This window comes from Diabrotica virgifera, chromosome 3 (assembly GCF_917563875.1).
Source record: "Diabrotica virgifera virgifera chromosome 3, PGI_DIABVI_V3a".
Taxonomy (NCBI): Eukaryota; Metazoa; Arthropoda; class Insecta; order Coleoptera; family Chrysomelidae; genus Diabrotica; species Diabrotica virgifera.
In genome coordinates this window covers 16,865,738-16,937,826 of record NC_065445.1, presented here as the reverse complement: position 1 = coordinate 16,937,826, position 72,089 = coordinate 16,865,738, and positions in this window count along the sequence as shown.

Genomic DNA, 72,089 nt, shown 5'->3' with positions numbered 1-72,089 from the left:
AAATCGATTTTCATTTTGTAACTTCAAAGGGCTGTAACTTTTTTTATGTGCATATTAGTACTAAAGTAAGTTAGGTTCATTCGAACTATTTTTGGTCCCAGAATATGTGATTTAATTTATGACCTGTATTTTTGTTACACCCTGTATCTCTGATTATTTGTTCCTGCTATTCCTTCTTTCCCCTTTCCATTAGTTTTCTTGTCTCTGTTCTTGGCTGTTTATTGTTGTTGTGCAAAGGGTTTTATACGTTTGTCAAAGTTAATTTTATATTGTTCCAAGCAGAGTCTATGAATAATCCTCTGTCCGTGTTAGCGCTATTTGAATGGCCTTTTGAAATTTCTACTCTCTCATTATTCCGCAGAGCTTCGGTATTCCATTATGTTCGTTAATGAAAAATTAAAAAGTTCGTAAACGTCTGCGTTTTTTTACCGTCATCGTTTCTAAAACATTGTAACTAATTCTCTTTCTGCTATAAAAATCTACTAATACTCACAAAAGTATCGTACTTTTCGACGTTACACCTATACCTTATTGTTGCACGTTGCACCTTACCACCGTATACAAAACCAAAAAGCACATTTGAACTTTTGTAAACCACTGATCCTACCAGCTGCGCCACTCCATCTATTATTCACTACAACTAAACATAAATAGTGTCAGCGTCAAAATTACTGAATTTAGAAGGACAACATGCAACTACGACGTCGTGAATTAGTTATGTATTTTATTGCAGTAGCAAGTTAAAGTTCATTTTGTCCGTTTGGTTTTTAGTTTTATGTTACTGCAGTGCAGTTCCTTTTTAGGACCAGACAGAGCTTTACAACCGTACTTTGGACTGCGACGTTAAGATCTTTGTAGGGATTTTTAATTTTTAAAAAGAACTTTTACGACCGCTGCTCGGTTTTTAGTGGTTGTTAAGGTACAAGAATATATAGCGGCTATATTTTGAAACAATCTGAATAAACATATTTAAAGCTTTGACAGGCTGGCCAATGGGTTATTTTGTTTTAAATTTGAGGAATACGATAATACGGATATCAAGAAATGCTGTCTTGAAGAAAAAGTGTAAATATTCTTCTTTCTCTTAATTATTCTTCTTAATCTTAAATCTCTTATGATCCTCCAACATCCACTGCTGACCATAGGCCTATCACAGGCTTTTTCCACTTAGTTCTCGTCAATCTTGACCCCCCGGAAGGAGTGTAATGGTCATGTCATAATAATGCCGTGTATTATGTGCCTCCAAAGATCTCTTTCTGTCTCTGGTCATTTCTTTTAATTTATGCATAGGACTTTTGCATATTCCTGTAGTTTGGACGATCCATCTTGTTGGAAATCTTCCTCGTGATCTTTGGCCTTCTGACCGTGCAAGACTTGAGCAAGAACAAGACTAAACCTGCGAGACTCTTGCGTCGTGCAGTTAGGATTGAGTGTCGTTTTAGGGAATATAGTAGTTCGGGTATATGCTTAGAGACTACCTATGGGACACAAAAAATATGTAACAAAAATTTGGAAAATTGGTCTTTTGCGCATTATGAACAATACGATAAACATACATAGCGAATCAAAATATCCATTAAAAGAACACTTGACATATTTATTTGACACCTACTCCGAGGTCATAATTATTAGAATGTCAAAACAAAATACCTATGTACATTCTTTCCTAGCAGACGGCGCCTTCGCTCTGAAATTAATTGTAATTGACTAGATTTTGAGAATGGCTGTCCTTTCATAAAATAATCTTCTTGTGTTACCATAATGATACCAATGTTCAAGAAAGGAGACAAAGAAGACCCTAACAAATAGAGGTATAAATCTACTGAACAGCGCACTTAAGCTAACCACAAAAGTCCTAACCAACAAAATCAATAAACTAACAACTTTATCAGATGAACAACAAGGAAGATCCTGCGTAGACGCCGTTATTTCTACTGAGACAAATCACAGAAAAGGCCATTGAGTACAATAAACCAGCATATCTATGTTTTATAGACCTGACAAATGATCGCATCCAAGTCGAAGACGTCTTACATTTATTGTATGAAAGAAACATACCAATCAATATTATACAAACCATCGAAAACATCTACCTTCATAATCGAATACAGGCAAAGATAAATGGAAAACTAACGCAGTTTATACCAGTACAAAGCGGAGTCAGACAAGGTGACTCATTAAGCCCACTGCTCTTTAAATAATAATGGACGAAATAATAGAAGCAGTACGTAAAGGTCATGGTTACAGAATGGGGAACAAGTTAATCCAAATATTATGTTATGCAGACGACGCCGCATTAATCGCCGAGACAGAAGACGTTCTCCAAAGATTAACACACATCTTCAATATAACAGCCAAGAAATACAATATGATAATCTCAGCAGAAAAAACCAAATGTATGACAACATCTAAATACCCACTACGATGTAAAATCGAAATTGATTAGAAAACAATAAAGCAAGAAGCAAGGTTTAGATATCTGGGAATAGATATAACCAGTTACGGAGATGTTGAAGAGGAAGTACGACAACAAAGCTTAAAAGCAAGTAAAGCGGCGGGATCTCTTAATGACACAATCTGGAATGACAAACACCTAAGACAAGACACAAAAGCAAGAATCTATAAAGCAGCAATTAGACCTATATTAACATACACGGCGGAGACAAGACCTGACACATCTAAAACGAGACGACTACTAGAAACAACAGAGTTGAAAATAGGTACTCCGACGAATATCACGGAAAAGTCTGTTGGATAGGGAGAGAAGCGAAAACATAAGAAGATCATGCAATATAGAAGACATAAATGGATGGGTGACAAAACGGAAACAGGAGTGGATTAGTAGAATGGCAGAGGATAGGATAGTAGGAATAGCACGAGATAAGTCACCAAATGCACGAAGAAGTATTGGCAGACCAAGAAAAAGATGGTGCGATAACTTAAACAATTTAGGAGGCTAATATTGAAGAAGAAACAGGCTTTAAAGCCTACATACAAGAAGGAAGAAGAAGAAGAAATGTTGCGACGCGCGACGCCGACAGTATAATATCGCATTGAAACTTTTTAAATATATGTCACCTAAGCTGATACAAAATATAATACAATTAGCATACCCACTGTTAAGGACACCCACTCAATTGTTTTTCCTTATCAGTTAGTAGGAATCTAAATATCACATCGTAAAGACTAAACATCGTACTTACAAACTTTCTGCAGAGTGTGCAATTAGATCAATCTGTCTAATTTCACACTCAGTAAAAAATCAGAAAATATTTTTTACTTGTGTTTTGACTCTTGAAAATCGTCATTTTTGATTTTTTTTTTCAGTTTTAAATTGTTTATAACTCGGAAACGATTAACTTTAAGAGCAAACAGTAGCGATCAACAGGTAGCAACAAACGCGTTCCAAGATAGCGGCTCTAATTTTGAATATTTTGTCGAGATATTTGGCACACATATTCGTAATATAATAAAGAATGGCGGTACAGAGCCCAATTTCAGAAATATGTTAGTATGTGGAAATTACTCTATAACTAAATAAAATATTGAAAAAGGAGTCTGTACCGCCAATAAGAAAGACAAAAAAAAATACACTTTCTTCAAATAAACTTTTTTATCCCGTGCCTATATTTTGTGTCACATTGGAACTACTAAAAATCGATTTTTTTATAATAAGAAATCGAACGTCACTGACTTGGCAACATTTCGCCCCTATGTGTATAAAAATTATTGTTTTTGATAGTATAAACATCACTGCCAATGTCGAATTACCGACGCACTGTTGCCTCACTTTTGAAAGTTCGCAGAACTTTCGCAATCTTTGCAAAAACTACAAACGACCTTTTTTGTTCCCTTTAATTCAAAGCACCTAAAAAATGTCTGCCCGGGCTGAAACAATTGATTTTTATAATTTGTTTAATTTTTTTTTTAAATAAATATAGCAATAACTCAGAAATTACGGCATTTAGGTATAGGGAATATTACATGAAAAATAATCAGTATTTATTATGGTTCAAAATGCAAAAAATATACAGGGTGTTCTATTTGAAATACGAAAGTTCATTAAATTTTTAGAAAAACTTCAGTATAAATGTTATTTAATTGTATGTCCTAGTTTTACCTTGTATTAATTCTTGACAAAAAAAAATTAATATCAACTAATAGTAATGTCAAAGCTATTGCGTACTGTTCTGTAATTTAATTTGTATTGTTTTTTATTTTTTGTTTGAATAAATGACAAATTGTATAATTCTTTTATTACATTGCATTTCATATTATAATGTGAGAGTCCATCAATCCCTTTCTAGACGATATTTATTTGGTCTTTTGTGTGTTAACCATGTTTAAGTACATGTAAGGTTATTAAATGCAAACGTTTAGAAACAGATTGACTCCCGTGGGACATGGTAGATAGCTCAGTTAGTTAGAAGTATAGGGAGGGATAGTTTAGATTGTGGGTTCAAACCTCACCCGATGTGGGTTGTTTAGACGTTTATTAATTTGGTTGGTTTTTACTATGTCCATGTTAAGTCAAGCTGAAAATGTACCTACACTTTTAGGTTGTTCTAAGATCTAAAGTAACGTTTAATAAATAGCAATATGGTAGTGGGTAACTGCGAGACTTGCAAGACTCTTGCTGCAAGACCAAGACCGGGAGTGCAATACCAAGACCAAGACCAGGTGTATTGGTGCAAGACCAGTGGCGGCTCGTCAGAGGAGGCAACGGAGGCTTAGCCTCCCCATAATTTTTTTACACATTTTATGTCATATCTGGGACATAATATTTCTAGAATTATTGATGAAATGTCACTGTTTTGTTTATTTTGAATCACGAGAAATAACAAGCGCTCGTACTAATAGAAAGTGTAAATTATTGCACACTTTTGTAACTAAACGCATCTGGAATGCATCAATATGCCCACCTGTATGCTGTGAGCAGCTCCTCATATCCCTACCAAGGGAGGTAGAAGCCAGACTCGACTCCGTTGTGTTCTAAGTTATGACAAACGTCTCGAAACCAGCGATATAGTTTCCTATGCGTACAATTAATAATACTCGATAGAGAAACGTAATATTATATCGTTTCACGTCAAACTACCCAGAAATATATGCCAAGGGAGGCAAAACCAGAATTAGGCTCACTTGTGGTTTTACTTATATTCTATAAGGAAGTTAATAGTCAGGGTATTTCTTGGTGTGATTTTATCATTTTATTTCTTTTAATTAGTATTTGGTGAATTTTTGAATTTCATATATTTTTATTTGTGTTGTTATTGGCTTGGTAAGGTTATTTTTACAATTTACGTACCGTTGTTTGTTTATATAAAATGTATATAAATGAATAATTTTAATACTTTAAGTATATTATAATAAAGCTTATATTATTAAAACCTTAGAAAGACCACAGCCAAATTTAACTATTATTAAATCCTCAGGTAATCGTCAAAATCGTGCATTTAATATTAACTGGTATAATAAATGGGACTGGTTAACCGGGTCTATTAAGAGGGAAAAAGTTCTTTGTGTAAATTAAAAGTTTTTGCTAAACAAAATATAGTAACTGCTTTAGATACAGCTCAAAAAGAGGCCATAATTACTTATAGTCAAGAAAGCCACTGCGCATCCGCTAGGAAAAATATTCTAATTCGGATTTTTTGCACAATCTTACTCAAAAAGGACCCCTTTTAACAAATTTGCATGTTGCCAGGACCAAAAGTTGGTCAAAAATTTTTTAAACGTTTTTTTTTGTTTTTTTCCTAAAATTATTTTTTTTGCATGGAACAAAATTTTTTTAGGTTTTTTGGATCATTCCAAACAGAAAAGCCCTTTAGTGACTTTTCTCTAAAGTTGATAGTTTTTGACATATAAGCGATTAAAAATTGAAAATTTGCGAAATCGGACATTTTTAACCTCAAAAACTATGTGAAAAACTGAAAATTTTAATGTTGCCAAGGTAGGTGGATATTCTTTAAACATCGATTGATGAAATCCCGAAGAGTTTTTTGCAATACAAAATCAACAACCCCTTTGTTTTTTAATTGCCAATCAAGCGTGCGCGACACTATTTTCCACCGTTGCATGTGTATGCAGTATGGTGCAAATGAAAGGAATAAATTCGTTTTTTCGTAAACCGGCGACTTTAAGCAAAAATCCCGAAACAGGTCGATTTTTGTTTTTAAGTTATGATATTGTGACATATATGGTATACTAGTGACGTCATCCATCTGGGCGTGATGACGTAATCGATGATTTTTTTAAATGAGAATACGGGTCGTGTGCTGGCTCATTTGAAAGGTTCTTCAATTCTATATTCAGTAATATAAACATGTACATAATTATTTATACAGGGTGTCCAAAAAAATTTTATTAAATTAAATCATTTGGCAAATTGATAAAAAAATTTAATTTTTGGACACCCTGTATAAATAAATATGTAAATATTTATATTACTGAATAGAGAATTGAAGAACTTTTCAAATGAGCTAGCACACGACCACTATTCTTATTTAAAAAAATCATCGATTACGTCATCACGCCCAGATGGATGACGTCACTAGTATACCATATATGTCACAATATCAAAACTTAAAAATAAAAATCGACCTGTTTCGGGATTTTCCTTAAAGTCGCCGGTTTACGAAATAACGAATTTATTCCTTTCATTTGCACCATACTGCATACACATGCAACAGTGGAAAATAGTGTCGCGCACACTTGATTGGCAATTAAAAAACAAAGGGGTTGTTGATATTGTATTGCAAAAAACTCTTCGGGATTTCATCAATCGATGTTTATAGAATATCTACCTACCTTGGTAACATTCAAATTTTCAGTTTTTCACATAGTTTTTGAGGGTTAAAAATGGCCGATTTCGCAATTTTTCCATTTTTAATCGCTTATATGTCAAAAACTATCAAATTTAGAGAAAAGTCACTAAAGAGCTTTTCTGTTTGGAATGATCCAAAAAACCTAAAAAAATTTTGTTCCATGCCAAAAAAATAATATTAAGAAAAAAACAAAAAAAAAACGTTTAAAAAATTTTTGACCAACTTTTGGTCCTGGCAACATGCAAATTTGTTAAAAGGGGTCCTTTTTGAGTAAGGTTGTGCAAAAAATCCGAATTAGAATATTTTTCCTAGCGGATGCGCAGTGGCTTTCTGGACTATTACAATAATCAGGTTTTGGAGAATAGGATGAACTTAAAAAGGCTTATAGATATAACACTATATTTTTGGCTTCGCAAGAATTAGCTTTTCGCAGACACGATTAAAGTGATGATTATTCCATTAATCGCGGCAATTACAAGGAACTTCTATCGTTGTGGGGTAATTATGACTCAAAATTCGAAAAATTTCGTTAATTTTAGATTTAGTCCTGTTTTTATAAAGTTCTTTTCGTAACAATAATATTATTATTAGTTACAAAAGCTATTCTACATCTCAGTTATCAATGCAAGCATGCGGTAATGAGGGAGGGTCCCCGTAAGGTGAAATGTAAATAAAAATCAAAAACAAATGGAGCCTTAAATTACTTTTTTTGGTGCATTTTTTGCTAGTGCAAATTTGTCTAGATTTTTATAGTTATAGCCTCCCCTATTGTAAAACTCACGAGCCGCCACTGTGCAAGACCAAGACTGTCTGTCTCGTCTTGTTCTTGCATTTGGGCAACACTAAAACGAGGAAATTGAAATATCCGATTAGCTAATGATAACGCAGTTACATTTTTTGATTAGATATTGACATATTTTAATTTTTAATTATCAGATGATTCAGTAGAATTTATAAATGTCGTAACCAAAAAACTTTAATTATCGAAATGAAATAAGATTTAAAAGTTCCCCGAAGCATATCCAATTACCTACCCTCTTTTCTTTCGGTCAAAAAAAGGAACCAAACTCGGGGATCAATTCTTTTTAAAACGTCTTATTTTTGCGATTCCCCCACACAAATCAACCGTCGACGACGTACCTACCCTCCTCGGTTACGTAAAAGAAGTATTAATTTCGCCCCAACATCTTTATTTTGCGTTTTTACTACAACAAACCTCCTATCGATACAAGGTTCTTTCATAGACGGAGGCACATTCTTTTTTTGGTGGCAGCACAATATATTACAATCTGTAATATAATGCTTCTGCTTTCGGTGAGATATTAGGTCCCCCTACGTTGGTCATTAGCTACGACGTTAAAAACCACAATGGTAATAGCCCAGTCGGGATAGCATTTGACCTTGCATTAGGAGCTGCCCCAAATTTTATTTTTCTAATCTTTAGGGAGGGTCAATATTAGTATAAATTTAAAATCTCGACTGAATTCCACCGTTGCGTTAGCCGCCATCTTGATTTTAAACGAGAACCGTTTTTGCTCAATATCTCCGCCATTTTCAATTTTTTGTAAAGAAACTGAAATTGTTGAAAATGCGATTTTCTATAATTTAATTTATGAGATATGAAAAGTGTAGAAACTGAAATTGTTGAAAATGCGATTTTCTATAATTTCATTTATTATAATTTTTTTCGTGCGGTCGATATTTTCCGAGTTATGAGGGGAAAATAGAGACAGCTGTAGCATAATTATTGAATTATTGAATTATCTCGTTTATTATTAGTTTTACAACAAATATTTACCTATACAAAAATGAAGAGAATTAAATTTTGTACAATTTTGATGCCGTTAATTTTTTTGATAAAATCAATATTTAAGGTAGTACGTATGTGGTAAAGGTGCGAGCGTAAGACCTGATTGATTTTGTAGCAATTGTTTTTGTTCAATATCTCCGCCATTTTCAACTTTTCGACAAAAAGTGTAAGAACTGAAATTGTTGCAATTACGATTTACTACAATTTTTCGAGAGAACCAGTGGCGGGTCTACAAGGGGGGGAATGGGAAAATTCCCCCCAACAGGGTCCAAAATTTAAAAAAAAAATTGTTGGAACATCACGATATATTAGCTGACATAAAACTTAAAATATCGACAGACAAATTCAACCAATAAAACCCGCTAGTTAATAAAATTAAGTGAACTTAATGTATATAATGTCTTTTTATGTCTTTTATATACTTAGTTTGGTTGATGTTTCATTGGAAGTTTCAAAAATTGTATAAAATATAATTCTCTTTATTTTTGTTTATGTACAATTATGTCGTAATGTTAATAATAAATGAGACAATTCAATAATTATGCTTCCCCTCCGCTTCCATTATTTTCCCCCTTAACTCGTAGAATATTGATCATATAAAAAAATTGTGCCAAAGAAATTGTAGGAAATTGCATTTCCAACCATTTTCTTTCCCACCATTTATGTCGAAAAGTTGAAAATGGCGGAGATATTAAGCAACAACAGTTCTCATTTAAAATCAATATGGCGGCTAATGCAACCGCGGAATTCAGTCGAGATTTTAAATTTACAATACTATTGATCTCTCCTAAAGGATATAATTATACAATTTGGGGCAGCTCGGATACAAAATTCAATTCAATAATTATGCTCCCCCCACCACTTTTTACTATTTTTTCATGTAACTCGGAAAATATCAACCGCATGAAAAAAATTGTTAAAAAGAAATTGTAGGAAATTATATTTTGAACAATTTTAGTTGAAAATGGCGTAGATATTGAACAAAAACAATTGCTATAAAATCAATCCGGTCTTACGCTCGCGCCATTACCGCATACGTACTACCTTAAATATTAATTTTAGCAAAAAACATGAAAGAGATCAAAATTGTGTAGAATTTAATTCTCTTCATTTTTGTACAGGTACATATATGTAATAATAAACGAGATAATTCAATAATTATGCTCCAACTGTCACTATTTTCCCCTCATAACTCGGAAAATATCGACCGCACGAAAAAATTATAATAAATGAAATTATAGAAAATCGTATTTTCAACAATTTCAGTTTCTACACTTTTTGTCAAAAAATTGAAAATGGCGGAGATATTGAGCAAAAACGGTTCTCGTTTAAAATCAAGATGGCGGCTAACGCAACGGTAGAATTCAGTCGAGATTTTAAATTTATACTAATATTGACCCTCCCTAAGGATTAGAAAAATAAAATTTGGGGCAGCTCCTAATGCAAGGTTAGGCCTGTTATTCGTCTAACCCGACTGGACTATAAACAAATTAGAAGCATTCGAATTGTGGTGCTATCGACGAATCCTAAAGATATCGTCGGTTTCGCACACTTCCAATGAAGATGTTATTAAATGATAAATTCAGAACGTCTGCTCATAAGAATCATAAAGAGGAGAAAAACAGAATACTTCGGCCATATAATTCTTCTTCTTTCTTCTTGTATGTAGGCTTTAAAGCCTGTTTCTTCTTCAATATTAGCCTCCTAAATTGTTTAAGTTATCGCACCATCTTTTTCTTGGTCTGCCAATACTTCTTCGTCCATTTGGTGATTTATCTCGTGCTATTCGTACTATCCTATCCTCTGCAATTCTACTAATGTGTTCGTTCCACTCCTGTTTCCGTTTTGTCACCCATCTATTTATGTCTTCTACATCGCATGATCTTCTTATGTTTTTGCTTCTCGCTCTATCCAACAGATTTTCCCCGATATTCGTCGGAGTATTTTTATCTCTGTTGTTTCTAGTAGTCGTCTGGTTTTAGATGTGTCAGGTCTTGTCTCCGTCGTGTATGTCAATATAGGTCTAATTGCTGCTTTACAGATTCTTGCTTTTGTGTCTTGTCTTAGGTTTTTGTTCTTCCAGATTGTGTCATTAAGAGATCCCGCCGCTTTACTTGCTTTTATGATTTGTTGTCGTACTTCCTCTTCAACATCTTCGTAACTGGTTATATCTATTCTCAGATATCTAAACCTTGCTTCCTGCTTTATTATTTTCCCATCAATTTCGATTTTACATCGTAGTGGGTATTTAGATGTTGTCATACATTTGGTTTTTTCTGCTGATATTATCATAATTTACCATATAATTTACCATATAATTCGAGGACCTAAATACCATCTGCTTCGCCTTATAATACAAGGAAAAGTGGAGGGAAAGAGATGGATTGGTTGAAAGAAACTTTTATGGCTGCGTAATATTAGACAATGGTGTGGCTCCACAGTAGAATAATTATTTCGCGCAGCAGCCGATAGAGAAAGGTTTCAGGAAATTGTAAACATGATGACGGCCAACGTCTGAATACAGACACGGCACCTAAAGAAGAAGACGTTAGTAATTACATTGGCGAGTTATTCAGGGTCTTCAGCTAGTTCAAATAGTCGTTCGACACTGCGTATTCGTATCCAATCGCAAATGTTCTTAAGCCATGATGTTTGCTTCCTTTTAATTCCTTTGGGACCCGGGCGATTTTAGCTTTACATTTCGACGATAAGCTGAGGGATTCTGTAAAAGTGTAACTGTACAAAAGTGCCTCACAGGTATATACCCAACGCATTCTTAAAACCAAATTCACGTAGGCCTGGGTTCCATCTAAGCCTCTTTCGTTAATAACTTTTTACTCTTGCATGAATAATAATTAATAAAAATATTAAGAGTGGAAGAGAAGAGAAGGTAAGCCCCGCCCAGGCGCATTGAGTACTGTGTACCGCATCAGCAGCGAAGAATATTGTGAGTATGTGTAATGTGTGGAAGGCTTTATGGTCAAAATAATTTCAAAAAATGTTGGTATGAGTCTCTCCATAGTGTCCTACACAAACTGGCTTACAACAAAGTTTGTGAGCAATTTCATCAATGACTGTTGGCGACGTTGTTATTATTTGAACCACCCAGTTAAGCTGCCCTCGGTGCAATGTAAACAAGCAATTATCTGCCGCCAAAGAAGTTTAAAGTTCAACCTTCTGCAGACAAGGTCGTGTTAACATTATTCTTCGACTGTGAAGAACACTTGCTCATAGAGTTTACAGAACCTAGGGTGCATATCAATCTTTTATAGGGAGATTATATAGAGAGATTATAATGAAATTTTAATCAATCCTCATTAATCAATAAGACGAAAGCGTCTTCTGCAAGACAATACTCGGCGTAATGCTGCCAAAGTAGTGAGAGAACACCTACAACTAACGAAATAAAGGATATTAGAACATCCAACCTATAGTTCCGATTTATCGTCTTGAGATTTTTACATTTATTGGAAAAGAAATTTATAAAAAATTTCAAATCGAAAAAACAAATCGATGGTAAGACTCTATGGAACAGAACTAGAAGTACAGATATACGACGGAGATGCAAGGTGGATAACATTAATAACTGGGTAAGAAACAGAAGAATAGAATGGAATGACCACATAAGCCGAATGACAACAAATAGGGTAGTCAGGACAGCGAGAGACGGTTCCCCAATAGGAAGACGATCAGTGGAAAGACCACGAGAACGATGGAACGACAACTTACTAGAGGCACATTGAAAAAACAGACAGAGTCATGTCTATACAAAAAGAAAAAGAAGAAGAAGAAGAAGAAGAAGAATTTTACATCTTTCAGTCAGACGAAAAAGTATAAAATGCTGTAAAACAATTCTTCAAGCAACAACCACAAGATCTTTAGGCATGGTATACATTGGTTGGTGAAACAATGTTATATGTGTCTTAATTGTAGTGGTAATTATTGCCATTGTGGTGATAAATAGTGTCATTTATATCTTGAGCATTGATTGGACTTTTGTGTCTAGATTCTATTAGTATGTCGACTGGAGACTTCGCCTAAATGGTTGCTTCATACAGTTTTGGAATAACCTACTAGGTTCTTCTTCTTCTTCTTCCTCTTTATAAGCAATTCTGCTTGTTCATTAACGGATTGATACCTCTATGGAAGGTTGTCACTCCATCTTTTGCGCGATCGGCCGATACTTCTTCTACCAATTGGTGATTTATCTCTTGCTATTTTGACCACACGTGTCTCCCCCATTCTGGTTATGTGGTTGTTCCATTCTCTTTTTCTATTTAGTGTCCATTCGTTTATACACTGTACGTTACATTGACTTCTGATATCTTCACTCCTCTTTCGATCTCGCAGTGTATTTCCTGTAATTCTTCTCAGTACTCTCATCTCTGCCGTTTCCAGTAGTCTTAGTGTTGTGACTGTATCGGGTTTTGTTTCTGATACATATGTCATTATTGGTCTTACACTGGCTTTATAAATTCTTGACTTCATCTCAATGTTAATATGTCGGTTTCTCCATATAGTGTTATTAAGACATCCTGCCAGTCCATTTGCTCTTTGTACTTAATTTCTCACTTCTTTGTCCAGGTCTCCGTAACTTGACAATGTAATTCCAAGGTATTTTATTTCCATTACTTGTTCAATACTGATACCATCAATAATACCATACCAACCAACTAGGTTGGTATGGTATATTAGACTCTGATTTCTTCCTTTGGGTTAACAAGTTCAATTCTTAAACTATGGAATTTCTTGGCACATACCAAAGAGCGTTAGTTGTGGTAAGGACTTTAGGTTGTCATATTTCCTTATTGCGATTCCCATAGTTTATATACCTATATTTATAAATATTCCCTTAGCTCCAGAGTTTAATGATACAGAAGAGCAATTTGCGGTTTATATATACCACTTGGGCAGATTTTTTTTTAACTTAATTGACAATATAAGCCATTCACCTACTTACATAACTGATTAAAAAGTGCTACGAACATGACATAAATTTACACCCAGTATTTACAGACTTCCAGCAAGCCTTTGGCTTTGTTCTGTTTACTGTCTACCTGCTATGCCAAAAAGTTCGATGAAGGTTGCATAAGAATAGGAGCAGTGACAGGTCAATGAAAGGTGCTGATCTGTTTTCTATTCGTTGGTATAAGTTCTCTTCTTCTTCTACTGTTAAACTAACATAAAATGTATTTCGTAAAAATATAAGAGGTATGGACAGCATAGTTATAAGTGTAATATGACAAAAAAAGAAAAATATGTACATATAATAAAACTTGTCATGTTGTTCTGAAGCTATTTTCTTGTGGCATTTTTATAATCAATTACTTTAATGGGAAATAAGCAATATAAAACGCAACTCATAAATATTGGCAATATCATTTTAAAGTCTTCTACTTTAAAATATATAATATACGTCTGAATTGCCAATATAAATGAGACAGATTAAATAAATTATTAGAAGAATTTTTTTACTTAGCAACAACATTTTTGTTTAATTTAGTAGTATTTTGTATTTTGACAACGAAACCCGATTTGGGCTTCGAAACGTTAAAAGTACATAATTGAAAATTCGTAATGCTAGGTTAATTGTTAATTTTAGAATATAATTCTCACAAGGGTAAGCCTGTATATAAATAACAACTACAGTTGTACAGTTTATAATAGATTTTTTAATTTGAAATATGTTTTTGATAGAGAGTTAAAGACACTCAAAAGCTCAAGCTAAACTTATATAATTCAATATTATTCCACATTTTATTTTACCCTAAAAAACACTATTTAAACACGCCTATGAGTTTTACAGTCTTTTGATTTTGGTAGAAATCGATACGGGAGATGTAAGTAAGCACTACAATAATTATGTCTTCAGCGAATTTGAATAGATTTAGTTTGACAGGATGCTTTTAGAATGGCGCAAATAAAGATTTTAGTTTCGCGGATCGAAATGGCTGGCTTTGTTTTGCAGAAACACGTGGCCGATTCAAAATAACGGTAGGTACATATTTGATCAAAATAACGGGACAGGAAATATTAAATTTCTCTACCTACTTTGAAATTTTATACCAGAAGATTTAAAATAGAATAAAATTTAGTCCGAATAAAAATTTGTCGAAAATTTACCCCTTTTAACCCGCCGTTACACGCGTCTTCTATTGTGACGTGGTTGCACGCGTATGAGCGTCGCCCTCACCTACATAAATTCGACTTATTTCGAGGAAAAATTAATGTCAACATGTATAGATATAAAATGGGTTGTACTCACATATTATAGAAAGTCTCGTAGACCAATTTTTTTATTAATTTAACAAAACAAAATTAAAAATAATATAGATCAAAATCAAGTTTTCTTAGTTTTCAATTTCAGCAAACCACTGAAGAAATTAACGTTCTTTACGAGAATTCATTTTACTAAAAATACAAATTAAAGTTAACAACTGTTCTGAAGCTATTTCTTTGTGGCATTTTTGTAATTAACTATTAATATTTTGTATTTTGATAACGACGTCCGAGGTGGAATTCGAAACGTCAATAAAATCAACTTTTCAAGTTAAATTGTGGCTTATTTCCCAATTAGAATAGGTAAATTTAAAAATGGGTTCTTAACCAGTGGCGCACCTAGAATTTTCCTCTGGGGGAGGGGGGTTTGCTTGGGCACCGAAAGTTTTTTGTATTATTTGTGAAAGACAAGTTACATTTTCCTACCTTCTTTTATATATATTTCTATATGCTCTGGGTGGGATTTTAACCCCAAACCCCCCCCCTCGCTGTGCCACTGTTCCTAACCTAATCCAAACAATAATATTTTAATTAAACCTACCTAAATATTAAATAAAAACCTAAAAGTTTCTTTGAGATAACAGAAACGTGATTTCACCGTGATTGCACGCGCGCAGTGAGGAATTCCCTCACTTGAAGAGGGATGTCTCTCCTTTCAACTATCACACAGCACACTGACAGCCTGAAATATGCTATAACTTTTTCATACCCTCTCATGAACCATGCTAAAGGCATTCCTGGGTGCTTAAGGTTATCGTACTAGTTTACACAATTTCATTGGTTATAAACAAATATGGTGAGGGATTCCCTCATAGCGCGTGTAATGGCGGGTTAAGCAACGGTATCGTCCCCTAAAATTAAAAAAGGGGAATTAAAATAAAGTGAAAATCTCTGGAAGCCTTGGAAAAGTATGAAACATTGTTCAGGAAAGAAGAATATTTGCAAAAAAAAGCATTGTTAATAAGACAATATTCATATTCATGTATTAAAAATATCCATCACCTGCATGTATAAAGATAATCCCAACACAATCAATCACGAGACATTTGAAGTGCAGGCAAATAACCCGACGAGAGATAGAGCCAGATAGAGCCAAGTGAATCGATTAGTGTAACATGTGTACGAGTGGCAGACGTGTCATCGTCATCCACCAAAGCAGCGTTTAAAGCACCAGCTAGTGAGAAAGAAAAGTGTATTTTCGGGGGTAACTACCCCCGTCCCGCGGGACCGACTTAACGCTCCATTAGGGCCGCTCGGGGAATGTAATACACTGGATAACATGTTCGCATTTACTCACTTAATGAATTGCATTATACGATAACAAATAAAGATTATTAGATCCCGAAGTATTGCAAGCTACGAGCGGATGTCTGATTTTAATTTTTAATTGATAAAAGACAGGATTAATTAAGTAAGACTGTTGAGGGAACACTTAACAATTTAGCGAGCGAAGAACCACCAAAAAGATGACTATGACCTATAACTCGTTGGCTATTAAGCAATTTTATAATTATAATTTACGCCACTGTCGTAATAATCATTTCAGTATGTTTTTTTGATTCCTTGTTACTTTTTACACAAATATCATCCTTTTGTCTCATTGCGATAGAGTAAGTAGTTTTCAAGTTATTTGCGTTTAAAGATAATGGATTCCATAAGACTATGTATTTTAAACTATGTACCGGGTGTCCCAATAAGAATGGCTCTCGGCCATATCTCAGGAACGTTTATAGTACAACTTTGAGAAAAAAAATATTTATAACAACAGTTGCCTCGGGAAAAGCCTGGAAATTATTTTCATAATTGTAGGTCCACCGCTAGAGGGCGTAATTGAATATCAAAATTTTACCAAATTTACCTAATGAAAGGGCACTGGAAATCCAATCATCGTATTCTTCATAAAATTCTGCGCATATTTGATTTCACAAGTTTAAGTCTACCTTTGCAAATAAGAGGTGGAGGTTGAGTGGGAACCTTCTTATGAAAAATGGCTGTAAGTCCGGTTCTGCTAAATCGAATTTTGCATACTTGGTCTTGTTGAAAACAGCTCTTTTTCGTCTAATTTACAAAGTCGCATTAAAACCGGCATGGAGCTACGGAATTCAATTGTGGAGACAGAATCCCACTCAAATATCGAAATCCTACAAAGAATCCAGTCCAAAGTACTTATGGTTATCGTAAATGCTCCACTTTACGTAATTTACAGTTTTGTTTTCTTAAGGATGCTTCGGTGTTACGTGTTTTCTACCCTTCTTTATGGCTTGGAAGCGTGGACATTAAAACAAGTATATCTGAATTAGTTGGTCGCCTTTGAAATGTGGTGTTACAGAAGAATCCTACGAATATCATGGATTCAAAGAATGTCAAACGTGGAAGAAGGATGTAGTCGAGGCATTGAAGGATTGAAGTGTCGATTTTTTTGCAGTAAGACGGATTTTAATGCGGATTGGTGCGTTGGATTCGTGAGAATGTCAGGAAATTTTGTGAACTAATGTAATGAATAAGAAATCTCAAATTGCATTTGTGCATAAGAAAAATGCATTTTAAAAGTGCATTTTGAAATAGGCAATTATTATAAATTTGCAATTCGGTAAATAGTGGGAAAAATTGACTCAGTTTTCTTACTCAGGGGGTTTTTGGGGTCGCTGAAAACGAATATGAGGTCGACGAGAGTGTGCAAAGTACCTGGTGCCTGCAGCGGGTGTAATAAACGTCTTCCTCTGGAGTATTATGGTAATTTATCATATAATTAGTTTAAACTCGTTACTCGGGGGGTTTTTATTTTCTTCGATGTAACTATAGTGATCGAAAAGGGTGGTATTTTTATTATAAATAAACATATCTATTATTATAATATATTTATGGTTAAAAAAGTTCATTATACAAAATTTATCGTAATTTATCTTTAAAATTCATTTTCTTCATCATTATCATCTTCTTCTTCATTATTGTCTTCCTCTCTCGAGTCCAATGCAATATTTGTGCAATCAGAGCCTGCACAATTTTTGCAGGCTAAATTACAAACTAACCCATGCTTCCTGTACCCGCATGAGTTGCCGCAGTCTGACTTACAACTGCAGAATATTAAATTTAAAATGTTTGGAGGACCAGGTGGCTGAGTCATTCTAACTGGAATTAATACATTGTTTTGTAATTCCCATCCCCAATCGGTTGGGTTCATGTTACTGTCCTCTCCATGCAGCTAAATTTGTGTTTGTAAATATACCCTTTTTAAACGCTGGGTAAATGCATCAACAGATGAAAGAATTTTTCCAATGACAATCTTTTTATTTTTGGCAATAGCCATTAAGTACATTCTGTATCGGTAAGTTTCAGCTAATTGGATATTACTCAGTTTAAACTGCTCAGGAATATTCAGTTTCCTGAAACTTATCGGGGCATTGTACATAGCCATAAGAAGTTGGCAGCCGTGGTCAATAATTTCATTAAGGGGTACATCCTTTTCTGTAAACTTTTTTGCGTGTACCGCAAGATCTGAATACTTTTGAAAAGTATTAAAAAATTTAGTTTTTCCTTGATAATAAGTTGCCGATACTTTATTACACCCTGTGATAGCATGAAGCAATAAAATGTTTTCTGCAATTGCAGATAAATGTTCCAGACTCTTCGAAGAGTATAATTCTTCAATTTTTCCCACTATTTACCGAGTTGCAAAATTTATAAGAATTGCCTATTTCAAAATGCACTTTTCAAATGCATTTTTCTTATGCATAAATGCAATTTCAGATTTCTTATTCGTTACATTAGTTCACAAAATTTCCTGACATTCTCACGAATCCAACGCACCAAACTGCATTAAAATCCGTCTTACTGCGCCAAAAATCGACAGTAAGGCCTTTTTTTGTGCTTCAATGCCTCGACTAATAGGAAATGGAGCGGAAATAATATTGACTATCAAAAGACGGAAACTTAAGTACTTAGGACATGTGATGAGAGGCCAAAAGTACCTACTCATTATTATAACTTATTATGTAAGGCAAAATCCGATTAAAGCGAAATGTGGGAAGACGAAGTATATCCTGGCTTAAGAACTTATGGGAATGGTTCGAATGTAGTAGTGCAAAATTATTTAGAGCGGCAGTCAACAGGGGTCGCATAGCTATGATGATTTTCAACCTTCGATAGAAGATGGAACTTAAAGAAGAGGAACAGTGTTATTGCTCGTGATCTTAGAATGAACTCTATCAAAGAAGAAATCTCCTTTGAGATTGGCCTAATTTACCTATTGTAAAATTTGAAGATTTCAAAATATGTGGGATATTTAAAAAATCATCATTTTCAAAAATTTTATCTCAGAATTTTTTAAAAATAGGTATCTGTGTACCGGGTGTCCCAATAAGAATGGCTCTCGGCCATATCTCAGGAACCGTTTATAGTACTTACAGCTTTGAGAAAAAAATATTTATAACAACAGTTGCCTCGGGAAAAGCCTGGAAATTATTTTCATAATTGTAGGTCCACCGCTAGAGGGCGTAATTGAATATCAAAATTTTACCAAATTTACCTAATGAAAGGGCACTGTAAATCCAATCATCGTATTCTTCATAAAATTCTGCGCATATTTGATTTCACAAGTTTAAGTCTACCTTTGCAAATAAGAGGTGGGGGTGAGTGGGAACCTTCATATGAAAAAATGGCTGTAAGTCCGGTTCTGCTAAATCGAATTTTGCATACTTGGTCTTGTTGAAAACAGCTCTTTTTCGTCAATGTAAGTGTTATATTTTCGAAATAGCCTAATAAGTAATCTGCAAGCTGGGAGGCGTTATTTAATTATTTTCAGAAATCTAGTTTTCTTTGGAAAATATTAAATACAAGTATGCATTTTTAATACTGTATTACAAAATTAGACAAAATTAACAACATAATACCGAAAACCGCATGTCGATACCTTTTTTCTATCTCGGGATATCTTAAGAAATGTGTAAATTAAACATAACTATTACTGTCACCGGTAAACGAGGTTAAGGAAAAGTAGTGTTCTATGGAAAAAGCAAATAAACATTTTCCAGATGTAAACGTATATATTTAATTAACACAGCAATAAGACTAACAACACTATAAAATATAACAAAGAAATAAAAGCAACTACTTACTTAGTCTTAGTGACTGCCTAAATGTTCAAATTGTTGCTCATCATTTTCGATGCAAGCATTTACTCTTTCAAGAGTAGATTGAATAGCAACATATTTAACTGTTTTAGACTTTTATTTATGGGGACGGATTAGACTTTGTTTTTGCCGCTTGGACCACTACTCGAGAAAACATGATCTAGAATCTAGAGAATACGAAACGCCATTCAAAGCATTGCGAAAGCAGAAATTGAGACTGCTATTCAATCTACTCTTGAAAGAGTAAATACTTGCATCGAAAATGATGGGCAACAATTTGAACATTTGGGTCGTCACTAAGTAAGTATGTAGTTGCTTTTATTTCTTTGTTGTATTTTAGTGTTGTTTGTCTTATTGTTGTTTTAATTAATTATATACGTTTACATCTAGAAAATGTTTCTTTGTTTTTTCCATAGCACACTACTTTTCCTTAACTTCATTTACCGGTGATATTACAGTTGCTTAAAATTTACACGTTTCTTAAGATATCTCGAGATAAAAAAAGTTATCGACATGCGGTTTTCAGTATTATGTTGCTAATTTGATCTAATTTTGTAATACAGGAAAACAATGCATACTTGTATTTAATATTTTCCAAAGAAAACTAGATTTCTGAAAATAATTAAATAACGCCTCCTAGCTTGCGCATTACTTATTAGTCTATTTCGAAAATATGACTCTTACATTGAAGAAAAAAAGCTGTTTTCAACAAGGCTAAGTATGCAAAATTCGATTTAGCAGAACCGGACTTACAGCCATTTTTTCATAAGAAGGTTCCCACTCACCCCACCTCTTATTTGCAAAGGTAGACTTAAACTTGTGAAATCAAATATGCGCATAATTTTATGAAGAATACGATGATTGGATTTCCAGTGCCCTTTCATTAGGTAAATTTGGTAAAATTTTGATATTCAATTACGCCCTCTAGCGGTGGACCTACAATTATGAAAATAATTTCCAGGCTTTTCCCGAGGCAACTTTTGTTATAAATATTTTTTTCTCAAAGCTGTACTATAAGCGGTTCCTGAGATATGGCCGAAAGCCATTCTTATTGGGACACCCGGTACATACAAAAAAATAGTTTCAGAACAATATTATAAAAATTGAATTAAGGCCTGATTTTGAAATTATTTTTCTCGGAGTAGCTGAAGCCACATTAATCGTATCACAAGTTAATGTGATACGGCGCATAAACTCTCGTAACAGTTCCGATAAATCTCCAAATTCTGGAGTATAAACAGACATTATCCCACCCAACTCTCAAAATAGTTGTTTACCATCGACCGACCAACTTAACTCCTAAGATTTATGCATATTATATCCTTTCTTGGTATATATAAGCGGCCCCAAACAACAAATAGAATCGACTTAATCTAGTATGCTGGCACAATTGGATTTGGGATACCGCCCGCTGTGAAATTTACAAGCTCTCTACGTCATAAATCTAAGCTGATTGGATGTTATGGCCGCATTACCAATATTACAGACCGAAATTTACTAGTTATGGGACCGTTTTGTTTTCATTTTGGGGTTAGCTACACATCCTAGATGTCACTCCTCATTTCGGTAGTTATCTGTTTTGCGCTTTGATGCGAACAAAAAATTGCTCAAATGATATAAATGAATAAAGTAAGATATAGAATATTATAGATTGTTAGCTATATACAACGTGTGCCAAATTAAATATGTATTATGAGAATCATACATAATTTGTATTACAATCAAACTACCAACATTTGGATGACAGAGGCAATCTCCGTAGATAGAGGAGTGAGACAAGGATACATTCTGTCGCCGGTGTTATATAATTTGTACTCTGAACATATCTTCGAGCAAGCACTGGGAAAACTATTATAGGAAGACGTATTGTTTAACATAGTGCGTCTAAACAACATTAGATACGTCGGTGACGCAGTAGTTTTTTCAGATAGCTTAGATGCATGGGCGTAACAGGGGCCCTCGCAGTATAAAGCTTGCGGGGGGCTCCAATATGTCAAGAGCCCCATCTTGTCGTCTAATATTTATGTAAAAATGTGTTATTGTTATATTATTTTACGCATACATACGCAACGCTTTTTAAACAATGCAGTATTGAAAATGAAGTTGCCCATCAGATAGATATGTATTAATAAAATTGTAGATATATTCGCTGATAGTAGTGCACGTAGAAAGTTGTGCATCTCATAAAATAATACTATGTAATACTTAATGTAATCGTTTATTAATTTTCGTTCTATTTTATTCTACACCAATACAGACGAAAAATGTAAATGTAAATTGCTTTACCATTTCGATTTAGGTTCTACTTATCCTAACCTTCGAATTTGTGCCTTTGGTTGCTGTTACTTGGGGGGTGAAAGTCACTCCTTCTCGGGGGTGAAAAACATACCTTTCAAATTACTCTGGAAATGGATAAATTGACTAATTATAAGCAACTTTTGTTCTATAGAGTTTCTTTGTGTAAGTCAATACTTTTCGTAAGTTACATAGGTATTTGCGAGTGAAAATGTTGCGGTTTATCGCAAATAACTCAAAAAATAAGTATTTTATTGAATTGAATATTATCAAAAAATTATCAGTAGTAATTGCACAAGAGCTCTAAAATTATTGAATTTTTTCCGAGTGACACTTTGACAATTTTAATTTCACGAGTCAAAGGCGAGTGTTATGTCAAAGTGTCACGAGGGCAAAAACTCTATATTAATTTTAGAGATCGAGTGCAATTTGTTGCGATTATTTCATGAATAAAACTGTTCAAAACCAAAATTTTATTTTAATTTATTTATGTAAGTACAAATTAGTACAATTAAACACACAGTTGTTATAAATATTTTTCGGTTGAAAGTCATCGCTTTTATAATTTTTAAAACATTAATTGTCATTGTCATTAATGTCACTGAATGTATTTTTTCATAGCAACAAAGGGCATCTGCCGTAATATACTTGACGACGGGAAATGATCAAAAATGATCAATTTAATTTAGATTTCTGTAGCTTTCTATTGGTCAGAATTTCCTATGAATGAAATAATCGAAAAAATATTTTTAGCAAAAATATAGCTTACAAAAAAAAACAAAAAAATGGTGTATTCATGAAGTCTATCGACACAGTAAAAGCAAAGTTGTAGCTCATGAAAAATTGTTCTTCGTCCAAAAATTCGTCCAATTCCAAATCGCATATTTCAACGTAAAATAACCAAAAAATTAAGCATTTTTCGGGGAAAACTCATTAAAACTTTTTTTAAATGTTAAAAAAGCTTTATTTTTTATAGCATCTTTTTACGCCTGTATGTATCTTGCCTGTAACTACATATGGACTGGAGACCATGGCCTTTACAAAGAAAACCTTAGAGCAGTTCAGTACAACACAAAGAGCGATGGAAAGGGCCATGCTAGGGATTAGTTTGAGAGACAGAATTCGAAATATCGACATTCGTGAAAGAACAAAGATTACTGATGTCGCAGAACGTATAGCAAGGCTCAAGTGGCAATGGGTCGGACATGTTGCCCGAGATAATCCCGAAAAATGGACACAGACACTAACAAACTGGAGACCAAGAGAGAACAGAAGAGGAGTAGGCAGACCGCAGAAGAGGTGGGCAGATGATATCAAACAAGTCGCGGGCAAGCAATGGATGAGAATTGCCAACAGTAGAAATCAATGGAAGCAAATGGAAAAGGGCTATGTCCAGCAGTGGACGAACACAGGCTGAAGAAGAAGAAGAAAGAAGAAAAAGAAATTAGAATATCTTGACCATGTTATGAGAAAGTAAGGGAGATATGGCTTGCTGCAATTCATTCTTCAGCACAAGGTATTTGGAAAGAGAGGATCAGGGAGAAGAAGAGTACCTTGGCTTCAAAACCTGAGAAAATTGTTAAATCATAAAAGATAAAATCGAGAAAAAAGCGAACATGGCAGATGAACAACAAGGCTTCCGGAAGAACCGCAGCACAATCGACGCAATTTTTATTATCAGACAAATAATAGAAAAGTCTATTGAATATGGAAAACCAGCATACATTCGCTTTGTAGATTTAAAAACTACTTTTGACAGGGTGACAGGACATCTGAAATTTATTACAAGCTGAACAAATAGATCATGAGAATCAGATAATAAGGATACAATTAATGAAATTAACAAGAACAACAAGACCAGAGTTATAATGTCAACAGGAGAATCAGAATGCATAGAACTAAAAGGAGGAATCATTCAAGGAGACTCGCTCAGCCCATTGTTATTCAATATGGTGATGAATCAAATAATTCACGAAGTAAGAAAACGACATGGATACCAAATAGGCGCACATCAAATCACGATAGTATGATATGCCGATGATGCAGTACTAATTGCTGTTAACGAAGATGACCTACAAAGGCAGCTCCACACCTTCAATATCACAGCAAACAAATTTAATATGAGAATATCAGTAGAAAAACTAAATGTATAGTGATAAGTAAAGAGCTGCGTAGATGCAAACTAGAAATAGACGGCAAAATTGTAGAACAAGTAATGAAATTCAATTACCTAGGAGTAGATATCACTAGTGATAGGAATATAAGAATAGAGACCACCAGCAAAGCAGCAAAGAAAAACATTGAACGAACATGTGAACAGAATGGGACCAGATAGATTAGCGAACATCTGTAAAAACAACAATCTGTATAGCAGAAGACTCGTTGGAAGGCCGCTGAAAAGGTGGAAAGACAATGTACAGTCAACAACAACTGAAACAGAATAAGAGGCAGACAAACAGGGGTAATCCCTAGTCGCACGAAGAAGAAGAAGAAGAAGAAGAACTTAAACAGGAAATAAACAATAAATCAAGTTGAAACCTTTAAATATTTAGTAGCGCAATTAACGTTTATTGAATTTTAATATTATGTTTGAGAATAAATTTTTCCTATAAAGGACACCGCACACATCTTACGGAAAATATAATGTCACTCAAATTCAATAAAATTTACATGAACAGTTGCGTCCTGAAATTTCAATAATTTGATACCATTGCGCCAACTCTGTATTTTGATTAACAAGAGCGTAAATTGATAAAAATAAATCTAAAATCAAATAGGAATGTACGTGTGTCAAAGAGAGAAAAAAGATCTTGCGATTTGCTTACTCCATAAATCTTTCTCGAGAGATTAAGGCAGAGACTTACTCTTATCTTTTTCTATTATTATTGATAATAAAGTAGGTATAATTTGGTTAGTTGTACCGCCTCTAATCGGCTTAAGCTTGTGGTGAATAGACTGTATTCAATAGCCGCTAGACTAATATTATTTATGAATGCCAGTTTTATGGACTTCAAAATGCGATTTCGATAAACTTTAATTACAATTAACGCAATAATTAAGCAAAATTCAGAGTTGGCGCAATGGTATCAAATTATTGAAATTTCAGGACGCATGTATTCGTGTAAATTTTATTTCATTTGAGTGACATTATATATATTTTCCATAAGATGTGTGCGGTGTCCTTTATAAGAAAACTGAACCGTTTCTTTATACAAGTTTCCTAAAACGTAGATAACCCACCATTATGAGAATTAATCCCTAAAAGCAACGAGAAGAACACATATGTGAATCAGTGAAAAGCATCGTGGGGAAAAATAATTTCTATTAAGTCGACATTGTCGAAAAGAAAATCTGGAAAATTGCAGACGACTGATGGCTGGGAAACAAGTTTAAAATCCTCCTTTTTCGTCTCTTCCATTCATTCATGGCAGAGTTTTCTTGCTCGGGGAACTTATCTGAGGAAATTCACATAACGATGGAATCGGAATTAACTTGTTAAGCTAAAATGGACGCCTAACCGGAGAAAATATATTAAATTAAATGGAAAATGAGAGAGGGCGTCGTTTCTTTTTATTTTTCTGTCTCGTTCTGCCCGGAAAGCCGAAGACGCTGTTTTTTCTGTTAAATTATTTATTCGGGCCTTCTGTGGCGCGTGCTCGTCAATTTTAAAGTTTATGTAACTTGAAAGAAGGTTCGAGTATTTTAAAACATTTATTATGTACTTGTCTATAGTTACATGTTTATTTGCCGATTTAATATCAAATATTAGTCCATTCTTTCACGGTTTTTGCTCTAAATTTTAAAGAACCGCTTGGATTGACATGAAATTTAGCATACGTATAGCTTACATGTCAAAAAAAAGTGATATTAAGCCGATGTGTGCTTTTGCTCTGGGGGTGACTTTCAACCCCTCTTGGGGGTGAAAAAGTATATCTCCAAAATAAGTCCGGAAATGGGTTCACTGACTAATTTTAAGTAACTTTTCTTCTATAGAGCTTTTTCGCTAAGTCAACAATTTTCGAGTTATTTGCGAGTGAATATGTTCATTCTTCAACAAAATAACCTCATTTTTAGACGGTTTTTCGCAAATAACTCAAAAATTAAGTATTTTGTCGAAAAAAACGTTCTTAATAAAAATATAACTTATAAAAAAGTAAAAAAAATGGTGTACGCGTTAGGTCTCTGAATCTCGTAGAGCCAGAGTTATAGCCAATGAAAAATAGATTCATATTCACCAAATTTCAAATAGAATATTTCGACATGAAATATCCAAAAAATTAAGAACTTTTTGGGAAAACCCATTATAACTTTTTTAAAGTGTTTAAAAAAAGCTTTATTTCTGTTTTTACAAAAAGTTTCTAGCATTAATTCTAAGCAAGTTACGCTCAAAATAAAGTTGGTCCCTTTTGTTTTTGCAAAAAAAATCGTTAAGACCACCTCCTAATTAGCAACTTAAATGAAATTAATCGTTACCGCTTCACAAATTATTTTACTTATGTTGTGTTTATATGATCTGTAAGTTTTATCGATTCAAAGTGCTTATTTTTGAAAAAATTTGGTTTCAAAGTAAAATTTTTAAAAATTTAAATTTTGAAAAATATGCTTTTTTTCAAAATAACTCAAGAATCGTTAGAGATACCAAAAATATCGAAAAACAAAAATTGATTAAGATTTGGTGTTTCTAAATTTGCATACATTCGTGATCAGTGACTCGTTCAACCCCTTTTAACTACAGCCCTTTCAATAATAAGGACTTTGAACCGATGAAACTTACAGATCATATAAACAATATATACACGAGTCAAGAAACTTGTGAAGTCGTAACGATTAAGTTCATTTAAGATACTAATTAGGGGGTGATTTTCTCGATTTTTTTACCAAAACCAAAAGGGATTAACTTTATTTTGAGCGTAACTTGTTTAATTTTGATGCTAGAAATTTTTTTTATTAAACAAAAGTGAAGCTTTTTTTAAACACTTTAAATAAGTTTTAATGAGTTTTCCCCGAAATGTGCTTGATTTTTGGTTATTTCACGTTAAAGTATTCCATTTGGAATTTGACGAATATGAACCTATTTTTCATTAGCTATAACTCTGCTTCTACTAGGTGTAGAGACATGATATATACACCATTTTTTTAAATTTTTTACAGGCTATATTTTTGCTTTTTTCGACAAAATACTTACTATTTGAGTTATTTGCGAAAAACCGTCTAAAAGCGTGGTTATTTTGTTGAAAAAGTGAACATATTCACTGCCAAATAACCCGAAAAGTATTGACTTAGTGAAAAAACTCTATAGAACAAAAGTTACTTAAAATTATTCAGTTTATCCATTTCCTGACTTTCTTTGGACGAATATTTTTTCACCCCCAAGAAAACCACCCCCAGGGCAAAAGCACATTTCGGCACAATATCACTTTTTTTCTTTGACTTGTTAGCTATGTGTATACCAAATTTCATGTCAATCCAAGCGGTTTTTTAAAATTTAGAGATGTTGCAATATTTTACCGTTAAAGAACGGACTATATGTAAATAATAGGTAAATAATAATATGTAAATAATTATACCTAAGCTCGCTAAAGATAACAAATTCAGCGAAGAAATTAAATACGCCAGGGAAATAAGGCAAAAATATACCACCATGTTCGGGACACTTGAGCAGCTAGGTTGCAAATGGTTTTTTTGAGTACTATATACCTAAAATATTATAAATACAAAAATGCCCGTCACAGTTCGGACGAGAATTTTAGTTATTAACAAATAAGTGTCAAAAATGGCAGTTTTTTCGTTTAAATCACTACAGGTAAAAATAGGGTAATAAAATATCTTTTATAGTATCCTTCTTTTAGTAGATCAACAAAGGTTTAAAATGGCAGTTTTTGAATTTTGGTCTGATCATTTGTTGCTTCGGAAATTTCAAAATAACACTAAAATTTTTAAAATAAAAAATTTGCTATAACTTTTGCGAAAATGTCCTTAAGGCTTTCATATTGCACGAAAAGTTGAGTCAAACAGTCCATATAATGCACACTAAATTTTAAGATGATTCGTCAATTAGTTTAAATTTTATTCAATTTGTTTATCCCAAAGAGCTCTTTTTTGCAATGTTGTTGTTCAGAAAATAATAATGATATAGCAATTATGTGGAAACCACATCAAAGAAGAATAGTTATATTTTCAACGGATTTTAAAAAAATCATTAAAAAGTTAAATCATAAAAAGTCATTTTTAGCATTCCAAAAAACATTTTACTAAAGAAGAGTCACTTTTGGCTTATAAACAATTTGAATAACTTTGTTAATATTGAATGTAGACTAAAACTACTTTATGATTTGAAAACCTGGTACTTTTACACCAATTTTCCAAAAAAATCTTTTCGCCTAGGTTAATTACGGTCAAAGTTATTCACTTTTTTTATTTAATTCACAGCTACTTTGTTTATAACAATGAAGCAACTTAACTAACGCCATTTTGAAGTTCAAGATATATAGTTTATATATAAAAGTTTGAGTAAACTTTCAACTTCAACAGAGTGGTTAATAAAGCTTTAAAAATGACGTCCTAACGAAATCGATTCATGGTCGGTGGAGGGGAATTATTAAAATCAGTGCACTCAAAAAATGAAAATGATGCTTCAAACATATGCTGCGATTAATATCTCTGGAGCTTGTTGATGGATTTTGATCATGATTTTTTAAATCTGTATGTACTCGTAGTCTTGTAGAGTACGTTATGTACACATATCCCCACCAATAACATTCCAAAATGTTAGGGGGAACCCTTATCACTCAGGGATATGAAAAATATATTACGACCGATTGTAAGACCTACCGAATATGCATATATAATTTCATAAAAATCGGTTAAGCGGTCTCGGAGGAGTATGGTAACTAACACTGTGACAGAAGAATTTTATAGATGTAAATATAAAGATGGCTATTAAAAAATAGGGGTTGGTGATAGAAGAGTGAAAATTAAGGGTGGTATATATTTTTTAATTCTACACCATATAATATAAGGGACCGTTCAAGTATTACGTAACGCAGGTTGGAGGGGGGGGGTAATAGTTAAACTCCCATAAGAGTGCGTTACGTAATACTTGAACGCTCCCTTAAGGTAGACAATTTTTGTCCAAGAAATTAAAAAAAAATATCAGGGGGGCAACCCCCCTTATAATTTATGCGTATGAAAAATAGATTAAAACGTATTCTCAGTCCTACAGGATATATGTGTAAAATTTCATAAAAATCGGTACAGCCGTTTCGGAGGATTATTGTAACAAACACTGTTACAGGATAATTTTATGTATAACTGTGAATTAAATAATAAAAGTGCCTAACTTTGACCGCAATTAACCTAGGCCAAAAGTTTTTTTTTTGAAAATTCGTGTAAAAATACCAGCTTTTGAAATACCAAAATAGATGTACTCTACTGTCAATATTAACAAAGCTATTCAAATTGTTTTTAAGCCAAAAATGACTCTACTTTACTTACTTACTTTTTATTAATTTTTTAAATACTCTGAAAATATAAGTGTTTTTCTTTCATGTGATTTCTACACAATTACTGTATTATTATTATTTTCTGAACACTGCAAAAAAGCTCTTTGGGATAATAGAACAGTAAGGATCTGTTTTTAGGTGGCATTCAGATTTTTGCGGATAGAGTTAGGTGATAACTTCGTTAATAATAATTGAATTATGCTCCTTCTCAAATATGCCCGGAACATTAATAAAAAAAAAAATATTTAACAATTTCAAAAAATTTGTTTTTTTTTCTACTTTTTTGCTTATAACTTAAAAATTATTCATTTTAAAACAAAGTCGTATAGGAATAAAACAAAGATAATTAAATTTTCTATCAGATGCCATTGGTTAAAAATGTCTTAATTTATCACCCTTGCTTCAAAATAGCAATAAATATAAAATAAGGGGGCAAAACAAGCCTGTCCTTATTCAATTATTTTCCATCACTTAGGTTACACTTGGAACCTTCCTAATTCGCTTAGAAAATTTTTGTACTAAAACCGTACACCAAATTTCATTAAAATTGACTTACTAGATTTTGCATAATAATTTCTAAACTTTTTTTCAAAAATTAAATTTTTTTAAAATCTTGCACAACAAAAACTAGAACATGCAAAGATTTGTCAATTTTTTTACATACAAAGAAGTACTCCACCTATCTAATGCACTTTACAGAATTGAAATCTGACTATTTAAGCAGCCTTAGCAATGTTTTAAAGTTATAAACAATTTTTTGGCTTATAAACAAATTAGTGCTGTGGCCAGGAGGGGGTGCTACGGGCTCCTTTATTTAGATGGACTTACCCAAGTTTTTTATGTATTTTGACCCGTATAACACGAATTTTTTGGGTAACAGTTGATCCGGATGTCGATAAGATTGTTATAAACAAAGAACTTGAGGAATTACATAACATCGATTTTTCGCAAAATAAAACATTTTTTTTTGTATTTCTTGGGTAATTCTAAGCAAAAAATGTTCTTATAAGTTTTTTCGTAGGATGCATAGTTTTCGAGATAAACGCGGTGGAACTTTAAAAAAAAAGAGAAATTGCAATTTTTGAACGCGAATAACGTTTGATTAAAAAATAAAATAGCAATTCTGCTGACAGCATTTGAAAGTTTAAGTCAAACTATACCGGTTTTAATTATTTGCATTGCTAAAAATTAATTTTTTTATTATTTGCTATTTATTTGCTATGAAACCTATTTGTTTATAAGCCAAAAAATTGTTTATAAATTTAAAACATTGCTGAGGACCCTTAAATAATCCGATTTTAATTCTGTGTGTATTAGATAGGTAGTGAAAAAAATGCTTTTTTTCAAAATAACTTAAAAATTATTAGAGACTCCCAAAAATCTCAAACCATAAAAACGTAACTTTTTCTTAAGGGGCCTCATAGCTTTGGTTGCCTAGGGGCCTCAAGATTCTTAATCCGGCACTGGATGTTGAAGTGGAGATTTCAGTAAAGATACAACATACAGGTTATTTAAACATTAAGTTTCAGATTTTCATATTGCAAAAGAGGTGTATGGATGTTTTTGTATAATTCGGACCATCCTTTTAAGAGATAATCATGCGTTTCCAGACATTTGGTCCTCTGTATACTTATTGGATTATAAGATATATTACCTGCTATTTTGTTCTCAGAAGTAACAACAAACAACATCTCTAGAGCCTCTAGGGCCAAAAAAGTATTTTGGGTAATTGCCAATTAATTTGTTTTCACGTCGATGTGTCAATGGCGCCCTCACTGACCCTCTTTAGCCTCTTTACAATATGGAAAATGGTTAAAGGGATAAACTGGCCACGAAAATCTTTCAATTATGGGAACTTTGAAGTTTGTAGTAGAAAACTTTAACGATCAAGAGAGTCCAAAAAGGCAATTCAATACCTGTGTATGGAGAAGTGGAAGTCAAGAACCGAAAATCTGGCAAATATGGCCGCCGCCGGTGGATTAGCTTTTCCAGGATAGTCCTGGAAGAAGGGGACGGTTGGTTGATAATGAGACGATGCTCGTGCCGCCCTCCGGTTCATTCAACAGGACCGCATCCACAACAAACAATATGACTAGATCTTGATTGATAACAAGCAAATACACGGATCAAAACGAAAAAGGAGTCACATTATAAAGTTGTTCGTAGTTTTGCACTAATTCTTTTTATGATTCTATTATATTTATTTAATTACATCTTTGTTACTGAATTGTAAATTGTCTATGGAGAGATTTCGATACTTTTAAAAATGCGAATAAGTTTATCATTAAGTTTCATATTTGTCATATCATATTTGTGGAAAACGCTTTTGCAAAAAGTTTTTCCATTTTTATATGCTGCAGAATACATATTTATTAGATGTTCGAAGGAAATTGGAAAACTATAAATATACTTGTATGTATGAAAATAAATATTATCTGTAGCAATCATTTATGTATACAGTCTTATTCATTTACTTAAACTGTATTTTACAATTAAAAAAGATTTATTTTTTTAATGTTTTTTTGTCATTCCATTAGAAATTAAAAAAAATATTACCTACATCTAAAATTTTTTGTGAAAAAAACATTGACCGGCCTCAAGAGGCCGCGGCCTCTCGGTGATTGCACCGTTTCATTTATATGGCCAGCACGCCACTGTCCCAGGTATTTAAATTTGCTCACTCTTTCAATGGACTTGGTATTCAGTGTTATGGTGGAGTTTTCAAGTGCATCCAAGTTTCTGGATATGATCATGAATTTGGTTATGTGGAAGCGAATGGGATAATCCCATTCGCATAATGTATTCTCCGATTATAGTGACAAGTTGTTGAAGATCGACTATGTTGTCACACCATCATCAGCATATCGTATGTTGTTGATCAATACTTCATTCACTTTGATTATATTTCATTATTCGCAAAAAAAATTTAGGTAGGTACGTGACTCATCGGACTAATACAGTTGAGTCCGCGAGTCTTTACCCGTGCGTCATCATTTAAAGCATACGAAATAAGTAGGAAATCTATTTCACGCAACAACAACTGACAGAAAGTGGCTACTGTTCCGATTACGGGTTTTATTATAAAATTTGACGTTATCAAATATATAGAATGTCAAATGTAAGTTTTGCTTCAAAATTTTTGTGCAGAATTACAGCTACATTTGAAGTAGCTTAATAAATTCGTTTATTATTATTGATTAATAAATAAATAAACAATTTATAAAAAAATTCAATAGCATATTTTATTTTTATTATTTTATTCACTTTGACGGAAATCTAAACACAATCATTTGTTTACTGTGTGAATGACGTTAGCTTTGTATGTTTTAAATATTAATTGCCAAAATATAATTATTTACCTTAAAATTTCAAAGCCCAATATAAAATTAGTTGTGAAAACAACTGTTTGTGTAATATAAAGAAACTTCAAAACGCAAAAATTCGACAAAAACCGCAAAAAATTCAACTGACTGACAGCCACAAAAGTAAACAAAGCAGAAACGTCAAACAAATTGTGCTTAAAATATGAAAACATACCGAATCGTCTTTTTTTGTACCTATCGCTTTTCAATGCACTGAGTCTAGATGGTTCATAAAAATCACATGTGTTTTTACTTAATAACAAACGGCAGCTGGTTTGTCATGAGTTTCATACGTGGAAGAGAATGATGCTAGATAAAAAGTATGTGTTTTATCTCACCAGGTATTAATGACGCACGGGTAAAGACTCGCGGACTCAACTGTAAGTCTAAATACGCCTTAGTTTGTGAGTTTACCCTAATTTGGTAATGTTATGAAGTGCGACACAAAGAGCCATGGAGAGAGCAATGTTAGGAGTAAAATTGACAGACAAAAAGCAAAACAACTGGGTAAGAAATAAAACAAAAGTCAAAGACGCAGGACAACATATAGCCAGGCTAAAATGGAGCTTCGCAGGTCATAACGCTAGACAAATGGACAATAGGTGGAATACCACGATACAACAATGGAGACCATGGACAGGAAAGAGAGCAAGAGGACGACCCCAGATGAGATGGGGAGACGACATTAAAAAGATAGGAGGAACGCACTGGAAACAGAAAGCACTAAACAGAAGCGAATGGAGGAAACTGGGGGAAGCCTATGTTCAAAATTGGACGAATTAAGAAGAAGAAGAAGATGAAGTGCGACTCAAGCTAATCATCCGGTACAATGCTTTCATTGTAGATTTTATTAGAGAAGGTGGTTATGCAGGCAATACTCTCTTTGTCCAGAAGTTTAAACATTTCGGCGAAAATATGTGCTTGTTTTATTGCTATTTTGACTTTTGATTCCAATATACTGGTATGAGTCCATGAATATATCTACCTAGGCTAAATTCTGAAACTTGATAAAAAGAACCAAAGTGCGGAAATCACTAGAAGACTAAGACTGACACAGACAGGATTTGAAAAACTCAGTTGGATACTTAAGAACCACAAAATACCTCAATACTTGAGGAGCAAAATTTTCACCTAGTGCATCCTACCTTCATGAGGATGGCTTTAGAAGGATGGGTCGGTGGAGTAACAGTAGCGCGTAGGAAAATCTCCAATTTAAGATTTGCTGATGACACTACATATATAGCAGCAAATAGAAAGCAATAAAGTTGGTCTGAAAATCAATAAAGCTAAGACAAAAATAATGGTGGTAGACAGATTCGACACTATTCAACTGATTAACATGTTACAGGAATACCAGATAGTAAACACCTTTATCTATCTCGGGTCTAATATAACTAACGATGGTAACTGTGAAGCAGAAGTTCGGAGACGTATTGGTATGGCAAAAAATGCGAGGAGTCGCCTAACTAAAGTTTGGAAAGGCAGATCTATCTCCCAAAATATCAAGATGAGACTGGTGAATGCCCTTGTATTCTCAATATTTCTATACGGAGCAGAGACTTGGACTCTTCGCGCATGCGAGCGCCAAAAAATGTATGCCTTTGCGCATTTGTTCTGGAAACGTTCCGAGGAGAAGGTCAAGAGGACGATCACCAACTAGATGGTCTGACCAAATAAAGCATTCAGCTGGAAACTCATTGTTAGAGCAGCTGAAAATAGAGACCAATGGAGAAACATTGTTAGGAATATTGGAAGAAATCACGATCCTCAGTAATGGTGAAACGACAAGAGAGAGAGAGAGAGAGAGAGAGAGAGAGAGAGAGAGAGAGAGAGAGAGAGAGAGAGAGAGAGAGAGAGAGAGCATCCGCATCCTATATATCATAACATGTGGATGTTAAACTTGGACCCTAACAAATGCACATATGAATAAACTGAGCACAAATAATATCACAACAAAAATTGTCAAACTTAAATGGAGCTTCGCAGGCCACACTGCTACACAAAACGACCAACTTTGGAATCACAACACAACATTGGAGACCTTACAAAGGTAGACGATCAAGACGAAGACTACAGATGAGATGGCTAGATGACAATAAAACAATAGCTGGAACAAATTGGAAATATGCTGCTCAGGATAGAGATCGATGGAAGAAGTTGGCAGAGGCCTATGTCCAAAAATGGAAGATAGAAGGCTAAAAATGTGAAAGTTTTGAACATATAAGAACATTCTGGCTATTGGTCTTCTTTAACCATAATAAGCAAAATATTATGGTTCAAGTAACTTTGGTACCTATATCTTAATCGATTAATTTTGAATTAAATTTTTAATTATATGTATTGTAAGTACTGTACCAGATGATGTTCCAAAACATGCTTGTTTTTTAGTTTAGTAGTAGTTTAGCGAAAGTTTTATCCTAATTTATTTCATACGCGGAGGAGTAGGTACGGACCTGCCTAAAATGAAGTTATGAGTCCAAAATATGGGGAATCGGAAGGATGATTATTCGTTTTCCCTCGTAGTAGAATGTCTCTTTCTTTTCCCCTTTGCCACCAGAATTCGTTTTATTTGTAACGAGGTCCGTAATTGCTAATGGAAACGAGCAGGGCACCCATTTTTAATTTTTTTTTCCTTCCAAGATCCTGTGTTCCTTCGTAATTGGATGGATCTATACGCGGGAATTTCCATGACGGTGGCAATGGTAAAAGAGGGATATTAATATAGACCAGGGCCCATCTGTAAAAATATTAGTACATTTGGACGTTGAGAGGTGACTCAAATTTTTTTCCAGAAATTGCTTGAAAATAAATCAAATAATAATATTTGAGTTATCGTCCCTCTCAAAAAGGTCCGGAACATTGTTTAAATAATCAAAATGTCAAAAAATGAAGGAAAAATTCGATTTTTTTCTTCGTTTTTTGATTGTAACTTTAAAAGTATTCATTTTCGAGAAAAGTTGTATTGACATAAATTTACGTAATTAAATTTCCTACAATATAGAATTAGTTAAAAATTTAAAAAATAGTCACCCTTGTTGCAAAATAGCAATAATTGCGAAAAAAACATACAAAAAAAAAGAATGTGTGTGTACTTTGTACGCACATAAGAAGTTATACTTCTATTATATGATTATATGATTATAAACGAAATTAATATACTTTTTATTTATATTTTATTTAAATATTAAATTAATTTATACTTACTACTTCTCAAACATTTTTATTAAAACAGTGCCAAAAATTAAAATAATAAAAAAATAAAACACACACAAACACATTAAAAATGCCACAAATGATTTCTGAACATTAATTGTCGGAAAATTTTTTAACTAAATACGTATTTTCTGAAAATAAAATTATATAATTAATATACTTACAATCATAAAATGTATAAAAAAAAATAAAAAAATAAAAGTTTCTATTGGGATTCGAACCAACTTACCACGCGGCTGGTATTTGCGTTGTATTGGGATTCACTCACATTAAAACTTCGCCACAGAGACAGCTTGTCATTATGTGCGAAGATCGTCTAACTAAACAGATTAACCTTTTGACATTTTTAACTTATAAATCAAATTATTTTGATTTTGAATTGAAATGATTTAGAATTGAAAAAATACAACAAAACAGAGTAAGAAAGCAATATATTAGGTGAATATTGATAGAAATTTTGATGGTAATCAAATTATGTAAATAAAAGTATTACATACTACTTATGTATTTTGGTAGGTTCAAGGTAGGTATCGGAGCCCGTATAACGACTAATAAATTTCGCAATCACTTGCGTCGTGCAAAGTGGCTATGCTCAAATATCATAACAAAATTTGATCAACTATTTATAAAACACTTACCAGTGAAAGATTCTTTAGCTTTGAATAAGCGAGATCTGCGGCACTCATACTAGTCACAGTTTGATGAGCTTTCACATTGGCATGCAACAATGATCTCTTCTATGTAAATAAGCAAAAATATAATATGAAAACTATTTAAAAAGGCAGTATAACCATTAACTAACTTTTTGTTTGTTGTTTCTCTTCCTACAAATTTTAAAACGCAACAAGCATACATTATAACCAAACCACAGTCCCACAGCTGTGCCACAGCTGCCATATTGGATAATTTTTGTCATGTCATTTGAACATCCAATCAGAACAAAGTTATAATGCGCATGCGCCCGGTCGCTAGGTTTTACCATATAAAATTTCACCGTCATTACGCCCGTAAAGAAGTATAACTTCAACAAGTATTCGTATTTTACGTTTTTCAACCATTTATGCTACACTTAGGATCTTCATATTTCACCCTGAAAAACTTTATGATACAGTAAAACAATACTGCAAATTTCATTAAGATCAGTTCAACAGATTTTGCAAAATAAATTTTGCAATCCGGCTTTCTTAAAAAAAATTCATTTTTTCAAAATGTTACAGGACTGAAAATAAAGCAGATAGCAAGTTGAAATTTTTTTTGCGTATAGAAGTGTACTGTACCTTTCATTTGCAATTTTGAAAAATTAAAATCGATTAACACCACGGCAATTTTTTTAAATAAACATTAATTATTGGTGCTACGCGCAGGACAGCGGATAGTTTGCTCTGATTGGGCATTCCAATGACCTTTGATAATGATTGATACATTTTAATTTTTATTACATTTCGATATAAATAAATAAATTTGTTTATTGCAAAATAAAAACACCTACTCTATCCTTTGAAATAACACTTTTATTAGCAAAAACTTTCTTTGTTCATATATTTTAACTTAAATAATAAAAGTTTATTATTTTTAAACATATGCAATTGTTTAAACAGTATTTCACAAACAATAATAAAATTAGTTTTATTTTTGTTGAATTAAAATATTAAAATACAACAAAATATAGAGTAAGAAAATAATATATTATATAAAGATTGGAAAAAATTTTGGTGGAAATCAACTTGTGTGAATCGAACACCGCTGTCCTGCGCGTAGCACCAAAAATTATTGTTTATTTCAAAAATTTTCTGACGCCGTGGTAATTAATCGATTTTAATTTTGAAAATTGCAAATGAAAGGTACAGTAAACTTCTTTCTATAAGCAAAAAAAATCAACTTGCTATCTGCTTTATTTTCAGTCCTGTAACATTTTGAAAAAAATGAATTTTTTTTAAGAAAGCCGGATTGCAAAATTTATTTTGCAAAATCTATTAAACCGATCTTAAAGAAATTTACAGTATTGTTTTACTGTATCATAAAGTTTTTCTGGGTGAAATATGAAGGTCCTAAGTTTAGCATAAATGGTTGAAAAACGTAAAATGCGAATACTTGTTTTTGTATGGTTTTTTCGCAATTATTGCTATTTTGCAACTAGGGCGACTATTTTTTAAATTTTTAAACAGTTCTATATTGTAGAAAATTTAATTACGTAACTTTTATGTTAGTACAACTTTTCTCGGAAATGAATACTTTTAAAGTTATAATCAAAAAACGAAGAAAAGAATCGAATTTTTCCTTAAATTTTTGACATTTTGATTATTTAAACAATGTTCCGGACCTTTTTGAGAGAGAGAGGATAACTCAAATATTATTAATTGATTTATTTTCAAGCAATTTCTGCAAAAAAATTTGAGTCACCTCTCAACGTCCATCTCAAAACAGATGCGTCCTGGACTAATATGGAAGTTCGCAGATAGCGGAGAAGGTTGAAGATTCGAATATGACGAAAATTGAAATAATTTTCGGTTCACGATAAGCAATTACTGCTTAAGATTATTTTTTAATGAGTTTTACTAAATAATCATAATTTTGGAAAACATTTTCTGGTAGTATGAATATAATAATCGAGATATATCATACCCAGACATCGTTTGCGTGAATATTATGAGATAATATTTCCATGAAGGAATGTGCAATATAAAGATAAAACCCCAACGAAGAGCCGCTTTAGCTTTTAAAGCTAATAAAAGAAAAAATGTAGACATAAAAAAACTAGGGCCGATTTTTAAACAATGGTACTTATATCAAAATTCTTTATATAACCAATTTAAATCACTGATATATCGCAAATATTTTCTTATTAGAGTTATTATTATTATTACTGAAATGTTGGAAAAAGTGTTTTTGCACTGTATCTGGTAAACTGCTTAACATACAGAAAATTTTAAAAGGGATTATTTTGTAGCAAATTAAAAACGTCTACACATGACCTGATCAAACCACCTGATTGGCTGGGATGACAACGTTCGGTCTGTCTGTTGAAGTGCGTGTAGTGCTTATCGAACAACAAAAATCAGTCATCCTGGCAGTCAGACTGACGGATTTGGTCGGGTGGTCTTGCTGTTCCAACATTCTGACGGTCGGGTTAAACCGTCTACACACACCCTGGCAAACTCACAACCTGACCTCCTGACCCGACAAAATTCCCCGACCATTTTTGTCGGAGTCGGATCTACACACGACCTGAAAATAGTATCTTACAAAACGTAAAATTATTATTTTATTTATATTTTGTCTAAACATAATGTGTATAAGCCGTATTTTTTAATTTCTTACGTCATAATTGCTAATGTAAAACATACTGCTCTATTGTTATATCATGTTTGCTATGCTTCCTATACTATGTTCTCATATACAGGGTGTTTCATTAATAAATGTCCATATGGCAGCTGGAGAAACCTTAGCACAAAATACGAAGATTTAACCTAAAACACTTAAATAAAATGTGGTTCCTTACTTAATTACAGGGTGTTTTATCTAAAAATTTAAAAATTATTTTTGCTCATCATTTTAAAACTATTCAACGTATCCTTTTCATACTTAGCAGAAAATGCGACTACCAGACACCCTACTAAATTATGATAAACAAACGTTTCTAGCTACTACCAGAGGCGTACGACAGGGGAAGGTGAATGGTTGACCCTTCTCAAATTCTACGCCACTGGAGGAATTACTATTTAAGTGCCATTTTTAGATTCTCCAATACTTTCTACGTAAAGAATGTACTCTTTATTGGTAACGGTAAAGTCATTAGTTTTCGAGATATCTGAAGTTAAATATGAAACGGCACAGTTATTTTGATTAATTTATGATATGATTCATATGATTAAAATTTAAATATTATTTGTACTCAGTACTTTAAAACTATTTGGCGTATCCTTATCATACTTGGCAGAAAGTGTAGATACCGTACACCCTACTAAATTAAGATAAACAAACGTTTCTAGCTACTACCAGAGGCGTACAACAGGGGATAGTGTCTGATTGACCCTTCCCAAATTCTACGCCACTGACGAAATTGTTATTTTAGTGTAATTTTTTCATTTTGCAATACTTTGTAAATACTATACTCTTTATTCGTAACGATAAAATGATTAGTTTTCGAGATATTTGAAATTAAAAATTAAGCGGCACAATACATTAATCAAAATAACCGTGTCGTTTCATTTTTAACGTCAAAGATCTCGAAAACTAATGACTTTATCGCTACGAATGAAGAGTATATTATTTTCATAGAAAGTATTGGAGAATCCAAAAATTGAACTATAATAGTAATTTCGCCAGTGGCGTAGAATTTGGAAAGGGTCAACCATTCACTTTCCCCCGTCGTACGCCTCTGGTAATAGCCAGAAACGTTTGTTTAACATAATTTAGTAGCTTGTACAGTACCAATACTTCCTGACAAGTATGAACAGAATACGTCAAATAGTTTTAAAATACTGAGCAAAAATAGCTTTTAAATTTTTAGATAAAACACCCTGTAACTCAGTAAGGAACCACATTTTGTTTAAGTGTTTTGGGTTAAATCTTCGTATTTTGTGCTAAGGTTTCTCCAGTTAATATATGGACAATTATTAATGAAACACCCTGTATATCCACCTTTCCAATCTTTACGTTGAAATCGCCCATTATAGTGCGGCCAATATGTGAAACAATTGCACATTTAATGATACAAGCATATAACTTGGACCACATATACGACACATATAAAGTTCAAATTTAGATATGAGGCCATCTCAGGTTTCGCCTTTTACAAAAATGGCGGGCATTCAAAATGGCGGCTATACATATGTGTTTAATAGTACCATAACTTTTGAACGAAAAGTCCGATTTCAACCAAATTTGGTAAGTAGGTTTTTTTTATTTACAAGATGGATGTGGTGAACTCGAAGAATCGGTTTACCAGAAGTTGTGTTTTTACTGATTGTTTATGTAAAAATATGTTTTTTTTTCAATTTTTTCCCTCTGTATATATTAATTTTTCAAAAAGGTAATACCGCAATTGAAAAGAGCGTAAAAATATTTTGTTAAAATATTTTTAACTTTTTAGTTATGTTAATTACCATTTAATAAATTCATAACGTATCTTCACATGTATCTTCCATGTTCATATTTGAACATAGTTTTACATGTATTTTGAATAAAAATTTTTGTAGATTATTTGTCCTGGATTTTTTGTGTGGATTTTTTGTACGGGGATTATTTGTCCGGGGATTTTTGTGGGGATTTTTTGTCCGGGGATTATTTGTCCGGGGATTATTTGTCTGGGGATTTCTTGTCCAGGGATAATTTGTGAGGATTTTTTGTCCGGGATTATTGGTCCTAGATTAGTCCTAGCGTTATGACGTCACAAAATCGATCTTCCTAACCATAATAATAAAATTCCTCAGGTGTAGTGTGTATTGTGCCTCACCACCTTCTAGTATCACGAGCCGCCCTTGGTATTCCATTTAACCGATGCGCGATGGTTGAATGGAACACAGTATTAATATGGTCTATGCTCACAGTATTATTTTAGTCTATGCAGAAGGATTCTGGTCTAAAGCATACTTAATTAGCTCGAAATTCAATTTTGTTTTAATCTTCTCAGTAGGGAGTCACAGGGAATGTAGACGAAACGATGGAAGAAAGAAACAGCTAGAGAAGAAAAGCAGGGGCGTAACAGAGGCCCCCGCAGCGTGAAGCTTGCGGGGGGCCCCAACCTATCAGGGGCCCCATCTTGTCGACTGATATTATGTAAAAATCTGTGATTAAGTGTTTAAATTTAAAAACTTAAATTTCTAAATAGGCGTATTTGGCAAGTGAATCATCTCATATCTAGAAACTTAATACTTTCCGGTCTCACGAACTTTTATGGCGACGGCAATAAACTATAAATAATGCTTTGTATTGAACTACGTGACTATTAAAAGATTTGAAAATTGCAATTTGCCGAATTTTAGAACAATATTTCTAAATGTAGAAATGGGTTTTCTCTTTAATATTCACCTACGTTTAGTATTTCGATACAATTATCCAGAGGCGCAACAGAGGCCCCCGCAGCATGAAGCTTACGGGGGCCCCAATATGTCAAGGGCCCCATCTTTTCGTCTAATATATTATGTAAAAATGTGTTGTTATATTATTTGCATACATACGTTTTTTAATCAGTGCAGTATTGAAAATGAAGTTGTCCATCCGAATTAATAAAATTGTAGATAATTCGCTGATGGTAGATAGTGAACGAAGAAAGTTGTTCATCTCATAGAATAATATTATGTACTAAAATGTAATCATTTAGTAATTTTTGTTCTATTTTATTCTATACCAATAAAGATGACAAATGTAAGTCGTCATGAACAATGCATGAATACACCACGAATATTTCAACCTGAAATAACCAAAAAACGAAGCACTTTTCGAAAAAAAAAACTCATTAAACCTTTTTTTAAATGTTAAAATAAACTTTATATTTATTTTTTATAATAGTTTCTAGAGTCAAAACTATACGAGTTATTCTCAAAATAAAGTTGGCCCCTTTTTTGGTAAAAAAATCGTGAAAATCTGCCTCTATTTCGCACCCCAAAAAATTTATCGTTAGCGCTTTGCCATTTACTTTAAACATTTATTGTTTATATGATCTGTAAATTTGACCGGATCGAAGTTCTTATTTTTGAAGAAATTTGGTTTCATAGTAAAAAAAGTGATGCCCTAGCGGTAACTGCTAGCAAAAAGACTAAGTTTTCACTCTAATGGCATATAAAACAACATAATGCTATTCTACATAGTCTTTTTTCTTCATTTTGGCTTTATTTTGTTTTCCTATAAGACAAAAATTAGTTAAGATATGGCTGCTTAAAATTTTCATGTACTCGTGATTAGTGACTCGTTCAAGCCCTTTCAACTAGAACCCTTTTAAAAATAAGCTCTTTGAACCGGTGAAACTTACAGGTCATAGAAAAAAGTTAAGTAATTGATAAGGCGATAATGATTAGTTTCATTTGGGGTGCTAAATAGGGGGAGATTTTCACAATTTTTTTACCAAAAAATGGGATTAACTGTATTTTGAGCGTAACTGGCTTAGTTTTGATGCTAGAAACTTTTGTAAAAAATAAAGCTTCTTTTATAAACACTTTAAAAAAGTTGTATTGAGTTTCCCCGAAAAGTATTTCATTTTTTGGTTATTTCACGTTGAAATATTCGATTTGGAATTTGACGAATAAGAAAAACTTTTCATAAGATACAACTTTTCTTTTACTGGGTCGATAGACTTCATTTTTGTTCCATTTTTTTATAAGCTAGATACATTTTTGCTAACAATATTCTTTTCGATCAAATACTTACTCTTTGAACTATTTGGTGTTTTTTTGTTGAACAATAAACATTTTTACTAATAAATAACTCATGAAGTCTTGAGTTGACCACTTCGGTCGTGACACTGAAAATTACACGGTATCGCCATATTTTACGTTCATTTACTGGGCTGTAACACATATAGATATTTGTTACATATGTCGCATTTAGTAATTTTTTAAAGGGGGCCACATTTCCAATACTGCGGGGGGGCCCCGACGGAGTTTGTTACGCCACTGAAGAAAAGCAATATACCTTCTAAATAATATACTTTGGGAGCAATCAGTAACAAATAGTAACAAAAGTAGGATATAATATAGCACAATTATTAAAAATATAAGCATATAATGATGATAACAAACACAAAATATAGATTAAGTTAATATTTAGAAATATAACTCAGGATTAACTATTGTTGCACACTTTCCTCTTCCATCACCACCACTATACAACTGCAAATTAGGGTGCCATCATCCAGTTCCTTTCTTCCTCCTAACCTACCTACATTAATTACACGTGAAAACGTTATTGGTCCGAATTCTATTACCTGAACAAAACAACCCCCGAAATCCAACCCTTTAACCCCTCGACTCTCTTTCTTAAATCCCCGTTTTCTTAACCCTTTTGGATCGGGCGTGTCCGATAAGTATATATAGGTGATCAGATTATAAAGGAGATATCTCAATACGTACCCGGCTGACGGATGGTTATCCATTGTCGTCCCTAAAAGGTAATGACAGGTTTGGCAATAAATGGGAGGTATGTTGACAGATGTTTACCTAATAAATACAATCACTCGGGGTTGTATGTATGTGTGTGTGTATGTTTTGTGTGTATGAATAGGTAATGATGTCGTGTTTAGATTTGTGTACGTAGATAGACGAATAGCTGCGAGCGGTTAGGATTTTGTGCTAGGATTTTATTAGGGTTTACAATCAAAAGTTTGCAATATAATTTATTCGACAAAATTTGATTGACTCTAACAATATATCACTGAAAACTTTTGTTCTAAATACTTCTACAAAATTTATTACAAATTAATGTCACAACAGCGCTGTTTCGGCAGAGTGCATTTCTCAAGTGCATTATTACTATTTTATGTGTCTACACTTTATAGTATTTAACTGAATAGGTTGAGGAGTGGGAGCTTTCTGTCTCAAATTCGTGATACAGAATTATTTCTGTATTTTTTAATTTATTATTTTCCATAGATTCTAATAAAGATAGCTTAACGACTTCGTTTTCAATATGGAGAATTTGAAATTGGTCATTAAAATAATGATTATGATCTAGATCAGCGGTTCTCAACCTTTTTTACTCAGCGACGCACTAACGTACTCCTTGCAGATTCGCGACACCCTTATATGTACAAATTTTTGCTAGTGGTAGGTAAGTACAGATGAATATATTAAGCATATTTTTTTTTATTTCGTAAGAACATAACAAGCAAAAAACAAAACAGAAAGAATACATAAAATTAGTGTTAAATTTGACCCTGATGACTTTTGCAAAGTATATCTATCCGAGGACGAATTGTAGACAGACACACTCTCAGCTCGCTGTCCACATCAAGGAGTCGAGACCGATAGCTAAATTTTATATTTTTCATGGCAGAAAATGCAGATTCACATAAGTACGAGGTCGAAAACGGCAGTAAAAGGGATACTGCTTTCTTTGCTAATTCTGGGTATTCATTCTTAACTGAAATCCAAAAACCATCCGGAGCTACTTCTCTAAATTTTGATTTTGAAACTGAGTCAGAATATACTTCAATAAGTTGTTCCTTTTCAGAACAGGTTAATTCTGCCTTGCTTACGTTGTTCTCGTCAAGTGCAATCAACCATTCACAGTTAGCACTCAAGACAGAGGGAAAATATTTAGTTATCCCTTTTTGCAACTTACATAAGTGCTCTTTCATGCTCTCCTTTAGTAGAGTCTGTTCTTCAGATTTCAAATTAATTAAAGTTATAGAGGTTTCGGGAAAAGCAGTCAAATCGTTTTTTTCTATAACCGAGTTCCAGAATGTAAGTTTTTTGGAGAACGCACTTATTTTATCAGTTGATGATATTATGGTTTCCCTTCGTCCTTGCATAGTTGAATTCAAAGAATTTAGCTTATTAAAAATGTATGAAACGTAAGCCAACTTAGCACACCAAAGTGGGTTTTTAAGATTTTTACAAAAATCACTTTGGCATTCTTCTGTTTTAAAAAATTCGAGTAGTTCATTTTTAAGCTCTAAAACTCTCTTCAGTATTTTTCCTTTCGAAAGCCAACGAATTTTACTATGAAATAACAAGACTTTATGATCTGCGCCCATGTCTTTTCAAAGTTTCTCAAACACCCTTGATTTCACCGGACGAGTTTTGATATAGTTGATCATAGAAACAACAGTATGAATAACTTCACCCAGTTGGCTTCCATTCGTAGTTTTTACTACCAGAGTTTCTCGATGTATAAAGCAATGAGTAATTATTAAAGAGCGGAATATATGCAAAGTGCATATAGATGCATATATTGCATATTTTCAGACAACAAACACAACATTGCATATTTAAGCTAAACACGATTTATTTTGCATATTTTAAAAATAAATTATATAAAAGTTTAAAATTTTCCTCTCTTAGTTGGAATTTTATATCTTCGATATGAACGAGCTCGTTATTTATCTATCTATCGCTCATTATTATCTATCTGGACTTTCCCATTACTACCTAGTACTTCTATCCCATTACTTCTATCTAGATAGAAGGCAAAGTGCGTACGTAAAATCTGTTTTTCTATTATTTAAAGCCCTTTTATGATCTGCTACACGACTAATAAAGGCTCTACCAGTTTGACCGATGTAATGTTTTTATATTTGTGGAGAAAAGTGGAAGATGTAGATACTAATATGCTTTACAGGAACTACTAACAGGTAACTTGACCGAAACGTTTTCAGCGTTTTATTGTTAGATAAAATGAACTTTCAAGTACGGTCGAATTAATTACTTATTTGATTGACCGTTTATTTATTTTTAGGTGATTAGATTTTTAGGTAATCTATAACGATAGAGAGAGGGATCAGCGGAATGCCTTTAATAGGGCTTTTCATCGATTGTCATTTGTTTCGAGCTTCTGTCATGTGTCACATAATATTAATATATCTACGACATACGTCTTCGGTTTGTATCATTGGTAATACCAATAACGTACGACGTAGATATATTAATATGTGACACACGACAGAAGCTCGAAACAAATGACTGTGAATGAAAAGCCCTATACGCTGTGAGCTCGTACGTAGAGGGGATATTTACAAATTCGCGAGCGCCAGTAGTAGTAGTGACAAGTCTGTAAACCTTTACCGGAAATTTGACATAAATGTCAAAGTGATTAATTTAAAATTAAAATTAAAAACATTAATTATAAAAAATATTAGTTGGACAAAGCTGTGGTATATATTTTTACCTTAAATATACTGACGTTTTAAATACTGAATTTAAGTTTTTTTAATGTTCCGTAATACGTAATTATAAATTAATATTTTAATCTTAGTGCCATCTACACGATAATTGTGAAAGTATCCGAAGTAAGAAATTCATATTTTATCAATAGAACGTCAAAATGATTAGCAAAATCTTTAAAAAATCGATTACAATTTAATTACTTTTTTGCTTTGTAAATATTAAGCGATAACAATTAAATAATAAATTTAAAAATTACCGGTGAAAGTTGAATTAGTAGTCCGCTAGGAGCGACACCAGCGAAGCTCAGAGCGTATAGCAAGAATATTTGCCACAGATATAAAAGAAAAAAAGGAGAACACATGAACCGTTATGGCTAAGAACAAGCCGGATTCCGAAAAGCCAGATCATGTCTAGATGATATATATTCATCATGAGACAAGAAATAGAAAAGGACTTAGAGAAAAATATTGAAACATGTGAACTTCATCGACTTGGAGAAAGCAGACCATAGCGTGCCCAGGAAACAACTATGGTAAACAATGAGACAAATGCAAGTTAGTGAGAAATGGGTGAATATAAAGCAAATACTGTATAAAGAGGCATAGGTGCCAATAAAGTAAGGCAATGAAATAACAAAAATAATCACCCCAACAAAAGGTCTCAAATAAGGATGTGGTCTATAACCTACACTTTTTAACATATAATATATTGACCATTCCAGGTCACGTGACTTTCGACACCGTTGCTGAGGGGCAAAAATTGTGTATTTGGTATTATTTTTGCTATTTTCTCGTTTTATTATAAAAAATCTGTGGTTTTAACTACAAAAACTTCAAATATTGGATATAGGACACCCTCGTAGGGGATGCAAAAACCCAGTATAATCAGAAAATCAGTTTTCTTGGCCCATATCGTCGTTCTGTTTACAGTGTATTGTGATTATAGTGATATAAAACATTTCGGTCTTTAAATGAGGCTGGTATTATAAAAAAAACTTACTTTATCTCTTTTACTTTTACTGGAACACTTTCAAACTAAACAAAACGCTGGTATTTTAATCATATTCTTAAACTAAACAATGGTTTTCTACACTTAACCTAGTTTGTTTACAATATTTTGCCCATCAGTCGCTGTCAAATTATGACGTCACCCTGGAATGGTCTATAGATCAGGCTTAAAACATGGTATAGAAAATGCGAAACAATGGACATACCAATACAAGAGAATATTCTACATTCACTACTTTTCGCAGATTACCAGGTAATTTGTGCTCAAGAGAGGGAGCACGTGGAATATAATATGATAAAGAAATTGAAAATATGAGCTATGGGGACTCAAGACCGAACACTTATGTATTTCCTGTAACATACATTATTAGTCGAAGTATGCAGAAACAAGGTAAGGTTAATATGTTTGCTTTTATAAAAAGTTATCTGCAAGATTTTGCTGGTGGCACATTAAACATGGCTCGTATATCTTCTTTTGAGTTATGAATGTTCTGTCCATGTAAAAACCTCAGAAAATTAACCAATATTGAATGGCTGACTACACTTAAGGGCCGGTTGTTCGAACGCTAATAAACAATGATCATTATCAAATATTTAATTACTGTCACCAACTGTCAATGTCAACTTTGTTTGGGTTGCTGAAAACATAATTGATTACAATTATGAAATTACTTAATCAATTATGTTAATAATTGTTATGTTAATTGATTAACTTATCTCATAATTTTAATCAATTATGTTTTCAGCCACCCAATAAAAGTTGACATTGACAGTTTTGGTGACAGTAATTAAATATTTGATAGTGATCATTGTTGATTAGCGTTCGAACAACCGGCCCTAAATCAAAGTATAGTTTCAGAACATCATATAATTAGATTTATTATGATGTAACATAGTCTACTTAATTTTGAACTCACTCTATTTACATAATGTGGTTTACAGGTTAGCTTTGGATTCAAGATTACCCCAAGAATTTCATTACCTCAATGTTCTGAATAGATCCACTATCAATGCACAAATATGGATCATATTGGGAGTTTTATTGGGTAAAAATCTCTGGAAGCACGTTTGCACGCATTGCAAAGCCATTTGTGGTACAGTTTTTTGAGTTAAAATCAAATCGTTCAGCGAATTAGAATTGATCGTTGACCTGTTATTTTACGACCGTCTATTGAGCGGCTGCTCCCATCTTCATCCTCATACCAATTACCTATCCTATGTTGATGTGAATGAATGTACTGACAAAGCGTCGTATTTGTCACATCTATTAATTAAATTTATTTGCAGATAGCCGTCCGGGGGCTTTATTCAAAAATGCACCGAGGATTAAATATTATTTTGTTATTTTTATTTAAATTAAACCTGTGTTTTAGTGAGGCTGCTGTCTAACAGAGCTACCCATCACACAATAAGCTCTATTAGAGTTGTCTACGAGTTCTTCAAAGAGGTGGGAGACATAATAAAATATATTATATATTTAGGTAATACATATTTATCTCCTCATTAACGTTTTGTAATTTCTCCCGAGCAACGCCCGCAGATAATTTAAAAGTTACGAGCTATTTAAAATTTGAAGCACCATCCATCAAAATATCGATTACGCGATACTCGATTGTCACCTTTGCACGCTCGAACAACGACTCGAGTGATCTTCAAACGTTGTCTGCAAACAATTTGAGGATGCACGACAGCGTAATAGGGATAATTAGGTTCCATGTGAGGATACATATTATGCAAAATGCATTTTATTTAGCAACCGAAAAGACACTCGAATCTGATGAGTCGGTCTAAAGATAGACACTGGTTACCTGGGGTGAATTGGATAAAAATGTGTGAAAAGACACATGCAAAAAACAAAACTGCAATATTATCCGTCTGTCCCGTCTGATATTTTTATTTTATTTATTAGACGAACAATGTACCTAGTCCTATGATTAACTACAAGTTAGTATTTTATATTTAACCTAATATGATACTTTACTGTCCTAGGTATTCCCAATGGTTCACTTTAGAATCTAATAGTTATTGTTGCACACTTCACTGATGTAGCTAGGTTCCCTGACCGAATTTAATCTAAAAGCGGCACCACATTTCGCTATGTGTTATTTGCTATGCGGCTTCGCTGTATGCGCCCAAATATTTTTTGTCCTTCGAAGTGTCAAAAAACCGACAACTGGACGGATAGGCGTACTTGCTACTCGTGCTTATTCTCACTAAAGCATAGTTATTCTCACTAATAGATACCTACATCTGTATACCATACGACCATCGATACGAGCAGAATTCTCTCCATTAATTTTTATGCTCAATCCATGATTCCTAGCGCTTATTTTAATCACTGCATTTTGAAGGTGTCTAGTTGTTTCTTTGAATGTTTCACGGAGTGTTAGTATTGCAGTGTCATATGCAAATATGGCTAGTTATTCAACAATTCACTTCATACAACGGTTGTCTTCCGTTCGTCCTATGTGTCCTGCCCCAGTTTCATTTTAACACGGCAATTTTTTGGATTACATCTGTTATTTTGATCGTCTTTTAATTATAAGTATAACTTTCATAAAATGCTTGCTGGTATATATCAAAGTTGGCAACGTATACAAACAGATTGTAAAGCGTATGTTGAAACTCTAAGTATTTTTAACAATATAGTTGAAAATAGTCTTATCCACAACCATGAAAGTTTATTATAGACATTGTTATACCGGCAAAATAAACATAAAGATGTACATTCGACTAAATAGTCCAAGTAATGAAGCTTAAAATAGGGCAAAACCTCACATTTTTACAGAATGGATCGATTTGCTTGAAAATTTCAGAATAAGTGGCAGGGCCGTCTTAACCCGGGGGTGCAAGGGGTGCGAGGCACCCGGGCGCCAAGTCCAAGGGGCGCAAGCCGAACATTTGCTAAGCTCAAAATTGCGCTTTTTGTCCTTAAAAAACCTAAAAATAACAAAAACATACAAGTGCGCTTTCGGTATTTTTTACAAAGGCTATTAATATTACTACACCTACAATACGCAAATGTAATACGAAACCCATTTAGTTTATTCCGACAATAATTTCAAAAAGGTGACGCGTAGGTACACTATTTTGACCAATATTGAATGTCGAGTAACAATGAATCACCATCTTGTAAAAATTATCAGTGTATCCGATTCTGCTGGTAAAAGTATAATTGCCGTTGGGGAGCTATGTATGTATCCCACTTTTAGCGACGCCTTTTATAATAGTAAAATATAAATGCTGATCTTCTAAAACCTAATTTTCTTTATTACGTTTGCGACAAGAAAGACGTTTATTTTACGTTTTTAGAAAGACGTGAGAGAAGGGTAGCCACTTAATTTCTGAAAAAAAATATGTACCTAGATCTAAAAAAAGCCTTGGTAGAAAGTCATACAGTAGACTCTGTCAATTCAGCAGCAGTTGAACGCGAAAAAAAAGGTGGACGGCGGTTTTAGAAAGAATTATCGAAATAATAACATTTTTAGCACGACAAAATTTACCATTAAGAGGAACCAGTCAAAGGTTCCATGAATAGGATAACTTTTTAAAATTAATAGAATGTATTTGATAATACGCTATCAGAACACATTACACGAATGTATAATCTCCAATCTCCCTTTTTTCTGGAAATCTAATGAACTTTCTTATTTTAAATGGAACAACCTGTATATTTTTTGCGTTTTGAAGTCGTTAAGAAATACTGATTATTTTTTATGTTATATTCCTTATACCTCAATGCCATAATTTCGGAGTTATTGCGACATTTATTAAAAAAAAATTTAAAGAAATTATAGACATCAATTTTTTCGGCCCGGTTAGACATTTTCTAGGTTCTTTGGATCATTGGGAATAAAAAAAGGTTTTTTGTAATTTTTCTCTAAACTTAATCGTTTCCGAGTTATAAACAATTTAAAACTGAAAAAAATTGAAAAATGACGATTTTAAAGGTTCAAAAACACAAGTAAAAAGAATAATTTTTAAAATTACGAAGTATCAAAATTCAAGCTCAAACCTTCTTCTATCAGCTCCCTATAAGAATTGTTGGCACGTTTTATTATAAAACATTGTTTTTTATTGTTAATGAAACTCATAAGAGAGGACGGGCGATCGGGCTGCATTAACAACTAAAAAACAATATTTTAGAATGAAATAAGACCAAATCACTTATCGGTAGCTGATACAATAAAGTTTGAGTTTGAATTTAGGCACTTTGTAGTTTCAAAAATAATATTTTTTACTTAAGTTTTTGAACCTAGAAAATCAGCTATTTTCGATTTTTTTTCAGTTTTAAATTGTTTAGAGAAAATTCTAAAAGACCTTTTTTTATTCCCAATGATCCAAAAAACCTAAAAAATGGCTAACCGGGCCGAAAAAATTGATTTTTAAATTTCCTTTAAAATTGTTTTTAATAAATGTCATAATAATTCCGAAATTGTGGCATTTAGGTATAGAAAACATAACATGAAAATTTCTTAGATACCTACTTAAAAACGCAAAAATATATAGAGTGTTTTATTTAAAATAAGAAAGTTCATTAGATTACCAGAGAAACGGAAGATTTGACAACAATGTAATTACCACTATAATATTGGCCGCATTAGAAGACCCTGGCTCACAAAAAGCTATAAAAATCGTTTTAGCGGTTTCCGAGAAATTACCGTGTTTCTATACTCTCTCTATACCCTGTATAATCTTCTGACAAAAGGGGGCGCAAAGATGAGTCTTGCACCCCGGCGCCGTGTATGCTTAAGACGGCCCTGATAAGTGGATAGTCCAAGAATCAAAATCTATATGATGCCGAAAGATGCTTTTACCATGGCGGTGGCTGCCACACTATGTCGGGGATGAAAATTTTCAAAGTTTCAAAGTCAAAAGACGGGAAAACTATGCATTTTTAGAGGATAACTTGTTCAAACTAATTTAAAGTATTTAAAAATATCTATCTTCTGAAATTAAATAGTAGTCTCTAGCTCAAAAATTAAGTGACTTATAAAAAGAATGTGAGTCCCTATTTTTTTCAGCGCAAAAGTGATCGGAAACTTGCCCCTTCTCACAACCCTAATTAAAATTAGTCATTGACCTTATTTCGTCTTCATTTTTGTATTATTAATAGGTTCTAGAGGTTTGACCGGCTTATATTGATTAGTTTTTTAAAAAATGGAGTTAAAAGCAAATAACGAATTTTTGCAGTTTGGTAAAAAATGACTTTTTCTTCATAATAGAAAGATTAGCATCAGAGATACGAAAAACTATTTAAACATAAAATTGTAGGCTGTTTAATTCTCAAGAAAATGGTTTGAAAAAAAAAATTACGGCAAAAATTGAGTGAGCTATTGACAATTAAAACTTGTAATAACATGCAAAAACCACTTTTACCAGCCCTTTCAAAGTCACCTCTTTTTGCGACTGAGGATTTTAAAAGGATTTAATATTAATAACCTTATAGATCTTACAAAAACCTACAAAATTATTTTTTAACAAACTTTCTAGGATAAAAAATAAAAAAGTTACGGTTAAAAAATCAATATATTTTTTTGAAAAAAAAAGGAGAAATCCAATTGGAAGTATAATAATGTAAGTTAGCGGTGTTTATAGTCACTGGCCTTATTTACTCTTCTTTATTTATGCATTATTAATAGATTCCAGAAGTTTGACTGGCTTAGAATGATTAGTTTTTAAAAAACTGGAGTTAAAAACGAATAACAAATTTTTGTAATTTAGTAAAAAATGCCATTTTCTTCAGAATAGAAAGATTAGCATCAGAGATACGAAAAAATGTTTAAATATGAAATTGTAGCTTATTTAATTCCCAACAACTGGGTTTGACACAATTTTTTCTACGGCAAAAATTGAGTGAATCGTAAATGAGTATATTATCGAAAAACATTGGTTTTTTCGATATAAAACTAACACTTTCCCTAGCGAATAAATCAAAAACTATTAATTTTATAAAAAAAATATATAGAGCATTTTTTGCTTAAAATGAATGTTTTTATCAACTTTTGCGGTCAAAATATAATAAAAAATTTCCACCCCCGAGATGGGGTGGCAACCAGCCCCATGGAAAAAGCGCTTTTCGGCATGATATAGATTTTGATCCTTGAACTATCCACTACTTATTCTCAAATTTTCAAGCAAATCGATCCATTTTGTAAAAATTTCGAGGTGAAAAGCTTCGGTTCCTGGACTAAGAAAGCTCTTCCCTAAAATAAATGCCATGCAGGCCTCACTGAACTCCATTGATGCAACAACCAATAAATAAACAGTAAAGAAACAAAATATGTAATCAAAAAGAGAAAGCAAAGGAGATAGAAATTTAAAAGCTAACACAAAAGTTATTTGAAATGATGACAGAGACAAAAAAAAAAGAAAAGGAAAAACCTACTACTACTTCTAGCCAAGAAATGGAAACAGAAGGAAACGAGATAGGATGGACAATTCAACAAATGAAGAAAACATAATAAAAAAAACCTGAAGAAAAACTTCCTGAACCAACAAAATTAATGAGTATTGCGGAGAAGCCAACTTTAATTATGTAAAAAAGAAAAAGAAAAAAAAGAAGAGTGCATTTCGAGAGAAAGAAAAACGAAAAAATCAAAACGAACCGAAAGAAATACAAGGAAAAATAACGTAAAATGAAAACAAATAGCCAAATCCACCACAAATCATTCTGAAATCAGTAGATAGTCAAACGCTAAAAAATACTGCAAAAGACTAGAGAACGAGGAATTGAATCCACGAACATACTTGAGAATTTTTTTGAAGATTCATTGTAATACAAACTAATAACGGCAAAGGTTTATCTTGAAATAATAAGGACACTCGAAGATTACAATGAAACAGGCCAAATTGAATCCATAGCTTGTACAAAATAGAAAGAGAATATAACTTACTGAAATTAATAAAACATTTAAGTTCGAAGAAGGTATACAAAAGCCTAATCTCGAATGAAGAAGAAGAAGAAGACAAAAGCTACAAATATATTATATACTCATTAAGCCATTCAAGTATAAATTTTTCAAATGTATGATTTTAAAACTATTACCTGGATTCTGCAGTCATTTCAGTTCATAGTGTTTAGAGTCACTTAAATATCAAACATGATTGAATACATTTTTCAAATTCATTTTCACATTTCGGTAACACACACAAAGCACCAAAAATCGTCGTTTGAAAGCTCACCAACACTCCGCGAGCACTTTCTCACCAAACTGACCTAAATACCTCCCAAAAAAGTCAGGACATAAGTAAGTTATTCACACCCTTTATTTCTCGACACCTCGTTCCCTCTCACAAAATAGGGACATCTGATATATCTTCATTCATAGTTAGAAGCAAAGAAATCAAATAAAACGTTCCTAAATTCCCAGTTGAGGAATGCGCATTGTTCCAGGTGGGTATAATGACGCGGTATAATATGGTTGCCTCACCTTTATTTTACAAATAGAGAAATAAAGATGGGTTTTTCTTTATTCGGGCGCGAGATTCGGTGATAACTTGTCCTGAAATCCAACACTTTTTTATCACGTATTAATTACTTTTGCCCACTATGTTATGTGTACAAAGAAGAATGATGAATAACTAAATATTTCAATAATATAGGCTTGTTCAACTGAAGCACATCTTTGGTCAGGGTAGCTTTGGAAATAATTGAAATAACTCAACTGACACTCTGCAATGTTAGTAATGGTAGGCAGGGGCGGTTTCTCCATTGGTTAACTTGTGCAGTGAACACCCAATCAAATTTCATTAAAACACATATTTTTAAAAATCTCATAAATATCATTAAAATATTTTTTCTTAAATCTCATAAATATCATAGTATCATTAAAATATAACTGTATTTATTAATCTCATAATTTATTTGCACAACACCGCTACGCTAGATGCACGTGGTAAGTGCAGAATTCAAATTGAACCCAGCCACTATAGAATAACCCTACAGAAGAACGAGAGCTCTTAAATCCGTGAACCAGTGATTCTCCTATCTTAAAATATTGACGATTTGTGCACTGCACACATAGACCAGGGCGGAGCGTTTCGATTCACAGTTTGGCATTTTCTGTTGTGGGATTTTATTAAATACAATATTGGTAGGTAGTTTTTTTTAGGATGGAGCCTTATTCAGTGAAGTTTATAAAAGAAAATGCAAATAGTTTTGAAAATCGACTTCTTATAAAAAGAATGGACTAACTTGGCCGGAGATAAACTTGGTACAAGAATGTGCAATAAGAAACAAAAAGTTTAAACATCGTTTTAAAGTTGAACAATATAGAAAAACTTCGTGATTATGTGGGTGTGATAAACTACATTCTTTATTTTGTTTTCCATGTTTAGTATTTTCAAAGAATAAAACTATAATTTCAATCTCGGTCTATGGACGCCGTTAAAATAAACGGATTTTTAAACAGTTTTGACAAAGCCATTTCAATATTCGTAACTTCTACCTCCACCTTCACCACCGAAGAAGCGTCATCATTCAGTAGGTATCATATTCTGCACAAAACAAAAAAAGTGTGTGACATCCTGACTAATCGGGTCAAAGATAGGTTTCATTTTACAGAACATCTTTTGGCGAGGCCCCAAAAATTTTTCGCCTGCAGCGCTTATTCACCGTTTGTATAATTACATTCTTTAATTGAACACCCTCCTTAAATTACCACGAGCCGCCACTGATGGTAGGGGAGCCCAAGCGGGATTTTCGCAGTTACTCGAGTGCGTCAGATTAGGACATATGGAGAAACCTAGTATCCTGAAAATGTACCTCTACCATATATTGGCTCTTAATGCAGGGGAGTTCGTTAAGAGGGGGCCGAAAAAAAAATCTATACTTAGAAAAAATCGAAATCGTCAGAATAAGATAAGGCAAGTTAAGTACATGCAAAAGAGTGTTTATTTAAAAAATCTGACGATTTGAGCGTAAGGAAATGGGTGAGTCACAAAATTTCAGAAGAAAAAAGCCAATATTTAGCGAAATGAATGACAGATCAAAAAACTAAAAAATACGCACTCAATATTTTTCAAAAATCTATCGAATAATGCCAAACACGACTTCCCACGGAGAGGGGTGGGAGGTAAATTTAATATTTTAAATACGAATCCCACGATATTTAGCGAAATGAACATCAGATCGGAAAATTGAAAACACACTTATTCAATATTTTTGAAAAATCTGTCGAATGGCACCAAACACGAAACCCCAAGGAAGTGGGGTAAAGGGTTACTTTAAAATCTTAAAAGGGAGTCCCCATTTTTTATTGCAGATTTGGATTCCTTACGTACAAATAAGTAACTTCTATTCGAGACATTTTTTCGAATTATGGATAGATGGCGCTATAATCTAAAAAACGATGGTTAGAAATGGAAAATTAAATTAAGAATGGACAAGTCCCCACTAAAATGAAAAACTTTACTTAACTATTTTTGGTTTAGGACCTACTCTTCACAACCCAATAGGTCCCCAAAGCGCTCGAGTTACTGCACATTTAGCATACTTTGCTCCCCTACCATAATGTTTGTAAACGTCCCACTAATCAGTTCCTATCATATGCCTATTCCGAGAATCAATTTGGCTTTATGCAGGGCAGATCAACAACAGATGCAATTTTCATTGTAAGGCAACTGATGGAAAATACAGGAATAAAGAGATCAACGCTCATATAGTATTCATTGACCTTGAGAAAGCATATGATAGAGTTCCTCGAGAGATTCTGTGGTGGGCACTCAATAAGAAAGGAGTCCCTGGCGAATATGTAAAGATTGTGAGAGATATGTATGAGGGAGTAACGACTAGTGTCAGGACCGGTGTGGGAGAGACTGATAAATTTCAGGTGAAAGTAGGATTGCACCAATGCTCGGTGCTTAGTCCTTATTATTCTCATTAGCGTTGGACCAGATAACAGCGAAACTACAGGGTAGCATTCCATGGTGCCTAATGTATGCTGATGATGTAGTGTTAATAGGAAATAGTGAAAGAGACTTAGAACAAAAACTGAAAAAAAAAGTGTAGACAAGCTCTGGAGGAAAAAGGTTTAAAACTTAGTAGGACAAAAAAAGAGTATTTGGAATGTTCATTTAACGATGGAGTTACTACAAATAAAATGGTATCTTTGGATGGTGAAATGATTGTGAAAAGCAATAGTTTTAAGTACCTAGGATCGGTATTACAGAGTAATGGAGAAATAGATGGAGATACATGCAGTAGAATTAGGGCTGGATGGATGAAGTGGAAAGAAGAGAGTGGTGTGTTGTGTGACAGAAAAATTCCAATGAAGCTGAAGGGAAAATTCTATAAAACAGCCATAAGACCGGCTATGATGTACGGAACTGAACGTTGGGCAGTGAAAAAGGAAGAGGAACAACGAATGCATATGGAGGAAATGAGAAAGGATATAATTAGAAATGAGTATATTAGGGGAAGTCTAGGTGTGGCCCCAATTGATGCCAAAATGAGAGAGCATAGGTTAAGATGGTTTGGTCATGTTCAACGTCGAGACGTTAATCACCCAATACGAAGAATAACTGAAGTGCAGATTCCTGGAAGGGGTAGGAGAGGAAGACCAAAGAAGACCTGGGGGGAGACGATAAGGCAGGACATGCTGGTAAAGGGGAATAACATTGATATGACCCAAGATAGAATTGGTTGGAGAAATGCAATTAGGGAAGCCGACGCCGCATAGGGATAAGGCAAAGAGAATGATGATGTTAAATATTCTTAATATTTTTAGTGGTGTTGTATTTTTTCTTATCTTGTCTAATTTATTTGCTTATTATTACCATCTTTGCCAATACTAAAGAGTCTCTTAACTGGTAATATTATAATTGGAGAGTAGCCACCCCCTTTGAGGCCGTATCCATCGCTCAGAAAATTTCGACATAACAAAAAAGAAAAAAGCAGTCGCTTCTTTTTTTGAGGGATAATTACGAATCTTTCGCGCCTGTGGATGCGTCAAATCGGGCGAAAGTATATAATGATATAAAAATTGGATATTAAATTTTCTTTTGGAGCTGTTTCGGCCGCCAGTTCTTTCTTTGTAAATAAAGAGAAGTTGATGGAGCGTAATCCGCCTTTGACAACACAGAAATCGCACAAAATTGCATAATTCTTATCTCGCTTCCAGAAAAAATTCAAAGAAAAGTTGTTTTCTTTGGATATAGTTGTGATGTTGGAAAAATAACTTTGTTTAGCAAATAATCAGGTTCATATTAAGGAAACTTTCACTTTGTAATTTAAAAAAATTCGATTTTTTTCATTCCTGACAATCATAGAAATACTGTCCTAAAATTGTATTAAGAAATTCGAAATTGACAAGAAGTTATAGCTGTAATTATAACATTACCACCCTTAGCTAAATTTTGTGTGTATACAACAACGCGCGAGACTCCTGCTTGTGCAGCTGCAACTCGACAGTTGTGTTATAAACTTTATAAAGCGAGCGAAATTTATTAGTTTGAAAACAGGAAAAATGCCTGGATCTGCCTTTTAAATTCCTGGTCATTTAAAAGGCAGTCGAAGTAAGGAGACTCCTCCAAATAAGCATAACATTAAAAGACAATTTAAAGATGACCAGTTTACTGCAAAAAAAATTCTGAATTACCTAGTTCTTCGGGTAAAAATTAAAATCAAGTGATACATTGCATGCGCCATATGGGAACAAAAATTGGAGAAATAGCAATGAGTTGGTTGGAAAACGTTGACAAATATCGTATTGCTAAAGCCAATAGAAGGAGCAGACATCAAAAGAAGGTAGAATTATAAAAAAAAATGTGACCGAGCGTTTACAGCTTTTACTGGACAGTGAGGGCACCCAATATTCACCAGGAATCGCTGTTTAGAGGGAAAAATATAAATAAGACCATTTTATCTGATAAAATTACAGAAAAGATACTTTAAACGCGTTTTTCTCGAAATCACATTTTTCGAAACTTACAGACGTTTTTTTTTTCAAAATCTACTACACCAATCTCAGTAAATCAATTTTTTTGATATTCTATAATATACCAATACTAAGTAATCATCAAAACAGTTAAAATAAAAAAAACCCTCCTTTCAGTACAGTACATGGGTAAATTTACCTCTTCAACTTTTTATAAAATCGCATGTAAAGGCCATAAAAATATAAAATAAAAAGGTTTATTTTTTAGTTTTAGTCTCATGAATTGAATTTCGTTGGAATTAAAAAAATGTTACAGGAAGGCAGAAAAATATCTCCCAAATCAGAAAAGTGCCTCCCTAAAATGCATTTTTTTGGAAGACGCCCTCTGTAGTGATAAAATACAACTAACAAAGAAAAAAAGCTGAAGAAGCTGTGGCAATCAATGTAAAGCAGGAATTGTAATATAGAATTAATAGAAGCCGCAAAGACAAAGTATTACACAATCAACCCGTAACAAAAATAAAACGAGGACACAAATAACAACAGGGTTTGTAACATTAAAACGATTAAAGCAAGGATGTTGCCTGTCCGCCACTTTATTTAAAATATACATCGAAAGTACTTTAAAAAGATGGAATCAAAAATGTGGAACAATGGGGATACCACTCTCCAACACGTTCGCACTCAGGCGCGGATCTAGAAATTCATAATAGGAGCGGGGACAGACTTACCTCAAATATCAAATGTTATATTTTCCAGATTTAGTTATACGACTCACACTTACTCTAAGGATAAAATACACTATATAATCCCAGATACCTACGGTATCAAAAGGATTGATAGACAATTCACGACTATTAATCTCACTGGTCGTTCTTTAGATTAACCTTTCTACCATCAATGGGTAGGTACGCATGGATCATCTAGTAAAATACAAATTTTTATATCTTTATTGTATCGCAAATTTGAAACGTGACTTTTCATGAGATAAGGTTTATATCCAATGTAATGTATTTGCATTTTAAAATATAATTTTTGTTATTCTTTGAATTGAGAAAAATATTTCAGTTGTTTATGGTTCCACCGGCACCCAAACAAATGCGCCTGCAGATTATTTTTCAGAGAAGGGTGTTTTATTAGATTTTATGGCTTCTTTCAATTCTTTGGAAGCGGTTGTCGTGTAATTTAGTGTTGTACTGATGGCTTAAAGTTTAGAGTTAACAGAAAAAAATAATAAATAATAAAAAAATACTTATAGACTAAATACAATAGGGGGTCCATGGACCCGTTGACCCCCCCTGTATCCGCGCCTGCACACTCACATATACACTCAACTTTGCAGATGATCAAGTAAGGATCATCTGATCCTCAAGATTATGACGATTTAAACTACATGGTCCGAAAATAAATTGAAAAGTATGATATGTATTCTAGAAGTGAACAAAAAGAAAACCGAATGCTTGTGCATTGGAGGAGAACAAAAAGAAGTCATATTAGACGAGATGACCACGATAAAACACTGCTATCAATATTTCGAACGAAATAACATTAGACAAAGACAAAAGACAAAGAAATACGTCAGGTAGAAAAGCCATCAAAATGTTAAATATCATTTTATAGTGCATCAGTTGCACCAGCAAAGAAAACAAAAAGAGGATATGTGAAACTATGGTTAAAAGTCGTCGGCTTAGTGACACAGAAATGTAACTACATTTTTTCTCGTTTTGAGATATCTACACCACTGAACTTACCTTAATGAGTTCTTTTGAGTGACACCTCTTTCTGAACGCCTAAAATCCCAGTGAGGAGTTACGAAAACTCCTCACTACGAAACTCACTAAGGTAAGTTCAATTTCGTAGATTGAACTTCAAAATGTGAAATGTAGTTAGATTTTTGTGTCTCTAAGCCGACGAAGTATCACTCTATTCAGCTATAAGGTATGGCTACTGAGATTTTTGGAGAAGAGCAGCATGAAGATCTAGAAGAAAAAGGATTACCAACGAACGCATTACATAAATGATTGGAATCAAACGAACAATCACCGATGACTTATCGACAAAACAACTTCTGCTGAGAGAAAGAGACATTGAAGAGGATCTATGGAACAACCGCACGAAGTAGCGATTGGAAGTTGGAAAACGGCGGAGATCGTTATAAACCGACATGTAGTAGTAGTACATGGTAGTACTAATAAATTATTAAAGTGTAACGGTTCCACGTACCCATCTCTACACATACTACCCGAAAAATCGGCTTCCTAGTTGTATTTTTATTCGTACAAATGTAAGTAAAGTACACAGTGTGGCTGTGGCCAACAAAACGGCAGTATGGCATTGCCGCCGTGCTGTTTAAAAGGACAAAAGGGCAAAAAGCGGAAAGCTTTGTTAATGAAATATTTTCCATGCCGTTTGCCGTTTTTAACGAACGCTCCATACCCCGCTTTCTTCATATATCCAATTGGAAAGTGGGAAAGACCATAAATGTAACTGCAGAACGAGGAAATAATTGCCACAAATAGACATGTGCAGTGTTGTGTGTGTTTGTGGAAAACGAATCATTTAAAATATTAATATTCGTGTTTTTTCTCAGATGTCGCATAATGACATCGGTCTATCTTTACGGTTTACTAACCGCTAAAAGATTGAATCTGTTACTTTACTTAATACCTGCATAGACGATACTTTTTTACCATATTACTTATCACCAGCTATAATTATAACTTTTATGTATTTATTTCCCACATGTTGAGGAAGTTAAAATGTAACAATTCTTTGTTTTATTATATTTATTTGTAATTAGGCTTGAACCGTGGAGTTTGACCTCGTAATTCATTTATAAAATCACGTAACAGATAAGAGATAGAGAGAGAGAGAGAGAGAGAGAGAGAGAGAGAGAGAGAGAGAGAGAGAGAGAGAATACATTATGGGTTTACGTTGGGTTATGTGGTTTTACTGTGGAAGTGGAAAGTGTCTAGAAAATGTATCGGATAGATGCAAGTGTTCATAAATAAATGCCTAAGGAAGATTCTTAACATTTACTGGCCAAACCGCATATCAAACCAAGAATTATGGACAATAACTAACCAGGAACCTATATCTAAGTCAATATGCAAAAGGAAATGGAGTTGGATGGGGCACACATTAAGGAGACCTAACACAGACACGAGGCAAGCCCTAGAAGACACACCACATGGAGAGAGAAGACCAGGTAGACCTGTAGAAACGTGGAAAAAAGTATTGAGAAAGAAATTAATGCAATTGGGAAAACCTGGGTAGAAATAAAGATCAGTGCAAAGGATAGGACAGATGGAGGCAGATAGTTGACGCCCTATGCTGCGCATGGAGTGAAGAGGAATAAGTAAGTATGAGGTTTTACTTATAGACCTGGATCCCGCGTACCAAAAAAAAATTATTAATAGCAAGCTGAAAATTTGTTAATAGCTTAACGGTGTCTAGTCGAACAAACTTTGATATACGCGAACACTGGAACAGGGGAAGTTTTAATTGTGGAACAGTTTAAAAATTTGGAACGTCAGATTACGAAAACGTTCCATGTATTTTGTCGAGCAGAATATCCAATTGATTTGTTACCCTTTCATTAAACACTCATGCAAAAACCAGACTGCTATTACTAACCAACACGATTCCTGTCATTTGACATGTTCTTCGTGTTCCACTCATTAAGATGCTCAGTTGGTGATAAACACCAACTTAGCTCTAGTTCTTAGAGTCTTCTAGAGAGTTTTCTAGAGTCTTAGCTATGAAGTCTAAACTTTCATTATCTTTGAGTCCAATATGTGCCTTAGCCCAAGTTTTGTCTTCTTCTCCTTAGGGTGCCTGTCCGTTCCGAACTTTGGCGATCGTTCTGGCTATCATGACTTTGTTGGTTGCTATACGGAATAGTGTTGAGGCATTTTTATACCATGCTCTTAGGTTAGCAAGCCAGGATATACTTCTTCGTCCTGGGGCCCTTTTTCCTTCAATTTTACTTTTTTTTGTCTATTGTGATCGATTCCTTTGGAAAAATACGAGTGTCCTGTAATGCAGTGCACAAAGACAGATATGACTTTTTAATCCAATATATGTCAGGGAGGGAGATCTGATTCGTTAAGCTAACGTATACTGGAAAATAATTTTGAATTCTTTGAGTGGGCTTTGAGTAGGTACCCTTTTCTCGCTTAATAAATTTCTTTTAGTCCCAAGAGGAGGCACAGGAGCTTCAACGCGTAGTGGTTGTATAGGGGTAGATCTCATAGCACCCAAACACATCCTCAAAGCAGAATTTCGAAAAATTTCAATTTTTCTTAGAAGATTTTTGACCGCACAATCATAGAGTAGTACCATAATCTACAATGAATCGTATATAAGCTCTATAAAAGCCACCACACTCCAGTTGCGATTCTATGGAAATGACTAATGACTGCCTTTGTTGCATTTATCCAGCATGTGTTTGACGAAAATAACGCAATTAAGACGGACTCCCACCTCTATCCTTAAATAAGAACTATTTTTTGCGTAATTGGCCGTCAGTTTGAGACGAAACAAGAGTGTGACAGACCCTCATTAGCGATGTTATGACAAACACAAGAGTAACAACATATTTTCGGTGTAACGGCGCCAACTAGCATTCGTTGTTTCTTGTTGTTTAGTTGTGTTCTATTCGGTTTTGTCGTATTAGATTACGTGTCGGCAAGCTTCCGCCCTTTGGACTTCGAGTTTGTTTTCATTTGTCCCGAAACGAGTGGATCTTGTCAACCGATTTCGTTACTTTTAGATTTCGTTTTAAGACTAACCGATGCCGAAGGTTTAGTTGACAATTAGTATTTAATTAGAGATTGACCGACAGCTATTCCGACCGACAGAAATAATAACCGGATTATAAAAAGTTATAGTTTAAGCACCTACGATCCTCCTGGAGGGAGTTGAAGTGGAAAACTAAAGAAGAATTGATATTGGAATGACACAAAGTAGAAACTTATCTTCTTCTTCTTCTTTAGGTGCCGTGTCTGTATTCAGACGTTGGCCGTCATCATGTTTACAATTTCCTGAAACCTCTCTTATGCCTCCTCTACACATCGGCAGACGCGTCCGCGGATGTATCATAACACGCTGACCACACATCTGAAGGGTCGTTCAGTCTTGGCATTGAAATCCTTTGATCTGTGCTGGAGAAACCGACAAGTATCGGATGTGCTGCAGATGCGTCTGCCAACGTGAAATACATACATCCGCAGACGCATCTGCCGATGTGTAGTGGAGGCATTAGACAAAGCGAAAACAGCGGGCTCGTTAGAAAAAATATTCCCATGAGATTTTTTGCATAATCGCATTCATGAGACATTCCAGAATAAGGTTTAAGAAGTCGCCCACGTGAAAAGTGGTCCAAATTTTTTTTAACAATTTTTTTTAATCAAATTGCAAAAATCAGTATTTTTCGTCCGTACAAATTTTTGTTAGGTTTTTTGGACCATTCTGGACAAAAAAGTCTCTTGTAATTTTTCTCTTTTTTTCGTTTTCGAGTTATAAACAATTTAAAATTGAAAAAAACGAAAAATGGCGATTTTAAAGGCTTAATAAATTGGTTAAAAGTTATTATTATGAAAGTCAGAAAGTGACTAAATCAAAGTTTAAAACCCCCCCTACAAGATCCTGAAGAAATTTTTGTCATTATTTTATTACTAAGCTGTTATTTTTAAGTAATAATAATGAGCGCCTGCACGTATTAGGCGGCCGTCTATGGGGAGTGCGAGAGAGATGCCATTCCGGCAGTCCAATGCGGCATCTTATTCGCACTCACATTTACAGCTGCGTCAATCCGATCTTACGGCTTATTGTTAATAGTTAAAAATAACAGCTTAGTAATAAATTAATGACACAAATTTCTTCAGGATCATGTATTCAATTTTAAACGAGTTATTAAGTGTTAAAAATGGCCATTTTCGCGTTTTTCAAATTTTAAATTGCTTATCACTCGAAAATAATCAACTCTAGAGAAAAATTACAAGAGACCTTTTTTATCCAGAATGGTCTAAAAAACCTAAATAAAAAACTTGGACCCCTTTTCGCGTGGGCGACTTCTTGAACAAATCTCATGGGAATATTTTTTCCAACGAACCCGCCGTTTTCGCCTTGTCTATCTCTATCGGCTGCTGCGCGAAGTAATTCTTCTACTGTGCAGCCATACCATTGTCTAATATTACGCAGCCCTGAAAGTTTCTTTCGACCAATCAATCTCTTTCCCTCGACTTTTCCTTGTATTATAAGGCGAAGCAGATGGTATATATGTCCTTGAATTATATGGCCGAATTATTCTGTTTTTCTCCTCTTTATGATGCTTATGAGCAGACGTTCTGAATTCATCATTTGAAGAACATCTTCACTGGAAGTGTGCGAAACCCACGATATCTTCAGGATTCGTCGAATGCTTCTACTTTGTTTAGCATTGTGGTTTTTAACGTCCATGTCTCACAACCATACAATAGGATAGACCACACATAACATTTCAGAACCTTCTTTCGAATATTCATCGACAGTGTTTTTGTTACATAAATCTGGTTTCCATGTCATAAAAGCCTTCCGTGATATTTCGATCCTAGTTATTATCTCTTCATCACAGTCACAATTTACATGTAACCAGCTGCCAAGGTACTTGAAATGCTTCACCCGTTTTAACTCATCTCCATCAAGAGAAAGCTGGCCTTGATCTATATTAATCTATCCAATCCAACTACCATCCGCTTTGTTTCTGAAATGTTGATTTTAAGGCCTCTCTCATAACTTGCTGTTGCTTCACTGACTAGATTTAGTAGTGTCTGAAGATCTTGTAAATTTTCAGCAAGAATGGCTGTATCGTCAGCGTATCTAATATTGTTGATACTTCTCCGCCTAGCCTTACTCCCTCTTGTCTGTCATCCAAAGCCTCCCTAAAGATTTCTTCAGAGTACAGATTAAAAAGGGTGGGTGATAAAACACAACCTTGTCGTACTCCACATTTTATCGGTAGTTTTTCAGTAAGACTGTCTCCAATTTGGATAGAGGCTACTTGGTTGTAATATAAGTATTTCAGCAGTCTTATATCGTAGTGGTCAAGTCCTGCTGCCTGCAGGCAATCGAAAAGTGTGTCGTGTTGTACTCGGTCGAATGCCTTCTCGAAGTCGATGAAACAAACATAAAAGTTCTTTCGGAATTCACAACTTTTTTGTAAGAGAACGCGTATACAAATAGTGCTTATCTAGTTCCTAGACCATTTTTCTAAATCCAAATTGCTTATTACACTTTCTAGTTTTGCATAGAAGGAATACTCGGTTTTGTATATTACGTAAAAGTATTTTGAGTGTGTGACTCATCAAACTGATTAGTCTAAAATAGCTACATTTGATGGGCCTGCAAGGCTTTGGTAATGTTATAAACAGTGACTCCAACCAATCGTCTGGTATTTTTCCTTCGTTGTAAATTTTGTTGAAGAAAGTAGTCAAGTAGGTAATGTTTTCCTCATCTAAAAGTTTAAGTAGCTCAACAGGGATTTGATCTGGTCCAGGTGCTTTGTTGTTTTTGGCTTGTATTGCTTTTATGACTTCTGACTTAAGTATACTGGGACCTCTGTCTAATTGGTTGTCACAGGTAGTAGGACATTTGGAGCATTTCCATTAAAGCATGGAATTATTACGAGAAATCGACAAAGAATACGAAATAATAAACACAATGAAAATAAGAAAGTTACAATATCTGCGACACATAATGAGCGGACAGCGATATGAAATGCTAAGACTGATAATACAGGAAAATATAAGAAGAGGAAGGAGTATAGGAAGAAGGAGAGTGTCATGATTGAAAATTAGAGAACTCGACTGGTTTAAATCTAGTTCAATAGATCTCTTTAGAGCACAGGTAAATAAAGATAGTGATGATGATATCCAAACTCCAATTAGAAGAAGATAATTAAAGAAGAAGGAGCAGAGGAGTACCTACACAGTCAGTATAAAATATGAAGTACAAATGAACGTTTAAGAAAACCAAGTTCATGACTATTTCTAAGCAACATACAGTAGAAATGCTAGACATTGAGCGAAAACAAGTAGAAAGAGTGAATAACTACAAATATCTGGGAACCTGGGTACATGTAAACAATAACGAAGGTAGAGAAATCAGGACACGCATTGAAATTGCAAGACAAATAGAAATGAAAAAAAATGTTAATCGAGACCTTCCTCTGGAGCTGAAGATAAGAGCCTAAACATGCTACTTGTCCTCGACTTTGTTGTATGTAATGAAAATCTGAACACTAAAAGTAGAAATATAAAGAAGTTGGAAGCATTTGAGATGTGGTGCTATAGAAGGATTTTGAAAAGTCCATGCATTCAACGAATTACAAATGCAGAAGTGTTAAGAATGCTACAAAAGGATTCTTCTTCTTCATGTACCATGTCCTTTCAGATCGTTGGTTACCATCATAGCTATCTTAATTTTATTCACTGCCACCCTAAATAGCATGCTTGTATCAAAACCATACCGATCTCGCAAGTTCTTCAACCATGAGGTTCTTCTTCGTCCTGGACTGCGTTTGCCTGCTATTTTTCCTTGCATGATATTTTGTAGCAACCTATATTTGGGACTTCTCATTACATATCCGAAATACTCCAGCTTTCTCTGCTTGATGCTTTTTATTATCTCAGTAGTCTTGCTGAGACGTTCTAGTATTGTGGAGTTTCGAATCTTGTACACCCAGGAAACTTTTAAAATTCTTCTACAGCACCACATTTCGAAAGCCTCAAGGCGATTTAGATCGATTTTATTCACAGTCCAGGACTCGACACCATAAAGTAAGACCGAGAACACGTAGCAGCGGGGTAAGCGGATCCTCAATGCCAATTTTAGGTCTCTGTTACATAACACCTTGGACATCCTTCTAAAAGCGGCTCTAGCCTGCTCTATCCTAGATCTAATTTCGCCGTGACTTTCTGCGTTACAATTTAATTGCTGTCCAAGGTAAACGATTTTATCAACTTGCTCAAGTTTGGTATTATTTACATATTATAGACGGTTTTATATACTGTTATTGCTGTTATTTACTTATTACGAGTATTTTGGTTTTCCGCATGTTCAGATCCAGACCTGCCTCCCTACAACTCTCAACGACACTATCAAGTAGTGTTTGCAAATCTTCTTGACTAGAAGCTAGGAGTATTGTATCGTCCGCATATCGCAACTTATTGATGACTTCACCGTTCACAAGTATTCCTTCTTGTTTTTTAAAAAGTGCTTTTCTGAAAATTCTTTAGGAGTAAACGTTGAAAAGCAGTGGCGACAAGAGGCATCCCTGCCGTTCTCCTCTTTTAATATTAAGAGGCTGTGATTCCATACCATCTACTAAAACTGATGTTGTTTGATTCCAATATAAATTTGCAATTATTCGAACATCTCTGCCGTCCAAGCCAATGTCTTTTAGAGCTTCGATCAATATAGAGTGCTTAACACGATCAAATACCTTTTGGAAGTCAATAAAACAACAGTACATGTCTACAGATATATCTCGACATCTTTGAGCAAGTACGTTCATTCCAAACAGTGCCTCTTTCGTTCAAAACCCGTTGTTACGGAAACCAAACTGTGTGTCATATCAACAAAAGGATTGCGAGGTCATAAAGAATATCAAAACAAGAAAGCTGGAATATTGAGGCTCATAATGCATGGTAAAATTAAGTGTAAAAGATCCATATAGGAAGACGAAGAAATTCCTGACTGAGAAACATAACATAATGATATAGTTCCTATCGGAAGACGAAGAAATTCCTGACTGAGAAACCTAACATAATGATAGAGTTGCAGCTTAGTAGATCTTTTCAGAGCAGCCGCCAATAAAGTACGGATAGCTGTGATGATAGCCAACCTCTGATAGGAGAAGGAACTACAAGAAGAAGAAGAAGAAGTAGCGGAGTATTGGTAGCATAAGAATTAAAGAAGTGATCCAGGCACGGACGGTAAATAAATATTTCTTAATATTGTTAGAGAAATTGAAGAAATATGCAATTGTTAATCACATCTTTCCATCGTGTTGTCTACAATAGCCTACGCCATCAAAAAAGATCCGATTATAAAACATTTTAACAAATGTATAAAGCCCTTCGGTGTAAATTGGGGATGTTCGGCAGAGAATACAGTTTAGGTACGTCAGCCCTTAATTGGAAACCAAAGTGACAATTAGAGTGACTCTCTCCAATAACTTGATAATATTATAATTGGAGAATGGCCCCGGGGCGCCTCCCTTTTACAATCCTCCGCCAAACCCCGAAAAATTCTGCCTCGGAAAAAAGAAGAAGCTTCGTTTTTGAGAGATAATTAAGGGTTTTTAGTTTTGTTGTTGTATCGAACTTGGAGATTTTAGATATACTGGTTGTCTCAGGAGAATCTGTATTTTTTTATAAAGAATTTTGTTTATTTGGAAGGAAATATTCGATAACTGTATGATTTTTTACAAAACAAAGTACAAATAATAATAAAAATTTAAACGGGATAGTTCTCGGTAGTTGTCTGTATCTGTATACCATTTAGTTAAAAAACTTTAAAATCGTAAATAACTTGTGTTGTAATTGGTTTAAATATTTAATTCAAAAATTAAATTAAAAATCTAAATTGATTACAATAGTACAGAACAAACGTTTTTGGACTTATCAGTCCATCTTCAGTGAACTTTGGAGTACTTGCGCTACTAATAATCGCAAAACAAAACAGTGGTTGAATACCTATAATTTGTTGTTTATATGTTTAAAAGTAATGAACTAACCGACTATAAGTCGATGAAAATAAATAGCTTTCCGGGAACACTTCGTCCCTACTCAAAAAAGCCAATTACATATTTTGTATTTATGTACAAAGCCAAATAACAATTAAAAACGTTTAGTGCAGTTTAATTCCAAGAACGTAGAAATAGGCATGGATTCATATATTAATATCATATATTAATATCATGTATTAATATCAAAAAAATGATTTGCCCATGAAGGTCAGTAAAAACGCCGGACACCCAGTTAGGACAAAGTGAGACAGAAGATCTCATTGAAATAATCTCGTTAAAATTAATGAATTGTGGAACCCGAGTGTGCGAAAGATGGTGGTTACTCTTTTCGGAGAACGGGACAAAAAAGAAAATTTAGGCCATTTGGTAAATATAAATCTAGTGATTTTATTTAGTGAAAATTAGAAATTAAGTTATATTAAGGATTATTTAAAAGTACATTTAAAATCTTTACATTTATTCATGGAGTTTTGTTCTCTTAGGATGTGGCACATTTCCAGGAAAGATCTCTAATAAGAATTATCTTCAGTGACTATGGAAGTGATATTATAAAATCAACGTGATGATTAAGAGAAATCTATCACTTTGATGGGCAGTAGTACGTCCTTTGAAAGTTCTTTTTGTTTGTCCATTTTTTTTTCGAATGGCAGTCTTTTCATGGAATACTATACACCACAATCGATTTCTCCCACATATCTACAGATGTTCTTATACCTGAAAAGAGATTTCAAACTGTTGTACAATTTCTTATACGTATTATTGCTGATACCGTATTATTGTGTTTGAATCTTTTAAGATAAAAGGAATAATAATTGAGAATACCATTCCCAGCTCTTCTGGGCTATTTGGTTCTTAGGATATTGTCAAAACCGTACAAATAACATGTCTAGGAAGAGAATGGTATAATTTACCTTCATCTCACTTGTAAATTCTAAGTGGGGATTGTATTCATTCAAATGTAAAAGGGTGTTCATAATTTGATCATTTGGTACAGCCAGAATCAAGTCGTCCATATACCTGTTCGCAAAAGGAATGTTGCAATTTAGATGACTGAGTATGTCTGAAATCAAGTCGTCCAAGACAAAATCAGCCAATAGGGGAGAAATAGAAGATCCCATTGGGGTTCCAAAATTATGCAGTTAAATGCAGTTAAAAGCTTTCATTGAAGACAAAA